This window comes from Nannobrachium achirus (genome assembly GCF_963921795.1).
Source record: "Nannobrachium achirus genome assembly, chromosome: 19".
Classification (NCBI taxonomy): Eukaryota; Metazoa; Chordata; class Actinopteri; order Myctophiformes; family Myctophidae; genus Nannobrachium; species Nannobrachium achirus.
The window spans coordinates 43,974,235-44,046,323 of NC_137826.1; the positions used below are offsets into that span (position 1 = coordinate 43,974,235).

Here is a 72,089-nt window from a genome sequence, read left to right on the forward strand (position 1 = left end):
ATACATTTTAGTTATGAATTGGAATGTTATATTATAGCAATTGATGCAACAATGATGTGTGGAACACTAATGGAGAGACATGGCACGCATTACGCGTCGTGCGTAATGCCATCCAGCCCATTTAATTGCGTTTTGCCATTGCCATATGGACAGAGAGATTTCTCTATAAGGGGCCATGTAGAAGTAATCAAAGCCATCAGCTGTAGCCTGTAAATGATCAGTCAATCAATTAAAAGGGTACCCACGTCCGTTTAGTTTGGCAGGTCCTGTGCAGGGCTGCAGGCTGAGTTTCAATTGTTTTTTACCGTCATATCAGACAGCGATTTATCTCCGACACAAATTGCCTATTATAGGCCTATTGTAATAGCCTACAATAATTGGCTGGGATGTAGGCCTAATATTACAATTAGTGTGATGATGTGAACTCTAAACGTTCCCCTAATCCCTAACTCTTGACGCAAAGCTATAAGATTCATGTGATATCCTACTCTATAATGTCAGGTCTAAGTTGTGGCATTTAGTACATTATTTCTATTTGATACCAGTGACATGCAGTGACATGCATTCTGAGACTCTCTCAGAATGCATTGATTTAATCGAATCTTAGAAAAAAGAAAGAAAAAAATTCTGCGCCTATTCTCATTTAATACTATTTCATACTGGCCTGGGATTGTTTTCTTAATAGGCCTATGATTGTTGAATGTCCATACAAAATGCACTTTGTATTTAGGCCTACTTTGAATTTCAAAGTGGGCTATTAATCTTTCTGTTTGGTGAAACAGATACTTGACTGTGCACATTTCAATATGATGTCAAATGCCACTTTGCTGCTTTGTCCATATGCGCTTAGGAAGCAAAGTAAGAGTAAGACACCAGTTTCATTCGAACATGGCTCGTCAATTATGAAGCGATTTAAAAAAATAAAACGTCACCTCATTCATTGGAAAGCCCCACTTCCATGACCAATGACTGTAGCCTATATATAGTAGTGTTCCTATTAAATCTAAATATTTAAACGTTGGCTGATCTACCAGCTCTACAGACTCCTGTCCCAAAACTGACATTTCCTGATTCTCAAAGCTCTGAGCTTTGGTTGGCAGCTTGTAGATCGGCTATTTTCAAATAAACTAGGACTTATTAAGTGGATTGATTATGTATGTTTGTTAATGTCATCTATTAGTGATCTAAAAGCACAGTATTTTTTATGTGTGCCCATTGTCTCTCTCTCTCTCTCTCTCTCTCTCTCTCTCTCTCTCTCTAGTGACCCCACTGCACAGACCTGGGTGAAAGGTCCACACTTTTTTTCTTTCTTTCTTCTTTGTCAAATACAACACAAGAGCTCAAATGTAGAAGTATAACAGTTTATTTGACAGAGAGCAGGTCACAACACAGGTGTAATAATAGGAGAACAGAAATTGGTAAATTACAAAATGTAATGCAAATCCTTTGGGTTTCTAAGTAAAAAATGACATTTTTGCCACGAATAGAAAGAAAATTGTCAAAAATTGGTAAAAGGTTGCAAAAAGATAATAAAAATGGAAAAAACAATGCAAATGCTTTGGGTACAAAAATGACTTAGTTAACATTTTTAAGTTTGCAGTGTGCTACTCTTCATCTTCCTCCTCCAACGGTGTCACTGGTGGGGGAGGGCACACACTTTGCACTCGAGCGATCCTCCTATGCAACTGGTTGATGGTCATGCGGCCTTTTCCAAAGTCTTTCCATAACTTGGCCAGATTTCCCTCATTGCGCTTAGTTTTCTTTCGTTGATAGGTTCGGAGCTGGTTCTGTGAGGCAAGGCGCTGTTGGTATACCATGAAGGTGGCTTCAGATTTCAGGAGAGACACGAGCGTGTACAATGGCAGTTTTCCTCTGCCCGCTTTCTTGTTTAGCCGGTTGTGCCACCCTTCCACGTCGTTGTTCGTCCTGACGGCACGCTTGTACACACACCAGTTTGCTGGACGTGAGTATTTCTGACTGCCATGGATCCAGGTCTTTTGAATGTATTCAACCAGGCGTTTTACTTTCTGGTCTGGGGCAGACGGTGCAATCCGACTGAGAGCTCCCTCTATCTCATCAGATAGTTTAGTGTTATTTAGGGACGAATTTCTGTACTAATTTGTACATATCTTTATTTTCCAGGTGAAGATCTATATGAAAGTCAAAAGGATTACTCTGGAGAATGTCCACAAGTCTGCATTAGCCGTCGTGGAGGAGGTGTTGATAAAGGACATTCCAAGTGATTCGCGGCTTCTGTTAAACCCAAACAACCTTGCCAGGGTTGCCAATTTAAACAGGCAGAGACACAGGCCTGGAGACCCAAGAGACGCAGACTTTGAATTGGAGATGGACTATATACCACATGGATTTCTGCAGCAGGACATCACAAAGGACACTGCTCGCCATCTGATTTTTGCCACACCCAATCAACTGGAGCTTCTTCAAACTGTAGAGCAAGTGTTCATGGATGGCACATTCAGGGTGGTGAAAGAACCGTTCACACAGCTGTTCAGCCTGCATGGATTTCTGATGGACGACGACGAAAAGAATGTCAAGCAAGTGCCGCTGGTATTTGTCCTAATGTCACGTAAGAGGAAGCGTGACTATGTTGCTGTTTTCAAGGCCATCAGAAACCTGGCACCCAACCTGAACAGTGCGGGCATGGACATCGTGACGGATTTTGAAGGAGCTATTTGGGCCGCTGCAGACAAGGTGTTTCCTAATGCGGTGGTCCACGGCTGTAGTTTCCACTGGGCTCAGTGTGTGATGCGTAAAGTCCAGAATTTTGGCTTGGTACCGGAATACAAAGCCCTGCAGAGGTTCAGGGACTACATACGACAATTGTTTGCCCTTCCATATCTCCCCGCTGATGAGATAGAGGGAGCTCTCAGTCGGATTGCACCGTCTGCCCCAGACCAGAAAGTAAAACGCCTGGTTGAATACATTCAAAAGACCTGGATCCATGGCAGTCAGAAATACTCACGTCCAGCAAACTGGTGTGTGTACAAGCGTGCCGTCAGGACGAACAACGACGTGGAAGGGTGGCACAACCGGCTAAACAAGAAAGCGGGCAGAGGAAAACTGCCATTGTACACGCTCGTGTCTCTCCTGAAATCTGAAGCCACCTTCATGGTATACCAACAGCGCCTTGCCTCACAGAACCAGCTCCGAACCTATCAACGAAAGAAAACTAAGCGCAATGAGGGAAATCTGGCCAAGTTATGGAAAGACTTTGGAAAAGGCCGCATGACCATCAACCAGTTGCATAGGAGGATCGCTCGAGTGCAAAGTGTGTGCCCTCCCCCACCAGTGACACCGTTGGAGGAGGAAGATGAAGAGTAGCACACTGCAAACTTAAAAATGTTAACTAAGTCATTTTTGTACCCAAAGCATTTGCATTGTTTTTTCCATTTTTATTATCTTTTTGCAACCTTTTACCAATTTTTGACAATTTTTTTTCTATTCGTGGCAAAAATGTCATTTTTTACTTAGAAACCCAAAGGATTTGCATTACATTTTGTAATTTACCAATTTCTGTTCTCCTATTATTACACCTGTGTTGTGACCTGCTCTCTGTCAAATAAACTGTTATACTTCTACATTTGAGCTCTTGTGTTGTATTTGACAAAGAAGAAAGAAAGAAAAAAAGTGTGGACCTTTCACCCAGGTCTGTGCAGTGGGGTCACTAGAGAGAGAGAGAGAGAGAGAGAGAGAGAGAGAGAGAGAGAGAGAGAGAGAGAGAGAGAGAGAGAGAGAGACAATGGGCACACATAAAAAATACTGTGCTTTTAGATCACTAATAGATGACATTAACAAACATACATAATCAATCCACTTAATAAGTCCTAGTTTATTTGAAAATAGCCGATCTACAAGCTGCCAACCAAAGCTCAGAGCTTTGAGAATCAGGAAATGTCAGTTTTGGGACAGGAGTCTGTAGAGCTGGTAGATCAGCCAACGTTTAAATATTTAGATTTAATAGGAACACTACTATATATAGGCTACAGTCATTGGTCATGGAAGTGGGGCTTTCCAATGAATGAGGTGACGTTTTATTTTTTTAAATCGCTTCATAATTGACGAGCCATGTTCGAATGAAACTGGTGTCTTACTCTTACTTTGCTTCCTAAGCGCATATGGACAAAGCAGCAAAGTGGCATTTGACATCATATTGAAATGTGCACAGTCAAGTATCTGTTTCACCAAACAGAAAGATTAATAGCCCACTTTGAAATTCAAAGTAGGCCTAAATACAAAGTGCATTTTGTATGGACATTCAACAATCATAGGCCTATTAAGAAAACAATCCCAGGCCAGTATGAAATAGTATTAAATGAGAATAGGCGCAGAATTTTTTTCTTTCTTTTTTCTAAGATTCGATTAAATCAATGCATTCTGAGAGAGTCTCAGAATGCATGTCACTGCATGTCACTGGTATCAAATAGAAATAATGTACTAAATGCCACAACTTAGACCTGACATTATAGAGTAGGATATCACATGAATCTTATAGCTTTGCGTCAAGAGTTAGGGATTAGGGGAACGTTTAGAGTTCACATCATCACACTAATTGTAATATTAGGCCTACATCCCAGCCAATTATTGTAGGCTATTACAATAGGCCTATAATAGGCAATTTGTGTCGGAGATAAATCGCTGTCTGATATGACGGTAAAAAACAATTGAAACTCAGCCTGCAGCCCTGCACAGGACCTGCCAAACTAAACGGACGTGGGTACCCTTTTAATTGATTGACTGATCATTTACAGGCTACAGCTGATGGCTTTGATTACTTCTACATGGCCCCGTATAGAGAAATCTCTCTGTCCATATGGCAATGGCAAAACGCAATTAAATGGATGGCATTACGCACGACGCGTAATGCGTGCCATGTCTCTCCATTAGTGTTCCACACATCATTGTTGCATCAATTGCTATAATATAACACCCCTTGTCTTAAAATCTTTTGCAAATTAAAAAGATCTTCTGTGAAATGTAATTTACTTCTGTTGTATCAGCTATCAAGAGTGTTTTATATGGATATGGGGGAATCACAAACTCGTCCCTTGGTTGAAACATCAACAGAAATGTAGGCCTAATTATATCAAACTAGACCTATATCTACACAGTTTTATTTTACTGTCTGACAGGCATCATGTTGCGAGCCGCGACTCAGCACATAGTGGCATCGTTTGTGTCATGGAGGATGAAATGGATTGATTGAAGACTTTATAGTTTGCATAGAAAAAGGTAAAGTGTCATGACGTTTATTTCCAAAGCCACGTCGTTGCGAGCCGCGACTCAGCACATAGTGGCATCGTTTGTGTCATGGAGGATGAAATGGATTGATTGAAGACTTTATAGTTTGCATAGAAAAAGGTAAAGTGTCATGACGTTTATTTCCAAAGCCACGTCGTTGCGAGCCGCGACTCAGCACATAGTGGCATCGTTTGTGTCATGGAGGATGAAATGGATTGATTGAAGACTTTATAGTTTGCATAGAAAAAGGTAAAGTGTCATGACGTTTATTTCCAAAGCCACGTCCTACCACCGCACCACTGTGGTAGGACTACGAGCGGTTTTAATCCTATTTCCAAAGCCACGTCCTACCACCGCACCACTGTGGTAGGACTACGAGCGGTTTTAATCCCAACGAAGCGATCTGTGCAGTCAGACGTGCTGCTATTAAATCTGCAGATCCAATACGTTTGTTTCTCTCGCAAATGACAATCTGGCAACACCACTGGCTGGCTGCTGCTGCGTCTCTGCGTCTCTTGAGCAATTTAGCTCATGATGTTTCACTTGAATACTGGGCATCAGAGAGTCTTTATACCTTGTTATCTATAATGGTATAAAAATAGGCGACTATTCCAAAAACGTCGGCGACACTGTCGGCGACAATTCCAAATCAGGCAGGCGAGAATTCCACCGAAATTGGTGAGCCTTCCTCGGCGACTCTTCCACGTTTTCCGGCGACCTTCATTTCGGCGAGATTACCTGTTACCATATATATGATATATGAATATCGCATAATATTCATTTGAAAATGACACGGCTGTGCAAAAGTAATAGTCACATAACTTGTAATGCAACTAGTTACTCTTGATTCAAAGTAATATTATGTAATGTAACATCATAACTTTTTTCAAAACCTCAATAACTTGAATAACCAATACTGGCAAAAACCACCTGGACAATGAACCACAGGAGAAGCATGTCCCACGCAGCACAAAATGAAGTCATACAGACGTGATGCAGACCATTATGGTAGTGAGGAGGCCAATCAACATGATCACTGTTGCGCTGGGGTTAATGCTGAATATCATTGCCACCATGTAGGATAGGCTCAATGTCACAATAGAGAACCGGGCAGGGTTCAATTCTCGCTTGAGAAGGCTGGGGACGAGCATAACGTGAAACGCGGCAAAGGCCACATTAAAACCTGTGTCTGTAAACATGTTTTTGCGCATATAGTCCATGATGAAATCGTCAATAGCCAAGAGGAACAGGACCAGAAGGGGCAACAGGAGGGTCATCAACAACTTCCTGAATAAAGGTTGCATGCTCTTGTCCTTTTCAGTGTTGTCATAGTCATTGACGTCATAGTCCTCTTTGTCCTCTTCGTCCCCGTCCTCTTCGTCCCCGTCCTCTTCGTCATCCTCCTCTTCGTCGGAATAGGACGATGACGATGGAGGAATTTCACCGTGGTAACCAGCAGCCGTCTGTAGGGGTCCCTGTTTGTAAGGCATCTGGGCGTAGGGGCCCGGGTTGTATGCCAAACCTTCCTGGCCGTAGCCAGGCTGTCCATAGGGGGCTACTGTGGAGTAGGGCAAGTAGTAGTTAAACAGATTAGTACTTAGGGGAGGTCTATGCATGTAATGGAGAGGGTTGATCACTCCAGTGACAGGGAAAGCATTCTCACCATGTGACGGCGGGCGCTGCGTCTGGCAGTAGGGAGCCGACGCCACGGGAGCCGGGTTGTGCCCGGTGCCTTCCTGGGGGAAGCCAGGTTGGCCATGGGCAGGCGCCGATGGGAAGGCCCCCCCAGTGCCTTGCTGGGGGAAGCCAGGTTGGCCATGGGCAGGCGCCGATGGGAAGGCCCCCCCGGTGCCTTGCTGGGGGAAGCCAGGTTGGCCATGGGCAGGCGCCGATGGGAAGGCCCCCCCGGTGCCTTGCTGGGGGAAGCCAGGTTGGCTATGGGCAGGAGCGGATGGGAAGGCCCCCCCGGTGCCTTGCTGGGGGAAGGCAGGTTGGCCGTGGGCTGGCGCTGATGGGAGTGTATAAGTATACATTATCCCGGGGATAGGTTTGGGGTCTAGTGGCGAAGAAAGGAATGACACCAGGGAACTCAGCTTAGGGTTGGGGTCATTCACCTGTGACATGTGATGTCCTGCTTGGCACTGCGCGCTACCACAATTGTGTCCCTTTTAAGAAAGATATCCAGCAAGAGCCGCTCAAGATATCTCTGCTGGGTTGAACGATATTCAATGTCACCAGGAGAATTCCACATGAGGATGAAGGCTTTGTCAGAGGCTGCACATTATCATCTGAAGCTTTTATAGCCTCCAGGCATTTCCTCATGATGACACAGGTTGGGACTTGTGTTGGTGCACATCATTTATGGTAATGTGTCCATATATGACAGTAGCAGCCAGCCACACATCTATTCAGCTGCTGTGTACAGGCAAGATCAAATTGCAGGTCATTACATAATGTGAGAATCATGTATCAGGTGTACTACTATTCTACAAAAGACCAAGCAAATGTGGTCTTAGCATACCGCCCTACGTAGCGGTTAGAGAACACTGTCGACGTCATCCTGGGTTTGCGGTCGCGGCAGGTTTCTAATGCCCAATCACGTGGGTTCAGATCTGAGCCTGAGTCCTGGACGGTAGTCTCCACACGTAAAAAGAATGAGTCATAGTACTTGGAGTCCAGTCTATGACATCAATATGACATCACGTTAATGACATAAGGCAGTGCTTCCCAAACATGCTGTGCTTCAGTACCCCCTTTTCCTAATTGCTGAATCCAAGTACCGGTACTTGGATTCAGCAAGCACCGACAACACTTTGATTAGAAAATACTGACATCAAAAGTCCAATTTAAAAGTAAATAGCCTATTGTTTTCTATTCAGTAACAGTTGTGCTAGTCAACATTCGCACTTAATTTGGTGCAAGTAGGCTGATGAGTGCTGTCTGTGGGTATGTGGGGGGCTGACAGTACAAAGGCAGCCAATGAGTGAGCAGTGTTCTTGTGACGTCGTCACGTATCTATTTGGCTTTGAAGAGTGTGCAAGTACTACTTTCGGTGCCGTCTGTTTCCGGCCGACAGTAAAAAGGTCAATGAGGGAGCCAATGAGGGAGCACCATTCTTGGTGACGTCACCACCAACAAGTGCGACCCGATATAAAGAACAAGGCGCAAGTTGGCACCTCGACAGAGGGCAACTTGCCCACCCACAATTTACAATTACAAATTAGGCATTTAGCAGAAGCTCTTAATCCAGAGCTACTTACAATAAGCAAGGTAATACATGAATACAATAAGCAAGCAAATGCATCAATACATCAACATCAATACATCAAATGCATAGAAATAGAAATATCAATCTAGAAAAAGAAATAACATAGGTAGACCGAGCATCAGTAAAAAACTTTATATAAAATCTTAAGCTATCTAGCTTTCATGTATGGTCATTGAGGGTAGGCGAGTGCTATGGTAAGTGCTATGGGCTTAGGTGGAGTCTGAAGAGTTGAGTCTTCAGGCCACGGCGGAAGCTAGGGAGTGAGTCTGTTGTGCGACAGGGAGTTTATTCCACAGTTTGGGGGCCAGGAGGGTGAATTGTCTAATTCAGGACGAGTGGATTTTTTGGGGTTTGAGCGAGGATTCTGTCAGCATCCCTGTGTTAGCTGATCTGAGTGAATGAGGGTTGTAGGGGTTGATCAGGCTTTGGAGGTACGGAGGTGCCATACCTTTGGCTGCTTCGAAGGCCAGCATCAGTGTTTTGTATTCTGTGCGGGCCACAACCGGGAGCCAGTGGAGGGAGCAGAGAAGGGGAGAAGGAGAGACACATGGATGAGGAGCTGGGCTGACTCCTGGGTGAGGAAGGGTCTGATTCTACGGATGTTATAGAGTGTGAACCTACAGGGCCGGGTGACTGAGGCAATGTGTGCCTTTAATGAGAGCTGGCTGTCCGGGACCACACCAAGGTTTTTAGCAGTTGGAACCAAAGTCATTTCACCAATGCGTTGTCTATGGAAATAGTGAGATCTTGTACAGTATGGGGCAAGACTTAGCTGGGAAGAAGAGAAGCTCCGTCTTGTCCGAGTTCAGCTTGAGGTGGTGGGCTGACATCCACTGTGAGATGTCGGCCAGACATGCGGCAATGCGATCTTCCACCTGGGTGGTTGAGGGGGGAGGGATAAAAACAGTTGAGTGTCATCGGCATAGCAGTGATAGGATAGATTGTGAGCCGAGATGACAGCACCAAGGGATTTCGTGTACAGGGAGAAAAGGAGGGGACCAAGTACAGATCCCTGGGGGACTGCTTACATATACAGACAGCACCGAACAGCACCGAAAGTAGTACTTGCGCGCTCTGCTGGCACACAAGTAGGCCATATTTGGCTATGAGTGCACACGATGCAAGTTGGCACCTCGACAGAGTGCAGTCTAGTTTATAGATACTTTGGAGAAACGCTGATCCGACCGGCTTCACGTGAAGCCCGATGCTTCACATCGGGCTTCACATGGGGCACAGCACAGCGCCACTCTCTCGGGTCCTCAACGGCACGATGCAGAGGCAGGCACAAGCCCCCAGAAGGCCAGAACCCAGGGCTAGACTTGAAGCAACGAGGACATGGTGGCCAAAGCTGGAACTGCAGGCGGGGTGAAAAAATGCATGCATGAGCAAAAGAGCGCACCGCTGGGGTCTACTATGGGATTCAATGGACATCGGTTGACGTTTGTGACGGTCGTGACGTAAGACGTTCGTCGACGTAAGAAAAATTGGACCATCCAGATGATCCAATTCCCCCACAATGCACCTGGATTCAGCTACTTCCGCATGCTTCAAAACACCACTGAGGACTTGCATTGAGATGAATGGTTGGGGGCGGGGCTATCCGTTCTCTATTATATATATATAGGCCTACTCTATGGGCAGGCAGAGATTTCGCTCATTTTTAGTTAGATGAGACCTTTATTTTACTTTTTGAATTGCGTACAGCACAGCTACTTTCGTCCGTGAAACACTTTCCTGGACGAATGCTGTATACATAAGCGTGATCACTCACCGCATCAGACGGTGTGTAACTTCATAGCCTCAGGGAGGCGATGGACGTGTCAGTGTCAGTGATACTAGCTGCTGAAAGTGGAGTGGACAGATAGTGGAGCTCGTCTTTGGCAGACTGACATCCTCTGGCACACAGGGCTGGTCCATGGGACAAGAAATCTACCTCTCCCTGTTTTGAATGTTCTGGAATTGGCGAAAACAACCAGGCAGGATTAAAGTGAAAAAGCAGACTTTAATCCATGGATAAAATACTGAATCTCCTATGATGTCCTCTGAATCTCAAGCGAACAAAACAGAGAAACAAACCCCCCCACCCCCAACAGAATGAAAACCTCCTCATGTTGCCACGTGGCAAAACCATGGTGAACTCTAACTCGGGAACAGGTCTTGTGATTCTCATAATGCACCAGTCCAATTCTCGGACAAGGGCCTCAACTCCTGTTTCATAACACTGGTGGATGCGTGCTTGCAGGCTGCCAATGGTATCGTCTCATTTGTCTGAAAGCGTAAAATTGTCAAATAAATGTAGTCCTCGGAGGATGTCAGAAAAGACAGAGTGGGGTAGCAGGACTGAATATGACTGTCCAGAGAATGTCAAGTGGGCCATGTGCAGAGCACATCAGATGCTGTAATAACCAAATAACAGATGTGGTTAAAAGCCCCGTTTACCTCTTCCTGACCTGAGTGAGCAGCAAACTGACACAATGAGAGCAGAGTAGGCCTGTCACAGTTATTACATCATTGGCTTGATTGTAATTATCTCATCTATTCACAATTATTTCATAATCATTTCCATTCATCTGTATAGACACAGTTGGATGAAATGTCATGTTTCCGTCAAAGTCATTAATCACAATAATTACTTGTATGACAATTAATCATGAACAAAAATGTCACGGTCATGACAGCCCTAGTAGGTGAAGATCAACCGCAGAACAAAATGGCTGCTGTTATTTACAAGAATCTGATGTTTATTGTGCTATTTATGGAGAATGCCTTGCCTTATTGAAAACCTTGTAGCTTTAAGAACAAACAGGGGTGATTGGTGGAGGATAGGTCAGCGTGTTTAAAGATGCAGTGCCATGATTTTTTCCTCCCCTAAAACAATGATTATCAGGTATTATGATTATACTAGGAGGAAGAGTTTTTCCAAAAAAAGTGTACGGAAAGAGTTAAAATTCGGTTTTTAGGTAGCCACACCCACCAGTTCATTAAGTATGCCTGGTTGTCAGGTGGTGACCCAGCTGAAGTTAGCCACACCCACAGTGTTGGGTGAATGGTAAAAGGGGAGGGGATGATTATATGATGTCATTTAATCACTGTTTTTGGATCGGCACTTAGGTGTCAGCCTCCAGGAAGAAACCCCAAATACAAAGGGAATACATAATTACTCATAACAACCAAATCAGCGGGTCTAATGAAGTACTGTCAACCTCATAGACACATGAAAAACAGAAAAAGTACTAAACTATGGCACGCCTCTTTAGTCCCATGATTGTTATTGCTGAATAATTTGACTTACAAGTGAACATTTAAATCACAGGCTAATCTGTAATGAGTGAATTTGAGTATGGCCCTTGCGTGTCTGTGTCCTGCGGGATACCCGCCCAGACCTGGATCAGGGCATCAGTGAGTTTCCTGGACAGTCCGTGGTGGTACTTTGGGGTCGGATGCAACGATACACAAAGTCCTATAGGTGAGTGGTTCTCAACCTGTAGGTCGGGACCCCCAGATGACAGAGAAGGGACAATTTTAAGACCTTTTGAATAGGCTACCGAAAAAATTCAAGAAATTAAAAAGACCATTACTGCATCAAAAGTAATCAACAAACTATACTATAAGCGGGGAACATAGAATCTTTTTTTGTGGGGTAAGTGGGGTACATAGGATCTTTGGGTAAACTGGGAACATAAAAGCTTTTTTGTGAGGTTAAGAACCTGGGGAAGATGCTGTAGGTACAGTCCCGACCAGACCACCAAAATGGTTATACTGGGTGATGTTACAGGCTGCGTTATGTTCACCACGGTGTCTCCTGACTCTGTGCCTGTCACATGAGCTCAGTGAACCTGCTCTCACCTGTGAAGAGAACATGGTGCCAATGGGGGACCTGCCAAGTCTAGTGTTCTGTGGTGAATGCCATTGGTAAACATCTGCATTATAATTTACAAGAAGTCTACGCAATTAAGAGAATGTAGAATTGTTATTTTGATCGACGTTGGCCTGTTATCTCTCCTATGGTACCAAATCAATACAGCATGGAATTGCTGTATTTGCTGACTACATTTTTAACAAAAAAATATTCTGCGTTTTGGGTCTGAGAGGCTAAATCTCATCAAATGGTGGTCTGCGGCTCTGTTGAGTTGATGCCCTTCTTCGGTCCTGTAGAGCTCTCCCTTTCCCACGGACAGAAGTGTGGTATCTCCATCCCTGCTCTTCAGACTGTGCTTGGAGATGCAACAAGCATCTAGCGACCAGCACAGGCGGATGTGCCGTCCTGGAGGAGCTGGGCTACCCACGTGTGCAACCTGGCAAGGACACTAGAGCAGAACAAAACATTTGAGAAGAATCAGCCAGGAAGGATACAGAGATACTGTAGCAACTGTCTGTGGCCACCATGTGGCCAAAGCCATTCCCTTCTTGCGGTGTTGTTTTGCGTTTTCCTCTCCATTGGACCTGCTGTCACTTTGATTTGCACTAAATCAGGTGAAATGGGCCGACAGTCACTTGTGCTTCCTACGTTGGACAGTTGATAACCCTTACGTTTATCTGACTTGGAGTAAACTGTGTGGTGTGAGTATGTTTTCAGTGAGTATGTTGTCAGTTGACTCGAAATGTAACAAGCCTGGTTAAAATGAAAGAAAGTAGTGAATGGAATCCAGGGGCTTAAATACCCTACTGTACCTTCAATGCAACAACGTTGAAATATACATACAAAAATACATGAAATAAACAAGATCAAAGGCCATGAACTTTATTTTTTTTCTCAGCATTATTCCTTTTTCTTTTGTTCATTTAATAATATACACGAAAGTAGGAGGGGTTAAATTCTTATTGGAAGACAGAAGGGGTAACGATAAAAAAGAGGGGGGAAATAAACCAATAATCATCTGTGAAATAAAAACAATATAGATTACATTATATATATATGTATATACCAACCGCCTGAAAAAATAACCGTTAAAAACTGAACATACAAATCGACAAGGGTGAAAGCGCATTTAAGGCAATTAGCTAGATCAGCTGAGTTTGCACGAAAATAGTCTCAATCATTCCCCTACGTTAAAGATAAAGTGAGCGAGGGAGGGAGGGGCCCTAGTAGTAGTAGAACAGACAGTAGACAATGTAATGAGATGCCAAAACAGGCTAACCCTAGACGTGTGAGTGTTGTTGCCAGGGTGGGGATGGGGTGGTGGGGGGTAATGGATACACTAGCTCAGGTACACTGGGGGAACAAGCAGGGCCAGGTAGTTAATATTGCAGGAGTCGGGGCACAGTTAGCTTGTGGGAGTGAGCGGAGGAGCTAACGCGGGGTATAGTAGTGTCACGTTAACTTTTCCTGTTTCATTTGGAAAAAAGGGGAGATTTAAAGGGATGTACAGTGAAGAAGGGTTGAACCAATCACCCACCTGTGTGTGTGTGTGTGTGTGTGTGTGTGTGTGTGTGTGTGTGTGTGTGTGTGTGTGTGTGTGTGTGTGTGTGTGTGTGTGTGTGTGTGTGTGTGTGTGTGTGTGTGTTGGGAAAGGGGGGGGGGGTCATAGCATTTAAACAGTATTAGTAACAATGAACCCGTGGTTAGTGAAAAAGAAGGGGCGGGGGAACTGGATACGTTACATTGCACTGCTTTTAAATTACAGCATTCGTGTAGGCGGTGGGGGTGGGGAGGGTTTTGAGAAAACTGAGGTCCATTTGAATTCCATTGTCTTCCAGTGTATTTAAACCATGTCTGACATTCAGCTCCTGAAATTAAGTCTTAAGTTGTAACCATAATATTGCTGTTCTGAATTCACCTGACTTGGGATTATTGAGTGCTGAAGTAGACCTAATTAGACTTAGATGTGAACAGACTTTCAATTTAGCGGCTGGTGCCAGTCGTCTGACCTCGGTTCAGTGGTTTAGCGTGGACATATTTACAGATTTGTCAATCGATTATCACATTGAACTTAAAAAGGGCAAGTTGAATATCAGTCAGACGAAAAACAATACCCCCTGCTGGTCAACCAGAGAAACACATCATTTAGCAGTAGAAAATAGAGACAAAGGGATGGCACAAAAGGGGCTAAGAGGACTGGCAAATATTCCATATTCAACGTTCATATTCCAAATATCTTTTTTCCTGTTATAATCTCTAAACGAAATAAAGTTCATCTCTGCAGCCGTCACCACAATAAAACCCGAGCAATTCATATATCTTTTTCGAGTTAATGTATAAACTGCCAGAAACTGTTCGAGCCGCGGGAGAGAATCGAGAGGTGTAACTATTCACAGAAAGAAGAGAAAGAGTGACTACCGGAAATAACAGAGACACATGTACATATCAACAAATGTATATATATATACTATATATATACTATACACAGCCGTACAGATTCAGGGACAGGGTCCTGCGTGGAGAATCTTGGGGATGCAGCGACTGACTGTGGGAAAGGTAGAGCTGTAAGGAAACAGAACAGGACAAAATAAAGGAAGTAGAGAAAAAAATATAACACCAGAGATTCAAGTTCATTCGGTCTGCTGGTTCTTTGAGAGGGGGGGGGGGGGGGGGGGGGAACACAAACAAACACAAGAGGTGGTTGTTTCACAAAGCCCTAGATTCTCCTGTGTGGAAATGCAGATCAACGTGGGCTTGCTTTACACAGCATGGGATTCCTCCTGCATGGAAACTCCTTTCCTCGTCTCCATATTCGTTTCTTTCCCTCTCTTTCTCTGTCCCACTGCTCACCTCCAATCAATCTGGCCGAGACTCGCGTTACACCCACATCCGTTCCCCCTGCAGTTAAGAGAGTCGACACGTCTTTGCACAAAAAGTCTTGTGAAACCGAGGTCTCGCCTGTCGACGCACCGAGTCTGTAGGCCTGGGGAGGCGCGAGCTGAGGCCAGCAGAAGATAGCGTCCAGTTTGATCTGACTTGAGACCACTCAGATAGGCCTTTCTGTACTCAGAGGACCAGAGAGTCTGCCGCCTGGGAGGCTGCGTTTGAGAGGAATGTTCAGGTTCGGGAGAGAAACGAACGAACAGGAGAGGAGGAGAGGAGAGGGGGCGTGGTAAGGTTCAGTGAGGTCAAGGAGTGTGTCTGTTTGTTGAGCTATCTGTGTGCCTGTCTGTCTGTCCTTGTCTGTCTGTCTGTCCGTCTGATGGCGTATCATTACTCTGCATGGCAGGGAAAACATCTCTCCTAGACTTTGCTTTGGTTTTGTCAACAGATTGTTTGCGTACATGCATGCGGGTGTGAGTGATGTGCATGTGTATACTGTACGTGTGATTTATTTGTGTGTGTGTGTGTGTGTGTGCGCGCGTGCGTGTGTGTGCGCGCGCTTGGCCGTCTCATCTTGACATTTTGCCAGTATCGACCTCTTATGTGTATTTATTTCATTGTGTCGATCTGTTCCGTTCTTCTTCCCAGCTGAGTGGAACTGAGAGGTTCTGCGTTCCCCCGGAGTGTGTGTGTATCCTCCGGAGACAGAGAGAAAGACGTCCCCCCCACCCAACCCTCCACACCCACCACCCAAACAAAATCTGGTCCAAATATGTTCTGTTCTGTGAGCGTCTGATCCCCTTACAGACATGAGGTGACCGCCAGGACACTTAGCAGCCAGCCACCGCTACGTACACCATGTGCTCCTCCACGCTCTGCCGGAAAATAAATAACACTGCAGTCACAAACTATATCTCCAAGCTGCCACACCACCTAGACAGAGAGAGTGAGAGATAGAGAGAGAGGGGCAGGGTTAAGGCCATATCGTCGCTGTCGAGTGGAAATCTTGTATGTCCAAAACCGTTCGTTTTAATTTTCACTAGCGATTTAAAGGTGATACACCATGAAATTTCACTTTTCCTATTTTAAAACCTTTTTTTGGGGTCCCACTAGCACCTTCTATCCTCACAAAGTCCCATTTCTGACCGATGTGTCTTTCTCTGGTTTTGAGAAGGCGAAGGTTAAAAGTATCCCACGGGTCCTCAAAACAGGCTGTTCAGATTTGCTGCCGATTGTGACGTCATGTGCCGATTGTGACGTCATCACACAAAAAAAAATCAAAAAAATTCAAAAGGATTTTGGGGGGGGGGGGGGGGGTGGCGCAGTTCAGGCCAAAGGTGGTACTGCAGCTGAAATGCTCTGAGAGCCATTCAAAAATGAGAGAGGCTCTCTATTCAGGAGTGGTAATTTAGCCTCAAACCTTTTGAAAAACGTTTTTGGGACATAAACAATATGACATAAATACTTTTTAAATGCATGGTGTATCACCTTTAAACTAGTGAAAATAGCCAATCTGCAAGCACACAACGCCTCGTGATGCGAGGCGTTGTGTGCTTGCAGATCTGCTATTTCCACTAGTTTTGTGCAACAGACTTGAATGATGAAGCAGGGCTTCACTCACACGAAAAAACACAAAATGTGAAACTTGGCGATACAAGGTTTCAGTGACAATATGCTTATTTGAAGTCCAATCTGTGTAGACTGCCAAGCAAGTACTAACCGTAGCCTCAGAATCATGTCATAATGGGAAATGCGCACACTCCAAGGATTCTCAACAGAGAAGACCTCATTTCAAAGGCAGAGCAATATACAAACATATATAATTAAATGTTGCCTATGAATTTCCATATTTAACAAATGTTGAAGTGTGCGAGGAGAGTTTAGCAGCCCATCATACCCCCTTCTAATATTTAATCAGCTGTTAATAATCAGCAGTAAACTGTAAGCTTGACAAATATTGACTACAGTGTGTCTTCAACATTACAGTTACTTTACATGAACATACGCGTGGAGTTAAATTGGAATACTGATGATTACTGGTGGAGCCCTTTGGAAAGCCAAGTCTCATGTGATGGGATCTCATTTTCATTTAAGCCACAGGCTTAAATGAAACATGGGCAATGCAGGGGGGAACAGGGACAACCACTGTGCAACATGCTTTCCAAGAGAAGAGAGAACAAAGACATGAGCAAAATGGAAAAATAAAAATACAAGCTAATGGCATTTAGTTCATGTCAAAACTGTTCAACGCAATCTTTGGGCCCCGGAGTGAAACCTGTAGACAAGAAATTAACTGTAGTGTAGACATTGAAGAAATATGACGAACCGTCAAAAGACGAGTGTGAAGAGAAAAGGGAACGATGATGATTAGACAGAACATATAGAACGGAAAAAGAGATGACAACAGACAAACGGCATGGCATGGAATAGGACAAGCATGAGTCAAATGCTATTTGGAAATAATCTTTAGTTTAAGCTTGCAGAAAAGCATCTGATCTGATGTGATCTGGGGCCTGTACAACAAAGCCTAGCAAGGTAACCTCAGGTCTGAACCCTAGATTTGAATGATTATGTATGATAATGTTTAACTTTTTGCACGCTCAGGAGCAGGTTATGTTTGATGTCTCTTTCACAGTCATATCCTATTATAAGCCTGCTAATTTACAAATTCACAGGCTTTCCGCATTTGGCAGCTGTGTTGCTTTTAGCCTGTATAATGTTTACATTCTTCATATTCTTTCTAACCACATCAACCTTAGCGTCCCTATTCTGGTTCTGCGAAAGATATACAACGTGTCACTTTGTACCGTGCTGCGAGCTTGTACTGTACAACTGCTATTTTTTTTTTTAAAGTGTTTGAACAATTTTTAATAACTAGAAGCTCGGCCGGGCGGCTGAGCGTCTAGTCGGGGACCGGCCTACACGGGAACGATGTAAATAGGGAATGAATGCCCCACCCTTTAATGCAAACCCCATTATACCTGTTGTCATAGGACCCATTTTGACCATCTGTTTGCCTGTGTCCATTTATGTCCATATATGGAGATATCTGTCTGTCTGTCATAAGCCAGATAACTACAACATAATATATCCTGTCTTTGTTGAACTTGCTTCATAGTACAGGCCTCTGATCTCATCTCATATAATGTCAATTCAACTCATTTCATATTATCGTAAGAGTCTACACTCTACACCTATTACTCATTGGATCAAGTATTTCCAAATACGACTTGACCCAAGGTCTGTTGATGGAGGATGGGTTTTTGATTGACTTCATGGCCCCACGGGACTCACTCACCTCTGCAACAGGACACACCACAGACTTCAAGGCCAAAGGATAAAGGCAAGAGAAAAGAACAAGAACAGAAACAAAAACTGGAGGGGGAAAGAGACAGAGAGAGAGAGAGAGAGAGAGAGAGAGAGAGAGAGAGAGAGAGAGAGAGAGAGAGGGAGAGAGGCAGAGAGAGGGAGAGAAGAACGAAAACAGGGGAACAAAGAGGAAGAGAGACAGTGAGCAAATTAGGACGACACTCAAGACATGTTAGTAAAAAGCACAGAAAAAGACAAGTTAAAGTTATAGAGAAACTGCCACAGATGGTCCAGAACTTCAGACCGAGCAGAACAGAATGGTCCCCCATTCATGTGCAATTTTGCACTAAATGGAAAAGTTTTTGACTAAATAATACAAAATAACTGTATTTTTTGGCATTTCGTCAGGTACTGTAGTTGTAGTAATGTTTGCCTCCTCCATACAGTACCAAAGGAAGTACTGTAGCACTACTGTAACTGTCTTCATGCTTGAATTGAGCGAGCCATTAACCTTTATCACATAAAACCTTGAGCGTCACTTTCAAAAAATAGAAAAGAACACACTGCTCACACGGTATCAGACTTAGCTAAGGTGCAGGAGTTGACAAAAACTGAATTGAACATCTTGAATGCGCGGATGCTCTTAAAGTAGAACATTCTTGCTGTTTTCATAGAGGGTACAATCAAATGGCATAGTGCAGGGGTCTTCTACAGGGGGTCCTCCAAATCTTTGTGTGATTCTTCTGAGAACTTTAGCCAAAAATAGCAGATCTACCAGCGAGGCGTTGTGAGTTTGTCGAACGGCTATTTTCGGCAAAGAGGTTTGGTGTAGAGAGGAAAAAGAGCAGACTAAGTACAGAGTGAAATGTCAAGTGTATTATTTATTAAGTGTTGACGGTTCAAGTGGTTAAATATTTGAAACTATTATGGAATCCAAGAAAAGGTTGTGGGGGCCCCTGCTTCATCTCTCTCTAAACTAAGGGGTCCTTGGGCTGAAAACGTTTAAGACCCCTGGCATAGTCGATCAATGGTTAGGGGTACAGTTGCCTCAGCGAAAGAGGTTTGAAACAGACTGATGCCATTCTCTGAGAAGTTCTCCACATGGTACATACTTGTGCCAGTGCCCTTTGGAGACACTGGCCTTGGGAGCTGTTCAGTGGCCGCCCAGTACTCGGGTGGGCAGAGGAGCAACTCCCCTGTGGGGATTAATAAAGTAGAACTAACTATAAGTACCGTACAGCTAAAAACAATTACCTTCTCCTCCAGGTCCTTGATCTGTCTCCGCTGGATGTCTGTCTTATCCTCCAGGTCACGGATTCTCTAAAACATTCAGAGAGAAACCAGGTGAGATGGAGGGCTTGACGTGGATCAGAAAATGTACGTTTTGTACCTCGAGTTGACCTCTGTAGTTTTGTTATGCATCCTCCTGAATGGCTGCTATACCAGTAAGACGCCTAAGGGCGAGGTCATGCCATGTCTTGGCCATCTGGCCAGTGATGTATATCGGACAAGTTACACATATATGGAGACCCCTGGTACCCATATATGGAGATCCATATACTGTTTATGGAGATATGGTTTGAGACCCCAAACATGCTTACTCAGTTATTCGTTATGTGAAAGCCTATGATGTATTTGACATCTGACATCATACATACTGTACAATCCCTTTTATGCCCATACTCTATATTGAGATCCATGTCTGTGGAACCAGCCACACAGATATGGGCTGTCTTGGCCATATATGGATTCTGTTAGTGTGGTATGTGGCTGATGTGGACTCTATATATATATATATATGGGCATTCCCTTATGAAGTCCTGTTAGATATGGGCTTAATTGATGACATCAGGGATCTCCATATATGGGCATAAAAGGGATTCTGTTAGTGTGGTTCCCCTGACATCATAGTGATGTCAGAGCATGATGAAAACCCATAGGAATTGATCTTAATTGAACATAATATGAGCACATAAACCAGGCAGAGGACTTATGCTCTAGGTATGTTTAGCTGAGTTATAGGCGATCATCTTTTTCCAGATATAGCTGGTGCTTGTTCAGTCCCTTCTGCACAGCAGCACCAAGTACAGATCTAATTTAACCCCTTTCAAATGGAATTGGTTTCTTATGCAATGCATTTCTATCAAATATATTATATGGGTTTTAACCCCACCCACAACTCAAGATTGAACAGCACTTCACTTTGACTTTGGTGAGGCCAAGTACAGGAATAACATATAAATCACAGTGTAATTTGACCCTTGCCACTATTCGCCATGTCGTGAGCCATGTGCTGCGTGAGTGCCCATGCGCTGGGGGTCCTGGGAAGGGTAGTGGATGTGAACAGGAGGTCTCAAACCCATCGGAGGAGGCATATGGGGCGCCATTGGACCCATATGGTGGAACATCAGAGGGCCAAAACCCGGAGGAGGTGGATTGATCCCGGGAGGAGGGGGAAGAGCGATGTTCAAGACCACAGGAGAAGTACCAGGGTCAAGGTTGAAATAGTTGGCAGGAGTATCTTCATCAAGAGCTTGTGGTGGAGGTAGGGCTCCAGGCAGTCCAGGAACCGGGTCAAGCCTGGTGCCCATTTCACTGACCCCTTCCTTAATGGCCTCCTTGCCTCTCGCTGCATGAGAACTGCCCCATTTGACGGTGAGTCTTCGTCCATTAATGATAAGCTTGTTGAAGGACTTCTCAGCAGCCATCTCAGCGGACTGTCGTGTAGCAAACTGGATGAAAGCGCACTGCTGTCTCTGGATTATGGTAATGGTGCGAATCAACTCAAACTGGTAGAAATGGTTCTTCAGGTCTGCATCTGTAACAGTGTCTCCCAGCCCACCGATGTAGAGGGTACTGATGGTCTTGTCCTCTGGTGGGTCTAAGCGAGGCATTGTGGAGGCTCTCTTCAGCAGCTCGTCAGCCACTGGGTCATTGATGCCATAATAACGGTCCTTGATGTTCTGGTCAGCCAGCGGGTCATCTGGATCTGTGGGCTTCTCATGCCTGTAGGGGCACTCCTTTCCTCTCTTACACTCTCCCTTCACCCAAAATGAACAGATGTGTGGCCGGTTCCTCTTGTAGTACGGCGTGGTGTGGGCCAGTTTCAACAACATGTCACTGGAGCTGGGAGCCTTACCCAAGATACCCACGGGCCTCGTCCCATCAGAGCTGGCAATCTCCCGTTCCACATTCTGTGTGTAGTACTCCTTGTTCACATCTGACATGGGAACATCATCCTTGACAGACAGCCCAGTGTCTCGCACCTGGACAGGTAAACCATATTCCAGGTCAAGCAAGCATGTCTGGCAGACATTTTTCACCTTACTGCAGGTCTGGCAAACCTCTGTCTTCTTGAAGCGCATGCGAGTTCCAGGACACCAACGGAATACGGTGAACGGACGAGCGCATATCTTGCATTCTTTCCCATACTTCTCCTTGGTCATACGGATGTAAGGATTTTCTCCTAAACATGTCTGGCACAGGATAGGAAAGTATGCGTCCTCCCAGTTCTGTCTGTTGTATGTGTTAGCTCCCAGGGACATCGCCATTTTGACAAAAAGTAATTTTATCCTTTAATATATCGGACCAGTTACCCATTTATGGAGATCCCTGATACCCATATTAAGGTGATCCATGTATATGGAGATATGGGCATATTGGTTAGGCTGACATGTATATTGGCATTCACAGATATGGATGTCATCCTGATGTCAGAATGACTCAGCCATAGCTAAATATGGAGATCTGAGTGATGTAGAGTTGATGATGTCAGTGTTGGTCAGCTCCATATATGAAGGTCCATGACATCAGGGATCTCCATATATGGGCAGGTCAGCCTCCATATATGGGCAGGATGACTTCAGGGATCTCTATATATGGGCAGGTCAGCCTCCATATATGGGCAGGTCAGCCATAGGCATTGAGGTGTTACGGAATCACGGAATCGCATACCTACTGACAGGATGTGGCGGTTTACATACTTAACTGCAACCTTCGGTCATCACTGTGATGTCACAGTGATGTGTCAGCCTTTTATGCCCATATATGGAGATCCCAGTCTGTGTAACTGACATCACTGTGATGTCACCTATGATGTCACAGTGATGTGTCAGGGGAACCACAGTGTCAGACATTACAGACAGACAGACAGACAGACAGACAGACAGACAGACAGACAGACAGACAGACAGACAGACAGACAGACAGACTGTGACAGTTCATCTGTCTTGGCCATATGTGGATTCTGTTAGTGTGGTTCACCTAACACGGCATCATCTGGGATACAATCCCTTTTATGCCCATATATGGAGATCCCTGACAGAATCACTTTTACGCCCATATATGGAGATGATCCGTGCTTTGAGTATCTGACATCACTGTGATGTCACCTGTTTATGCCCATATACGGAGATCCCTGCTCTGAGTATCTGACATCACTGTGATCTCACAGTGATGTGTCAGGGGAACCACAGTGTCAGGCGTTCCGGACAGACACGATACATTAAATCTCCACAATACGATTGATTATTGTGAGTGTTTTTCATCACGATAAACGATAATATCGCTTATCGTCCCATCCCTGACACAAACACGCATGCACGCACACACACCTGGTGTGCCTGGTGCAGCAGCTCCATCCTCTCGGCCAGGATCTGACAGTCGTACTCCCTGCTCTTCCTCAGCATCTGTCTCCTCAGCTTCTCCACAGCGGTGCGCAGCTCGTCCCTCTGCAGCTCATCCAGAGGCTCGCCGTACTTGATCACCTGCAGGGGGCGGCGTGGGGAGCAGTGTTGATTTTGACAGCCAATTTTGATTTAGTTCTCGTCATAAGCCCATTTTCCACTACGAGGCGGAACCTGAACTTTCCAGAACCTGAACCTATTTTTTGGGTTCTGGTTTTGTTTCCATAGCGCATGGCCCGATTTCAGACAAGGTTCTGGGAACCTTTTTTAGGTTTTAAACTTTTGAAAAATGGAGCTCTTTGCTGCTCTTTTTTGGGACCTTCCCGGTTAAGTCTGGTTATATGGAAATGTAAGAAAACTTGGTCCTGGAACTTCAAAGTTCTTGAAAGTTCTGGAAAGTTCTGGTTCTAGTTCGGCCCTGTAGTGGAGAAGGGGCTATACTCTTGAATAAAATGTAATGTCCGGTTTCAGTCGACTAAATCTTGATTAAAAATTCTTTAAGTTATTTATTTATTTATTCTTTAAATTCTTTAACAGTGAATATTTAGAATGTGTACAGGTGTAATCAATCAGCTGTGATCACCTTGTCCTGCTGCAGTGCATTGTATAACGTGGCCTCCAGCTCCTGGATTTGCTGTGGAGCAAAGACAACAACGTAAGATTCACCATCAATCATCTCTGACCTCAGTAAACACCCGCACAATCCTACTCATACTATGCGCACACACAATCATTCAAAGGCACCTGCGTGCGCACGTGTCGTGCACGCGCCTGCACATGTACACACACACACACACACACACACACACACACACACACACACACACACACACACACACGTTGTTTTCGCTCACCATGTAGGCCTGGTCCAAGGATGATTTTCTGTAATCAAGCTCCTCTTCTAGATAGCCTTTCTGCTTGCAGAACATCTCCTGTATCACATAAACACACACATTAAGTTGGTCTGACATCCCACTAGCAACGGACAATCTTATTTCTTTTTATCTTTCTTCATTTCTTAGGCATAAACACCGTATCTCCATATTCTAACTTTTTTGTGTTTTCTCCTAAATGTATGACATACTATATCGCCACACAAAAGCATCTAAGGCAAGCACAGTAGATCTGGTGTGCAACAAAATCTGCAACATAAAGTGCTTTCTTTGTGCCCCCGTACTCACAGAGTAAGTTAGGCGCAAAAAATAAAATACAACCAATCTTTTACCACCCTGTTTTTATAATCCAGATATTTGATAACAGCCAATCTACATGTCGTAGATCTGCTATTTCTGAGAAAGTCAGAATGATCCACCGCTCACTTCATTTTTTAAGTATGCATTTACCTGTATTTTCCGGACTATAAGGCGCACCGGACTATAAGGCGCACTGTCAATGAATGGTCTATTTTGGAACTGTTTTCATATATAAGGCGCACCGGACTATAAGGCGCACATAATAGACGCTACCGTTGCGTTATGCATCCAACAGATGGAGCTGTGCTAAAGGGAATGTCAATGTCAATGAATGATCCATATATAAGGCGCACTGGACTATAAGGCGCACTGTAGTTTTTTGAGAAAATTAAAGGCTTTTAAGTGCGCCTTATAGTCCGGAAAATCAAAAAGGCATACTTAAAAAATCGGGACGGCAGGGTCAATATAGTTAATGGACTCTCACCAGGTCAAATCATTTACACTGTCATGTATGCTTTTAATAATAATAATAATAATAATAATATTTTTTTCTTTCATGAATTTGTTTCATGAACATGAAAGAGTTGTCTCATCTCACCATCTCTATCTCCAGATCCATCATCTTCTGGTGCAGCGCTGCCTCTGTGCCCTCTATCTGCTGGATCCACTAGAGGGCGACAAACACACACACACACAACAAACACAGAGGTCAGCCAGAGTGCTGCTATGTGTTATCAATGGGAAACAGCTAAGGCAGACAGATTCACTGCTTACCTTTTCAGCCAGCGACAAAACAGTGCTCGCTTGAATAATCGCCACTTGTTCCTCATTTCTTAAATTCTAAAGAAAAGAGACAAACATATATACAGTACATTCATTTTTGGCTATGTTTAACAAGGAAACACCTTTCTACAACACTGTTAGGTTATGTGACATTACAAAGTCCCACGTCGACTTACCCCGTTGTCCCCCAGGATATCTAGGAGTTTGATGAGGTCTGGTATACACACATCCTGTGGAGGGTGATAAACTACATTAAACATTTATTGCAAAGTATTCTTCCTTTAAAGTGCATTTTCTTTCTAAATGCATTCCTTACCACTCTAACAGCCCAATGATATTACCTTACATCAGTGGTTCTCAACCTTTTCAGGCTGCAACCCCCAAAATAATCATATTTTAACTGGGGACCCCCCCACCCTGACGAGCACTAAGAGTTGAGGCATTACATTTTGTAAAACACGGTTCTATTGTGAAACTAGCAGATCTACAGTACATGCTCACAACGCCTCACGTTGACGCCTCACTTAAACTTTATGTTGGTTTGTTGACTGTTGAGTGAGAAAACAATGTTTCACATTAAGTTCATCATCTGGGGACCCCCCAACATAATTTGGGGACCCCCCTGGTTGAACCCCCACATGTTGAGAACCACTGCCTTACATTACACTTGTATTGCATTACACCATGTTATAACCCAGTTATGTGATTTTATGTAGGTTAAAAATGGTGTGCACCTTAACCTCCCTCATTCATGCATTGATCTGTACTGTACCTTGACCCCCTCCTTCATGCAGTAGATCTGCAGGGCGCTGACTCCTTCTGCAAAGGGATGCATCCTCAGGTGGTTGAACGGAGGAGATCTCCGCTCTCGCTCCTACACAGAGAAGAAAGATATCCATTTTGCTAAGCCATATCTTGAATAGTTTAAATTATTTGAATGTATCAGTGAATTACATTTTCACAGTGACTTGCAAAAAAAAAGATAGACCCAAAGTTTGGCACACTGCTCCTCCAGCGGTTTTCCGCGACACACACTCAAGCCATATGTTAAATCGTCCGGCTTCATTGGGAAGATTGATATTTTATGTACAGTGCTCATAATTTTTTACTGTAGGCTATATATTTCATGAGGCAAAGAAAAGAAAAAAAGAAAAGAAATTGCTTTAAAAAAGCAATTTTACTCATGGCTATTAAGAGTTCATCTAGGTATCAGGACCTGTCAATTAGAAAACAATTAAATGTACCCAGCATTCTTTTATGCTGGATAAAGTGTAGAGAGACAGGAAACTAAGGGCAGAGAGAGGAGGCACATGCGAGACAAGACAGAGGTCACCCAACTCGAGCCACCCAGCGGCCACCGCAGACCCAAGCCGGAAATAAGTGGCGGCGGACAAGCAGTCGAGTTCGATGCGTTTTATTTCATGACAAAAATAATGTATTTTACAGAGAGGGTGGGGTGCTGAGAGGTTTCCCACCGTGGAGAATAAATAGCTAGTCTTTCAACAAAGCAAAACTACCTTTGTTTAGGTGAGTAGCGAAGTAGTTTAGTTTATTTTGACTGAGGTTGAGCCGTCGTAGGGGCTGAGAAATCCTGGTCTAGTCTTATAGTCAGCTGCCTGTCAGAGCGTCAGTGCAGCTGACGCTCTGGACCAGAGCTAGGTTCTCACCACGGACTCACTAGCAGCATTGTGCTCTGTGCACTAACAGGCTGAACCACCAGGCACCCCCCAGCAGCACTGCTGTTCTTGAATTAATTATTGCCCGGTGCATACTGCAGTGTGGTGAACTCCCTAGTGAGTGAGAGCAGCCAGGGGCCTCTACTACTGTACCGTTCCCCTCTGTAAACACTAGGGGGCAGGCCTGTCTCTCGCCGGCTTGATTCAACATCTGCACTGCAGCAAGACAAGTGCACAAAGAGCACTGTCAGCTGAATTCCTGCCTGGCTGACTGACTGGCTGACTGACAGACAGGCTGGCTAGCTGCCTGCCCGCCCGCCGGGTCTTAACGGCTGAACGGCTCACACCACTAGCCGGCTGTTTCAACAGTAGAGGAAACTGTAGCCTAATTAATTAGTGACAGTCTGACAGAGCCTTTAGAACCTGAATTGTGGACACGGACGGACAGTGTGTGTTATGTATGTGCTGTATGTATGTGTAAGACAGAGACAGAGGGGGACAGAGAGGGGGAGAGGGACAGAAAGAGAAGACGAAGGGATAGAGAACAATCGAGAGACAGAGAGAACAAGAGAGATACTGAGAAAGAGAGAATAGGCTACATGTGTGAGAGTGACAGGACAGGACAGAGAGAGGGATACAAAAAGAGACACAGCAGAGAGTGCATCAGAACCTTTACCTTACGTATGCCAATTCTTTTCAGAGTTTGATTCTCTGAGTTAATGCGTATTAAAGCTTTATAACCAGCATTTCATGTGATTAGCCTCAGGTAATGATTGCTATTAAAAGTGATTCCCTTCCATACAAAACAAAATCAATGTCAACAGAGATCAACACCACGGAATATTGAAAATTATTTTCGTCACGTTTTCATGTATTTAGATTAGGAGAGTGCAGAGAGACAGGAAACACATGGCGACATGGTGGAATTTGAACAGGGATCCTTGTGACGCTTCATCAGACACCCGACAGTTTTCATCTCATCTGTAAAGGTGATACAGGTAATACATCCACTGAACCCTACAAGCCACCAAGGACCATCGCAGCCACATTAGACACAACTACGACCTCTTGGGAGAAGTTTGGTGCATCGGGTGTCCTAGCAGGGACAGCCATGGATGAGTGGGTAGAGAGAGAGAGGACGTCTGGGAATAGGACAGTAGCCAGCTCAACCCTCAGCTCGTCCCCACTCCTCAGCCTGTGTGTCAAAACTGAAGTGTCCCACTTAACCCATAACTGCTCCCTGAGCTCACTGTTAAAAATAGAGTATGAATTTCAAATGTGCTCGACTAAAAAACACCCCCAACCACCCAAATCGACAACCACTCTCCACCATCCTCCGGCCTACAAAAGGTGAAGCAAATGAGGGACTCGTGAGGTGGCAACACATGGCAGACGTGACACCAGAGGAATTCAATACACTAATATCAGCTCATGAATGGAATGTAGCATGCCACAGCACATGTCAATTTAAGCATACTACATTTAAAAACAAGCAGAATCCCAAAGATTTGCAGAATGTAGGCTTAGCGTCTCGTTTTGGTAATTAATTCCCATGTCTGGCTACTTCAAAAACGATCTGAAAAAAATCCTGTTGATCCGTAATGTGAAATTGGGTCATTAAACTGGGTCATCACATCAGGCTGCACTGAATTGTGAGTAGTTTTGGCTAGAGTAATTTCTGGTTGGTTATGTGTCCAACACAATTTCAAGTTTGTTAGGGCTAGCATTAGCAGCAAAGTGACACTGATTACTTGGCTAGCTCCCTGACAACTTACTGCAAAGTATAACATATTAATGCAATTGAGGGTCATGGACATGAGCTCATCTATTGATATATCCCAGATTTGATTAGAGTTTCATGGGTGACCTCAAGAGCCTTACCAAAGACAGACAAACAAGCATCTCATGGCATGTCATAGGCCCTAGGGCATTCACGAATAGTGATTTTTAGTATTCTAATTATTCGACCTCAAAGTATTAGAATAGTCGAATATTCGACAGGACTGGCCAAACTGTCAAATATTAAGTAAGCAACAGGAGAAACAATTGTGAAAATAGCAGATCTACATGCTCACAACGCCTCGCAATTTGAGGAGCCGAGTCACATTAAATGTAATACCTACAACTCCAAGTGCTTGTCAGGGTGGGGGTCCCCAGTTCAAATATGTTTATTTTGGGGGTCACGGCCTAAAAGGTTTTGACAACTCATTCTTATGACTTCCTTTCTAGCCAAGCTTTATAAACTATATATTTTTTAAAGAGAAAACAATAAAAAAAAAAAAAAATAAGCGAATATTCGACTTCGGTGAACAACGTCGAATAGTGACTTTGATATTCGAATATTCGAATAGTTGGTGAATGCCCTAGCATGTCATTGATTCACCCCAAAAAACAAAACAAAATGAAAGGAAAAGGTTTCTCTTTCATCATGGATGGTGTAAGTAGAGAACCAGAGAACGATTGTATGAGAGGAAGGGGATTACAAAGAAACTAAGGACAGACGTGCGGTGGCTGTTAAGGGTTAACAACTACAGCTAGGAGGAGTTTCACTGTTGCCATGTCCGCTTATTATAAGCGACTTTGGGATTCTTTTTCTGTAAAGTTGCTTGTAAAAATTGGTACAGTAGTTGTGGGTTGTGTATTTTTGGGCTTGATTCTAAAGTGTACTAACCTATTTAGGCTTACTTTCAAAAACAATATATTATTATTTAAACCTGAAGTGAAAATGTGTCAGGGAGCAATTAGAATGTTTAAAAAAAATATTCCAATTATCCCATATTTTATTGCAAGAGTTTTTGAAAATTGCAGATCTACAAGCTCAAAATGCATCACATTGCAACATGTTGTAAGATTGTAGATCGGCTATTTTCAAATAGCCTATGCAGTGCTCATGTGGCCTAGTTGTCTTTTTGGCTAGTTTTCCTAGACCTGGTTACTTCTTTCTCTCACAAAATATGGCAACACAGAGGAGTTTTTTCAGTTCCCTCAATTTCTAGAGAAGCAAAAGTAAAATTGTGAAACTAGATTGGTTGAAGGGCACAAGCTCTCAACAAAACATTCTTTCGACAGGACTTTTGCAGAAATACTGAGAACTTAGATAAAGGTGAGTACAGCAGATGTATTATTCTTTACTTGAGAATGGAAAGTATATTAAACTGTATCCAGACATGATATTCTCCTATATATTTGTATGGGAGCGCTTTGCTGTTTCTACATGTCATGTTTTCGACACCCAACTCTAACCCTTAGCCTAACCCTAACCCCCATGGGGTGAGTCGCTAACCCTCCGGTCGAAATGATGGTCGTTCGAAAGAGCGAGATTTCCCCTGTTTGTATCCCCATTCTAATCCGGTTTAGAATGACACGTTTCAATGAAGTACAGTAATCTCTCAGTCAACATTAGTGTGCTCTATTCTAAAATTATCCAAACCAGATTCATAACTATTAATTTAAGCTGTGAGAAAGTATTATTCAAGAGCAACATTTGATTATTTCGCTTTTATTCTCCATGTGTAGAAATGGCCTCTGCCAGCAGTCTCCTGTCCGAAGAGCAGTTCCTGTGTTCTATCTGCCTGGACGTGTTCACTGATCCAATCACCACTCCATGTGGACACAACTACTGCAAAACCTGCATCACACATTGCTGGGATACTAACAATGTGTGTCAGTGTCCACTATGTCAAAGAATCTTCTATAAGAGGCCGGATGTCTTTGTCAATACATTCATTTCTGGGATGGCTGATGAGTTCAGGAAGTCAAAGCAGCTGAAAACGCCTTCAAGTTCCAACACAAATCAAGAACATACTGAACCAGATGAAGTGTCCTGTGACATCTGTACTGAGATCAAGCTGAAGGCTGTGAAGTCCTGCCTGGGGTGTCTGACCTCCTACTGTGAGACTCACCTGGAGCCTCATCTGAGAGTCGCAGCATTAAAACGACACAAACTTATTGACCCTGTAAAGAACCTGGAAGACATAATTTGCAAGAAACATGATAGACCTCTGGAGCTGTTCTGTAAGACTGATCACACGTGTGTTTGTAGGTTCTGCACCGAGTTAGACCACAAGTTACACCAGATTGTATCTCTGAAAGAGGCATGTGATGGAAAGAAGGCTGAGCTGGGAAAAACAGAGGCTGAAGTTCAGCAGATGATCCAGGAGAGACAATTGAAGATTCAGGAGGTCCTACACTCAGTAGAGCTCAGCAAGAAAGATGCAGAAAGAGAGATAGCAGACAGTGTGCCAGTGTTCACTGCTCTGATGAGCTCTATTGAGAGAAGCCAGGCTGAGATCATTGATGTGATTGAAAAGAAGCAGAAAATAGCAGAGAAACAAGCTGAAGGCTTCATTAAAGAGCTGGAACAGGAAATCACAGAGTTAGAGAAGAGAAGCTCTGAGCTGAAGCAGCTCTCACACACTGAAGACCAAATCCACCTCCTCCAGAACGTCACAAACATCAAGACCCCTCCACCCACTAAGGACTGGACAAAGGTCAAGGTCCTTCAGCCTATATATGGGGGGATAATGAGGACAGCTGTGGCTCAGCTGGAGAAGACACTCAGTGAAGAGATGGAGAAGCTGTGTGATGCTGAGCTGAGTAGGATCCAGCAATATGCAGTGGATGTCACTCTGGACCCTGATACAGCACACTGCAATCTCATTCTGTCTGAGGATGGAAAACAAGTGCACAACAGTGATAAAAAACAGAATGTCCCAGACAACAAAGCGAGATTCTCTCCATGTCCCTGTGTCTTAGGAAAACAAAGCTTCTCCTCAGGAAGATTTTATTTTGAGGTTCAGGTTACAGGGAAGACTAACTGGGATATCGGAGTGGCTAGAGAGTCCATCAAAAGGAAAGAGCAAATCCAATTGAGCCCCGAAGATGGTTACTGGACTATATGGTTGAGGAATGGAAATGAGTATGAGGCCCTTGCTGCCCCCAGTGTCCTCATCCATGTAAAAGAGAAGCTCCAGAAAGTGGGAGTGTTTGTGGATTATGAGGAGGGTCTGGTCTCCTTTTATGATGTGGAGACCAGAGTTCATCTCTACTCTTTCACTGGCTGCAACTTCACTGAGAAAATCTACCCATACTTCGGTCCATGTGGTAACCATAGTGGTGAAAACTCTGCTCCTCTGATCATCTCTCCTATCAATCACACAGATTAATACTAGGAAAAGTATTAATCCTTACATGAAAATGTGTATATGGAACTGTTATTTCATTTTGCAAAGTTTGTAATAAGAATAAGATGTAATATATTGAAACACAAGAACTTAATCTTACATGTCATAAAGAAAGTAAAACCAAAAACTAATGTGGTAAATCCACTGAAATTGTATTCCCTGTTTGAGACAGGGTTTCTTTCTTGATTCTTGACTTGATTGTATATTATGACATTCATTAATTACTGGCTCTTGGGTGCATGTTATCAATTATATAAGATGGAAAATGTGCACATTCCTTAAATACTTTGGGCAAAGATGAAAAATAAACTTTCAATGAAAATCATTTTCATTTTCTTTCTTAGAATGTAATATGTCCATGTATACATTTTGTTTCATTTTATACACACTATTTGTAACGTCATCTGGGCAAAATGTACTCCCTGTCTAGTTTATATAGTTCTTAAAATAGCAAGAATAGCTGATCTACAAGCTAGCTTGAGCTCACTCATTCTGAAATTCTTTGACATTTTTGTAAATAAAATGCCTATAATGACATGCCCAAAATAGGAACTCCAAGTTGAAAGTGATTAAGTGCAGTATGGATAATTCAGCTGATATCTACCTCACTGCAGTGTTTGATCTGACTTCCATGCGCAGTATTGATAAAGTAGGTAAAACTATATTTTTGTGTAGGAGTGTCAGAGCAAATTCTACTGACAATGTGGACGTTTGACTAATCGATCTTCACCTTAATTTGAAGAACCACACATACTGGGTAGTGTACACTGTACCAGACTGGGTAGGGTACACAGTACCAGACTGGGTAGGGTACACAGTACCAGTGGGAGAAATAGAATGGAACAAAAAACTGTGATTTTGTGCTTGGCTGTCCCTTTTAATCAGGCCCAACTTTTTAGACCTTTAGCACTTAGGTGTCAAACCTACTGTAAGTGCATAGTGCACAAGCATTAATTGCACAACCGATAAACATTAACGTTAACCAATCTCAAACTAGAGGCCTCTATGTTAACCAGACATTATATTTAGGTTATGTAGGCTTAGTGCCTCATTTTGGTAATTAATTCCCATGTATGGCTACATCAAAAACGATCAGAAGAAAATCCTGTTGATTCGTAATGTGAAATTGGGTCATTAAACTGGTCATCACCCTGAACTGTGGGTAGTTTTGGCTCAAGTAATTTCTGGTTGTAATGTGTCCAACCCAATTCCAAGTTTGTTAGGCCAGCATTAGCAGCAAAGCATTCTGGCTAGCCATCGTCACGAAAAGGGACCGCCCTGAGGCTGTCTCGAGAGATTAGCAGCAAAGTGACACTGATTACTTCTTTGGTTAGTCTATCTAGTTAGAGAAGAGAAGCTCTGAGCTGAGGCAGCTCTCACACACTGAAGACCACCTCCACCTCCTCCAGAAATTCCCGATCATTAAGACACCCACCAAGGACTGGACAAAGGTCAATGTCCATTGCTCTTCATATGTGGGGACTGTTAGGACAGCTGTGGCTCAGCTGGAGAAGACAATTAGTAAAGAGATGGAGAAGTTGTGTGATGCTGAGATGAGGAGGATCCAGCAATATGCAGTGGATGTCACTCTGGACCCTGATACAGCACAGCATAAACTCATCCTGTCCAAAGATGGAAAACAAGTGAATCATGGAGACATGGGGAAGAATCTCCCACACAACACAGAGAGATTCTCTACAGGTTCCTGTGTCTTAGGAAAACAAAGCCTCTCCTCAGGAAGATTTTACTTTGAGGTTCAGGTTACAGGAAAGACTGACTGGGATATCGGAGTGGCTAGAGCGTCCATAAACAGGCAAGACAAAATCAAATTGGGCCCTAAAAAAGGTTACTGGACTATATGGTTGAAGAATGGGAATGAGTACAAGGCCCTTTCTGCCCCCTCTACCCTCCTCCCTGTAAAAGAGAGGCTTGAGAAAGTGGGAGTGTTTGTGGATTATGAGGAGGGCCTGGTCTCCTTTTATGATGTGGAGAACAGAGTTCACCTCTACTCTTTCACTGGCTGCAACTTCACTGAGAAACTCTACCCATACTTCAGTCCAGGTAACAATCATGGTGGTACAAACTCTGCTCCTCTGATCATCTCTCCTGTCAATCACACAGATTAGACAAATCCTACATGAAGTATATGGAAGGATTAATTGACAGTTCTACTTTCAGTCAACTGTCATTTCATATCAAGACATTTAACGGTTGTGCATAAGTTTGTAATAATAATAAGATGTAATCTATTGAAACACAAGTACTTAATCTTACAAGTCATAAAGAAACGACTAATTATGGTAAATGGAGTTGTATAACTTGTATTCCCTGTTTGAGACTGTTGGGTTGACTACTTTTCTTTCTTGTATATATTGTTTTTACATTCATTAATTACTGGCTCTTGGCTGCATGTTATCAATAATAGAAGATGGAAAATGTGACTCGTCAAAATGTGCCTGCGCATTCCTTAAATGTTTGGGCAAAGATGAAAAATAAACGTTCAATAATGACAATATTGTTTAGATTTTTACTTAGAATGTATGTCCATGTATACATTTTGTTTCATCTTATACACACTTTTGTTACATCTGTGCTAAATTACCTCACTGTCTAGTTTATATAGTTCTTCATGACGAATAGAAAAAATAGCTGATCTACAAGCTAGCTTGAGCTCAATCATTCTGAAATTCTTTGACATTTTTGTAAATATTAAAATGTTCGCATAATGACATGCCCAAAATAGGAACTCGAACTTGAAAGTGGTTAAGGGCGGTAAATTGGATATGTCAGCCGATATCTACCTAAAATATTACATCCCTCTTCACCTTTATTTGCAAACCACATAGACTGGTAGTTACACAGTACGAGTGACAGTGGGAAAAGTAAAATGGGACAAAAGTTATCGATCTTGTGGTTGGCTGTCCCTTTTCATCAGGCCTACCTTTAAGACCATGCACTTAGGTTAACCTTTAATTGCACAACCGATAAACATTAACCATCCTCAAACTGGATGCCTCTATGTTAGCCAAGCATTAGGTTATGAGTTTCACAAATCAAATATAAACAACAAAGAGTTTATATTTGTGAGAGTAACCAGAGTCACTGCACAAAGCACCCCAAAACTTAGGTTTTAAGGTTTAATTAAGTGCCGAGCCTGTACAGAGCAGTGACAAAGATCAGCTAAACAAAAGGCAGAAAGTGTTCGCATCAACAAAAATGCTCAATAGACAGCAAATCTCCATCTTTCTATGGGGCATTTGATGACAATGTTTTGGGGTTACGTGCGTCGTCGTGCGTGCAATGAAAAGAAATTGGGGCAATGGGTGGAAGCGCTATGATAAGCTTTAAAAAAATCTTTATGCTAAGTCAGTGCTAACCCTCCACGAATCCATGTGTAATACGCTTTGGGCTTTAAATCGTTGTGTTATTCATAATGGATTTATGTATGTTATCATACATTCATATTTCTGTGCTAGCATCTGCTCAATAATATATAGACTCTTCTTTTGCACATTTTTAAACAATGTAATTCAATCATCACTCATCTGACTGAGCTAAAAGATGGTGATACTAGAGTGGGCCTGGTCAGCTAAAAAAAAACAGACACACTGCCTATAAAATACTTGGCTGGACACACGGGGCCCACTCTCACACTGGGGATCGGGCCAACAACTACTCATCTGTTATCTTATCTGTAGCTGTCTCCAGGGGTGTCACACCAAATTCTGGGCCCTGGGTACAAGGATTCATTGCGGGCCCCCCATGAATGTTCTTCATAGGGGAGGGGGTTTAACGCATTTAGACTGTGAACACATTATTGCGCGTTATTTTGTGCTTTAACTATTGAAAAATAGCAGATATACAAGCTCACAGCACGGCACCGAGTGAACTTGTAGATCTGCTATTTTTGAAAAATCGTGAACATTTGTGCAAGTCTTTGAATATTTCAAATCCTTCTAAGGTTTTTTGAAAAAACTATGTTTCTATGTCAGCGGTGCTCAAACCTTTTAAGGTGAAGGACCCCCAAAATGATATCTATTTGGCCACTGACCAGCATCTCAAAATATTTTGTTCCAGGGACCCCCCCAGAAGCAAAATTTGAGTTACAAATTTTCGACTTTTCAAAAATAGCAGATCTACAAGCTCGCAGCGCGGCACTCGGTGCCGCACTGTGAGCTTGTAGATCTGCTATTTTTCAATAGCTAAAGTATATAAAATAATTAAGGCCCCTCCACCTTGGGCCCTAGTAACTCAGTCCCACTCCCCCCCCCCCCCCCCCCCACTTGTGACACCCTGGCTGTCTCACTTCCGTTCTCCACTGGTATTTACAAGAGCGGACACATATGAACTGAGAAAGAGAGAAAGAGGAAGATTCAGAAAGAGATGGAGGTGGACAACAAATATACAAGGATAAAGTGGAGAGTGCTCTTCCTGCAGGGAACTGTGGCATGTAAAGGGATTGAATCCATGGCCAGCAGCAGAGCTGTCGACCAGCAGCAGAGCTGTCGAGAGCAAAAGGAAAATGGAGGGTGGCACAGGGGATGGTGAGGGGCTGAGGGGCATTCTCTGACCTTGACAAAGTGACTGACTTGAAGATGAAAATAACACTGTGATGTTGTCAGATGTCATAGACATCATAGGACTTTCACATAACGAATAACTGTGTAAGCATGTTTGGGCTCTCACAGCTTATCTCCATATACAGTACAATATATGGGTACCAGGGGTCTCCATATATGGGTAACTGGTCTGATATACATCACTGGCCAGATGGCCAAGAATTGGCGTGACCCCCTGAGGCAAGGAAATCATGTGGCACTAACTCTCCATTTATTAATGGAACTTTCCTAGTAAATATTAATTGCCATCTACTATCCTGGTAAACACCTGGAAATTATGGGACTTTAAAGTATAGGGTTGCTGAGGTATCTGTAATTTTTAAAGTTTGCAGTGATTTTACAGCTGAGTGGCGTTCCATCCGATCGGTGCACCTGCCGTTGAGGCACTCTGTGATTTCCAGCAATGCCAACGTTGCTCTTTGGCCATATGGTGAGTGGAATGGATGTTTAAAGGGATAGTTCACTTAAAAAAAGTAATTGAAAAAAACTAGGCACCCTCACGTATTAGAAGGCCAAAATCAGTCACCAGAACCAAGTTTTTTTGATGAATCTATCATGGGTTAAAAATTGAGTTTGTATATGAGGGGGGCGTGTCTGATAATATAGTATCTAAATACTGAATGAAACAACTTAAAGACTGTCCGGTGTTTTTTTTAAGTGAAATATCCCTTTAAACTGGGGTTAGGCACCTATGAAATGCTTTAGTCTCACCTCTAGCTCCAGTATCCTGAACTCCAACAGTTCATTCTGGTCTTTGGAGTCCTGAAGCTCCTGTTGCAGACGATTAGACTCCACGTCCAACTTATCCACCTGGACATAGCAGAGACAATGGAGCCAGTTGTTCTACGAGTCACCGTTTAGGAATGACGTACAGAAAATAGCACATCTACAAGCTCACAACACATCACACTGTGTGTGAGTATAAATCTACTAAAAAATCGTTTTAGTTGCTACTGCATATTTAGTAATATTTTTGATTAAGTCTTGGGAGTGATAGATATAAGAAATAAAGTTGTATTTTTACTAGACATTATAGTTACTATGAATTTTAAATTCAAAATGTGCTGTAACTCTTACATTTTGAAGTTGTCATGGTCAATCCGAACCCGTTGATAGTCTCAAAAAGTGATGCAATTCTTTTTTTAAAACTGCTAATAATGTTATAATAGCTATCATTCCCTGCTGTGTACTGTCTCTCTGGGAAGGTTTCAATAACAGCATGAATTCTTATCAGATCATTTTGACTGAAATAACCCAGCGAATAAACAGTGATGAATTGTATGTGCACTATTGTCAAAATGATCTACTCTAGTAATAATACTAGTAGCTCTGTGACTGTTGCAACGTTGAGGCCGACCTTTTCTAAGAGCTCCTGATTCCTCCGCATGAACAGCTGCTTCTCTTCCACCCATCTGGAGTCCTGAGAAAAGGCACAAACATGAGTAATACAGTGGTGTAAAGTAACACAGTACATTTAGTTAAGTAATGTACCTAAGTACAATTTTTAAGTACCGTATTTTCCGGACTATAAGGCGCACTTAAAAGCCTTTAATTTTCTCAAAAAACTACAGTGCGCCTTATAGTCCAGTGCGCCTTATACCTGTATATGGATCATTCATTGACATTCCCTTTAGCACAGCTCCATCTGTTGGATGCATAACGCAACGATAGCGTCTATTATGTGCGCCTTATAGTCCGGTGCGCCTTATATATGAAAACAGTTCGAAAATAGACCATTCATTGACAGTGCCCCTTATTATAGTCCGGTGCGCCTTATAGTCCGGAAAATACGGGTATTTGTACTTTACTTGAGTGTTTCCAATTCCGAATACTTTTACTTCTACTCCGCTACATCTCGGAACCAAATATTGTTCCTTTACTCCATTACAATTAATTGAAAACCTTAGTTACTAGTTACTTTGCAGATATAAATTATAATATTACAAAACATACATAAACGACTTTAGCCCTATTTTATACCTCTGCTATTTGAAAATAGACGATCTACAAGCTCACAACGCGTCGCATCACGATGCGTTGTGAGCTTGTAGATCTGCTATTTTCAAACATTTTGTACTTTAATTACATTTTGATGCCTACACTTTCATACTTTTACTCAAGTACAATTTGAATTCCGGACTTTTACCTCTAGGGGTGCCCACACACCAAAATACCTATGAGAGTGGAATCCGCGTTCCACCAATGCATTTCAATGAGAGTGAAGCGGTTTCATGCCAGCAGAGGATTTCTGCAAAAAAACGCTCCCTTCTCATTGAAATGCATTGGCGGAACGCGGATTCCACTCTCATAGGTATTTTGGTCTGAGGGCACCCTAAGAGAGTATTTCTACATTGCAGTATTGATACTTTTACTTACTCACATGTATTACTAAGTAATACATGTGAGTACTTTTTCCATCACTGGAGTAATACTAGAAAAGTAATGTAAAAATATATTTGCATATTTGTGCTTTAAGCTCTCTCTACCTGTCCTTTGAAGGCCAGTTCCTTCTCCAGGTCTTCTATCTTGGCCTTGTACCTGAGAACATCAGCTTGAAGCTGCTCCTGAGCCTGGAACAACAACACACAGCTGGTCAACAGACGCACACTGACTGGATACCACTGCACAACAACACACACACTGGGCACCACCGCTCCAGGGTTGATTTTGTCAACCAAAACTATGACGAAAATAGTTTTTCAACTACCCTTTTTCACTGACGAAAACAAAATAAAAAGGACACTATCGCTATGATGACTAAAACTCTGACTAAATATACTGACAATTTCGTCAACAAATAAAAACTACCGGTAGACTAAAATGTTAGGGAGGCATTAGTGGAGAAGAGATCCAGTAGAACTAAAAGATAAGTCATTGCATGTGTGGTTGCGCTCGGGTGTTGCGCTCTGAAAATAGCAGATCTTGTGAGCTTGTAGATCGGCCATTTTCAGCGTGCAACCAAGTGTAAAATCAGGCATTATGACGTCATCAAAGCCCAGCAAAATACATTTTTAGTCGACTAAATCAACTGTGTAGATTTAGTCTAGCTATATGTATGTGTCCGTTCCGCCTATGACGAGCTGTCAGAACGCATTCACACACACAAGACATGCAAACACGATCGCTATGGACTATGGAGGGCTGCTGTTTTTTGTAGAGTGAACGCGATCCGTGAACCGTTGCGCACAATGTGCACGCACGCGCCCACGTTAAAGGTAAGCAAAATCCCGGCGGTGTGGAACATTGGAAGGGTTTCAAAATCGCAGTCAATGAGTTAACAGACACATACTGGATACAGTCGCACAACAAACCCAAGGCAAATTGGAACTTCTATTAGCTATTTATCACAGTCAATGTCAGCATGGCCACAGGCTCTCCTAAGGATTAGGTGGCAGGGGTTAGAGATCAATAGGAAAATAAATTGAAATTGTGAGCTCTTTTTTAAACGCAGACTTAGTTCACACAGTTTCTACTGACTCTTTATCAGCATATTCCTCAAAAGTTATCCAATCAGCGGCTCTGCTATAATTGCGTTGACACAGAGAACCTCGGTGACAATGGGGGAAGTGAACAGGAAAATGCTCAGTAGGAGCAGAAACATTGATATTTCCACCACGGCTTCATATCGGTGGATGTTTTGTTCGGTTTCCACAGCGCTGTTACAGTACCTTGGCTTCCATCTCGGCATCCAGTATGCCTCCTTTCTGCTCCTGGAGGAGTGCGTAGGCTCTCTGTAAGGCCTGGTACTCTCTGGTCAGCTGACGGAAACGCAGCTCCGACTCCTCGTTGGCCAGGCCCTGGACAATGTAAAATATGTAGCAGTCAGGGACTCGATAATAGTTTGTGGCATTGTGGGCAGAACAAAAATGAAAGTTTGGTCACGAAATTAAACATTGAGTCAGCGCTGTGCTTATCTAACTGCAGCCTGAGCGTTTTGTACTCCCTAAACGGTCTGAATGGAAAATGTTCAATTTAGTTTTTTGATGTGTTATCAAGGTACTGTATATATCAGCATACACCATTGGACAGTCAGTGAGACAGACACAGAGAGAGAGAATGAGAAGGAAAGAGAGAGAGAGAGAAAGAGAGAGAGAGAGAACATTTTAAATCACACCCAATAGGCGTGAGAACCAATGTTTTTGCCGTCATCCTTATCACGTAAAGTAAATCATTTACAAACTCATTATGGTATTAAAAAACTGGAGAAAAGTTCAGAAAACCCCTCAAATCTAGCATAATACATCTAAAGTTCACACCTCATCCAGGTCTTCGTCGGGGGTGGCAGGTGTTCGATCCATCCTGAACGACGCTACAGAGGACGTCTCAGAGTCCATGGACTCCTCGTCATAGCCGAAGAAGGTGTCTACCACGATGTGCCTCTGTGGAAGAGATGGTCCTCCGAGTTACTACAGGGGGTCCTCCAAATCTTTGTGTGATCCCTTTTATATTAATGAAAATCACTTGAACCCTAGTGCTATATTCTGATAACATTAGCCAAAAATAGACGATCTACAAGTGCTGCGAGGCGTTGTGAGCTTGTAGATCGGCTATTTTCGGCAAAGGGTTTTGGTGTAGAGGGGGAGAAGAGCAGACTAAGTACAGAGTGAAAGGTCAAGTTTATTAAGTATTGACGGTTAAAGTGGTTAAATATCTGAAAATGCACGTTAACATGAATCCAAAATACACTGATGATTTTGCTGTCAAACAACGAAACTATGAACAGGTTGTGGGGTTCCCTGCTTCATCTCTCTCTCAGCTTAGGGGTCCTTGGTCTGAAAACGTTGAAGAACCCTGCTCTACTGAGAGCTGTCTGATGATCTCAGGATGAACTGGAGGTGTGTGGCTGTATTGTTGTACTGATTTTGAGGTAGTTATTCTGTAATAATATTAGCCACAAAAGTAAACATTTCTGTTTCAGCTAGTCTTTTGCTGTTGTATTGAATCCACAGTGGTGTTTTAGATCGAGGAAAATAAATTATATTATATTATAATTTAATATAATTACAAATACAGTACACTCTGTTTAAAATTATGTTTAATGTGTAATACTGTGTAGATAAGTAAAGTGCAACAGTTGTTCAAACGTTCATATAGATATCTCTAGGTGAAGATGGCAATTGTTTTCCTGACACGTGAATGTCAGAGAATTTCAAATAGTAACTAGAAAAATATTGTTCCTTCGAAACAATTGTGGGCTCGCTTCAAGCCAGAAAACAATGGCTATAAAAGTACAAAATGTCAAGATCGCAGGCAGTGCTCTCTTTGACGTTACTGACGTCAAAGATTGGTCCATTTTGTTCCAAAAATGTGTTGTGCAAAAGTTGACCCGCTGGTGGCGCTATAACAGGCCAATGTAAGAAGGGTGGTATCTGTTCCTTGACCTATTGGGAATGTGCTTGCAAGATTTCACCTAAATTGCAGGCTGTGTTCATGATTTGAGGTGTTTTTGGCTTTGGCAACTTTATCGCTGCTTGCAGCTATATTCATTATTATTATTTTTTTTTGTGTGTGTGCACTTCATAAGCATATTAGATAAAGGTCCTTAGATTGTGTGTAGAATGTTTCATGCAAATTGCAAAAATAAATCCTAACGGGTTTAAGCGTTTCACAAACTGCTCAAAATGATATAGCGCCCCCCTTTGGCCAATTGGGGTAAGATTGGTTTTAGTGATATTTGGACTAACACTCTACATCTTTGCCAAATGCCATGAACATGTTACTTTGCATGTATGATTTAGAGGCAGAAGAATAATTTGCATAAAACTGCAATATTCATTGAATTTATTTAAAAAAGCATGTTTCAATTTGAAAGAAATCCGATCTGACAGATCTTTAGATATCGGTCCAAAGTTCACGTAAAAAAAGTTTTGTGCACGTGGAGCGAAAATTCCAGAATAAAAGCGGGTTTACGCGTTTTACAAACTGCTCAAAATGGCGGAAAATCAAAGGGCGGAGCTTACTTAACAACGACACAGATGTCTTCCGCTCGAGTCAAAGCACGCGTGTAACAAGTTGCATGTCTTCAAACGAAACGAGTCATGACTTATGCCCGTTTGAAGTTTGAATTTTCAAACGCTTCGTATAGCGCCCCCCTTTGGCCGATTGGAATAAAATTGGTTTCAGTGATACTTTGACTAACCCTCCACATCTTTGCCAAATGCCATGAACGTGTAACTTTGCATGTATGATTTAGAGGCCAAAGAATAATTTGCATAAAACCGCAATATTGATTAAATTATTAAAAAAATATATTTCACATTAAAAGAAATCCGACCAGACAGTTTGACCGTATTGGTCCAAAGTTCACGTGAAAAAAGTTTTGTGCGCGTAACGAAAAAAAACCCAGGAGGAGATAGATTTTTACTGTTTTTCATATAATTCCGAATTGTGGGAGACCTAAAGGTCAGAGGTCAAAAGTTAGAGGGTAAAAGTTGTTCGGCATGAGGAGACGCATACGTGTATACAGGTTTCATGGCTGGACCTCAAACACAGCATGAGCTATACCTGTTCAAAGTTCGCACTTTCGAAGGCTTCCTACAGCGCCACCATTTGGCCGATTGCTATAGAAAATAATAGCACACTTCGCCACTGTAAACTGAACACATTGATGTTTTTATTTTCATTTTCTCACTAAGTATGTAGGAGTAGAAAGGAACCGAAGATCCCGTCTACTGATTGCCTGCCTGATAGATAAATAACTAGAATTGACAGAGTCAATTTTGACAAGTGTGCCTGCAGCTCGCTAAATGCGCGACCTTGTGCAGCGGTTCGGACCGTGAGACCATCCGCCGAGTCGTCTGCGTTTGGTTGAGATCGGGGTCAGGGTCGCTCCCCGTGAAAAACGCGTTCTGGCACGAAACGGTTACGTTTCGCGCGTTTGTGACGCCCCCTAGGGGTCGAAGTGGAAATGCTTTTGGGGATTCGTTGAGTATGCCACCCCCGACCTGTGGTTAAAATTCAGTGTTGACTCGACCTTTTGTTTGTGATTTATGGCTGTTTTTTGCCAAATGGGCCCCTCCCGCTAAATTTGGTAGCCCGTTACGAATGAACGATATGGACAATCGAAATATCACTTGACTATGTTCATCGCATGGGGTCATAGAGCGTGTGTACCGCTTTTTGTGTGATTTGAAGAAAATATGTAGGAAAAGGGGCAAAAAGTGTGTTTTGGAGAAAATTCGAAATGGTGAAAAATCTTCCCATGTGCAAATTAGCGTGTCCTATATGGAGAGATGCGTGGTGACCCAAGGAATCCAGGGAAAAAAGAATTTTAATTCTCCGACCTACGGTTCAAGAGTTACGAGGCAAGAGGTCCAATATAGCGCCACCATGTGGCCAAGTGGAAATGCTTTTGGGGAATCGTTGAGTATGCCAGCCGCTACTTGTGTTTAAAATTCAGTGTTGACTCGACGATTTGTTTGTGATTTATGGCTATTGTTTGGGAAACGGGCCCCTCCTGCTAACTTTAGAAGCGCGTTACGAACAAACGGTATGGACTATCGAAATATCCCTTGAGTATGTTCATTGCGTGGGTTCCTAGATCACGTGTACCGCTTTTTGTGAGATTTGAAGAAAATATGTGGGAAAAGGAGCAAAAAGTGTGTTTTGGAGAAAATTCAAGATGGCGGAAAATCTATCCTGGCGCAAATGGGCGTGGCCTATATCGGGAGATGCGTCTTGACCCAAGGAATCCAGGGAAAAAAGAATTTTAATTTTCCGACCTACGGTTCAACAGTTACAGGCCAAAACGTAAACTGGGCTGTTATAGCGCCACCATGAGGCCAAATGAAACTATTATTTTTTATTTAATCCTTGAAATCATTATGAACCTCCTCTCCAAGTCTTGAAACTGTAGCCCCTATGGTTTGCGAGAGAAGAATAATTGAATGTGAGTTTTTGCGATTCCCATTATAAGTCAATGGGGAAAATTAATTGACTAATAAATTAATATCAATTAAACTATAGAACCTTTCTCTTAGCAAGTTAATAGCACACGATTCCCGAGTAAGCCGGTCGATTTGACATATGGCGCAAGTGTGTGGTGCAAAAGCTGTGGGAGGAGTAGCGTGCCAAACTTTGGGGAAAAGTATGGACAGAAAGAAAGATGACTTAAACTAGAATTGACAGAGTCAATTTTGACAAGTGTGCCTGCAGCGCGCTAAATGCGCGACCCCGTGCGGCGGTTCGGACCGCGAGACCGTCCGCCGAGTCGTCCGCGTTTCGTTGTGAGAGGGTCGGTCCCCGTGAAAAACGCGTTCTGGCACGAAACGGTTACCTTTTGCGCGTTTGTGACGCCCCCTAGGGGTCGAAGTGGAAATGCTTTTGGGGATCTGTTGAGTATGCCACCCCCGACCTGTGGTTGAAATTCAGTGTTGACTCGACCTATTGTTTGTGAGTTAGGGCAATTTTTTGCCAAACGGGCCCCTCCCGCTAACTTTGGAAGCGCGTTACGAACGAACGGTACGAACTATCGAAATATCCTTTGACTATGTTTATCGCGTGGCTTCATAGATCATGTGTACCGGTTTTTAAGACATTTGAAGAAAATATGTAGGAAAAGGAGCAAAAAGTGTGTTTTGGAGAAATTTCAAGATGGCGGAAAATCTACCCATACGCAAATGGGCGTGGCCTATATCAGGAGATGCGTCTTGACCCAAGGAATCCAGGGAAAAAATAATTTTAATTTTCCGACCTACGGTTCAAAAGTTACGGGGCAAAACGTAAAGTTGGCCGTTATATCGCCACCATGAGGCCGAGTGATGTAATTATTTTTTGATTAATTCTTACAATCATTATGAACCTCCTCTCCAAGTCTTGAAACTGTAGCCCCTATGGTTTGCGAGAGAAGAATAATTGAATGCGATTCCCATTATAAGTCAATGGGGAAAATTAATTCACTAATAAATTAATATCAATTAAACTATAGAACCTTTCTCTTAGCAACTTACTAGCACACCATTCCCGCGTAAGCCGGTCGATTTGACATATGGCGCGAGTGTGTGGTGCAAAAACTGTGGGAGGAGTAGCGTGCCAAACTTTGGGGAAAAGTATGGACAGAAAGAAAGACCTAAACTAGAATTGACAGAGTCAATTTTGACAAGTGTGCCTGCAGTGCGCGACCTTGTGCAGCGGTTTGGACGGTGAGACAATCCGCCAAGTCAAGGTACAGTACACTACGGCACAGTAAGGTACAGCACAGAACCGTACAGAAGATACAGTACACTACAATACAGTAAGGTACTGTACACTACAGCACAGTAAGGTACGGTACAGTACAGTACAGTACAGTACAGAAGATACAGTACAATACAGTAAGATACGGTACAGTGCAATACAGTGCAGGTACGGTACAGTACAATACAGTGCAGTAAAGTACAGCACAGTAAGGTAAAGTACAGCACAGTGCAGTAAGGTACAGCACAGTAAGGTATAGCACAGTACAATAACATACAGTACAGTACAGTAAAGTACAGTACAGCACACTAAGGTACAGTACAGTACAGTACACTACAGTAAGGAAGCAAGCGGTTCAAACTGTGAGACCATCCTCCGAGTCGTCTGCGTTTCGTTGTGAGAGGGTCGGTCCCCGTGAAAAACGCGTTCTGGCACGAAGCGGTTACGTTTCGTGCGTTTGTGACGCCCCCTAGGGGTCGAAGTGGAAATGCTTTTGGGCATTCGTTGAGTATGCCACCCCCAACCTGTGGTTGAAATTCAGTGTTGACTCGACCTATTGTTTGTGATTTATGGCTTTTGTTTGCGAAACGGGCCCCTCCCGCTAACTTTGGAAGCGCGTTACGAACGAACGGTATAGACTATCGAAATATCCTTTGACTATGTTTATCGCGTGGCTTCATAGATCACGTGTACCGGTTTTTAAGACATTTGAAGAAAATATGTAGGAAAAGGAGCAAAAAGTGTGTTTCGGAGAAAATTCAAGATGGCGGAAAATCTATCCTGGCGCAAATGGGCGTGGCCTATATGGGGAGATGCGTCTTGGCCCAAGGAATCCGGGGAAAAAATAAGTTTAATTTTCCGACCTACGGTTCAACAGTTACAGGCCAAAACGTACACTGGGCTGTTATAGCGCCACCATGAGGCCAAATGACGCTATTATTTTTTATTTATTCCTTGTAATCATTATGAACCTCCTCTCTGAGTCTTGAAACTGTAGCCCCTATGGTTTGCGAGAGAAAAATTATTGAATGCGATTCCCATTATAAGTCAATGGGGACAGGTAAGGGTTAATTAATTTCTTAATAAATTCATATCAATTAAACTATAGAACCTTTCTCTTAGCAAGTTGATAGCACACGATTCCCGCGTAAGCCGGTCAATTTGACATATGGCGCGAGTGTGTGGTGCAAAAACTGTGGGAGGAGTAGCGTGCCAAACTTTGGGGAAATACATGTGTGTGTGTCTCCATGTCTGGCTTAAGTATGAGTGATAACAATAAGTCTGCCCATGCTATGCATAGGCACACTTAACTAGAATTGACATGGTCAATTTTGACAAGTGTGCCTGCAGTGCAGCTCGCTAAACGCGCGACCTCGTGCAGCGGTTCGGACCGCGAGACCGTCTGCCGAGTCGTCCGCGTTTCGTTGTGAGAGGGTGGGTCCCCGTGAAAAACGCGTTCCGGCACGAAACGGTTACGTTTCGCGCGTTTGTGACGCCCCCTAGGGGTCGAAGTGGAAATGCTTTTGGGGATTCCTTGAGTATGCCACCCCCGACCTGTGGTTGAAATTCAGTGTTGACTCGACCTATTGTTTGTGATTTATGGCTAGCGTTTGCGAAACGTGCCCCTCCCGCTAACTTTGGAAGCGCGTTACGAACGAACGGTACGAACTATCAAAATATCCTTTGACTATTTTTATTGCGTGGCTTCATAGATCATGTGTACCGGTTTTTAAGACATTTGAAGAAAATATGTAGGAAAAGGAGCAAAAAGTGTGTTTTGGAGAAAAATCAAGATGGCGGGAAATCTATCCTGGCGCAAATGGGCGTGGCCTATATCGGGAGATGCGTCTTGACCCAAGGAATCCAGGGAAAAAAGAATTTTAATTTTCCGACCTACGGTTCAACAGTTACAGGCCAAAACGTAAACGGGGCTGTTATAGCGCCACCATGAGGCCAAATGACGCTATTATTTTTTATTTATTCCTTGTAATCATTATGAACCTCCTCTCTGAGTCTTGAAACTGTAGCCCCTATGGTTTGCGAGAGAAAAATTATTGAATGCGATTCCCATTATAAGTCAATGGGGACAGGTAAGGGTTAATTAATTTCTTAATAAATTCATATCAATTAAACTATAGAACCTTTCTCTTAGCAAGTTGATAGCACACGATTCCCGCGTAAGCCGGTCGATTTGACATATGGCGCGAGTGTGTGGTGCAAAAACTGTGGGAGGAGTAGCGTGCCAAACTTTGGGGAAATACATGTGTGTGTGTGTGTGTGTGTCCATGTCTGGCTTAAGTATGAGTGATAACAATAAGTCTGCCCATGCTATGCATAGGCACACTTAATAAATATGAGCGAGAACAATAAGTGTCCCATGCTATGCATAGGCACACTTAATAAATATGAGCGAGAACAATAAGTGTCCCATGCTATGCATAGGCACACTTAATGACAATATCTAAAGTGTGCTCGCCTTATAGGCGAGCCCACAATGATACTCTGATGTTTAGATACTCTGAAGTTAGGCACTGTCACAGAAACAAAGCGTTGCACTACCTTTATTGGCCTGGAGCTTCGTTTATGTCTCTTCTTCCTTAGAAGTTTTTCTCTATCCTGGAACAAAGGCAGGGAAAAAACAAGACACAGGAGAGAAATAATAAATCAGCTTTTGATGGCTTTGTACTTTTGTAACACAGTGGCTCGGAGCCTCATTCTCAAGACCAAAAGCCTAATATATCAAATGCATGCTTTTGCTAAGTACACAAGGTAATGTGAAATGCCGCTGACACCAATCTACTGCTTTGTATGTCACTCTGGTTAAGAGCTTCTGCTAGTCGCCTGAATTCTATTTGAAAACTGTAAAATTAAAAACATGAGATAAACTCAAGGCAAAGAAAACATAAATCTTTTTCTTTGTGTGTGTCCCGTGAAACCAAATGACTGTTTGTTACTTGCTTGTTATGCGAGTGATGCTGGCGGAATATAAGCTCATTTTACAGTTGTATTCAATGTAACTCGCTCTGGATTTGACTGCATGCCATAGGTTTCTAAAAGGTCTCAGTAACGGCCACATTTATTCATGTCTGATAGAACTTACTCTCGTTAGCTCGTCAATCATGTTCTGTTGTTCGAGGACTTGCAGCTTGAGGAAGGCTATTTCCTGGTCATCGTGGGCCTGGTCCAAGTCATTCAGAGACTTCAGCTTCTTCAGCGGAGGGTGGGAGCTGATCTTCTCCTTCTGCAGATGACACAGTGGACAACTTTCAACTTTGGCCAAAACAGTTTAGTAATTTAAGAAATACAGAAATTCTCTCTCTCTCTTTCTCTCTACATATACAGTGAAGTGGTGTGCGGTGAGACAGACAGCTGATTTTCAGAACATAAACATGAAGGTTAGAGTTGGATTTGGGGTCTCAGGTGTTGTGGCGATCTGTGCCTACAGTATAAGGACGTACCCTCCAACACGCACACCCCAACCCGACGGATGAACGAATGAGTTGAAAAGCAGTATGGGTGTGCTATGAGCCAACAGGCAGGGACGACGTTTATCGACTATCCGAGTGTCCGTTGCAAGTCTGCCAACCGCGACAATGAGTCAATCAAGTCTGTTTTTTTTAGGACGCCTTCGTTACAGATCATATTATTGACCATCGCCTTGACTGTCCATTTCACTGCCATGTCTGAACCTGAGTCTCTCGGAACAATAGAGTTGTCACATTGATGAAAGCTTTCTCTCTGACTAAGGTGGGGAATTGCTGCAAACAGACCAACTGTGGAAACGAGGTAAGTCTTGAATGAGCAAGGACCTTTGTACGTAGTGACAGACTGATAAGACTGAGAAATGGACTCAGAGGTTGGGGTTGAACGGGCATATTTAACTGCTGTGTGCTTGAATCTTTGTGATTCTCAAGCGTCCTTGAGGGGGTTCCAGGGGGTCCCCAGCTAAATCATTGATAGTTGGGAACCAAATGGACCATTACGGCTCTGTAACTCTGTAACAATGTGGGGAGAAAGATTGTTTTCTCTCTCTGTGTGTGTTCGTGCATGCGCATTTTATGCTCACTACTGTGTTTAGTGTGTAAGCTGCATAGATGATAGATGTATCAGTCCCTTGTAGCACTGTGATATAGTTACGAATTGTCTAATAATATTAAGTGCATATTAAGTGCATAAAGAGTTTGTGTTGGCATGCTCTTAAGATCAAGACTAAAATAAAGATTAAAGATATCACTTCATGAATATCTGGCTGATACATTCTTTCTCATATATTTGATGTATATTCGATATCTGTTATTTGATATACTGAATAAGAGACTGCTGAACACTGTGACACACTTATCTATTATGTGTTAACTGTTTTGGTATTTGATATTATCTAAATAGATGTGGAACACTGTATAGTGTTAGCCTATGTGATCAAGTTAATTCACAGTATCATTTTTGTTTTTGAAGCAGCAAAAGGCAATGGCAGCCTCCATAGAGAGAGCCAGGAATAAGGTGAATACAGTAGGGCATTAATTGCCCTTTTTCTTTTCTGTATCAGCAACTACACGGCCGATGTACCCTGATTTGTTATCCACTTTCAACCTGATGTCCCCATTTTGGGCATCAAGTCATGTCATAGAACATTAGAACATTTTTTGTTTTTTTTCCTAAAGAATCACCAATCTACAAGCTCACAATGTGTCGGGTTGTGATGCGTTGTGAGCTGCTGTATTATACAGTGTGTACTCTATATACTGTCACATACTGTATGACAAACAGGGGTGTTGCACCAAATTCTGGGCCCTGGGTACATGGATTCACTGCGGGCCCCCCATGAATGTTCTTCATAGGGGGAGGGGGTTTAGACCCATTTAGATTGGGAACGCATTATTATTATTAGTAACTCAGTCTCACTTTTCCCCCCTTTGTGACGCCCCTGACGACAAACACCTAGAACCTTGCAGATGATGATCTAACAAGCAATGAGGAATGAGCCCTCTGACCAGAACGTCTCCCACTAACCATCTCCAGGTTCTCCCTGGTCAGAGCCTTGAGTTTCTCCTCCAGCCTCTGCAACGTCTGGCTCAAGTCGTCGTTCCTCTTACTGAGCAGCTTGTTCTTGTCCAGCATGGGCTTGCACTGCTTCTCCGACTCCCGCACCCGCTTCAGCTGGGAGGGGGGAGCCAGATAAGAGAGGGAGAAGGAGGATTGATGGATTGTTACTCTGGGTGAATGAATGCACCGTATGCACTTTAAAATGTCAAGACATCCAACTGGTGCAAAACAGACAAAGATAGCAGTCAAAAAAGCCATAATAATAATGAATCAAACTTATAGAGCACTTTTATAGGCACTCAAAGAGGCTTGATCCACATGTGCATACTACAGTTTCTCAATATTTTACTTTCAAGAACTCCCAGTTTGCTTTAGGCTACAGACCAGCATTAGATATTATGGTGTTCTGGGCCCCCCTGTAAAAGCCACAGTGTTCATTTAAGTCTCTCTGAGTTACAGACCCATGGGTCCATGTGGGTCCTAAACTAACTAACAATAATATAAATTGATAATTTATATACATTTAGCTGGGGGCCCCCTGAATACCATCAAGGACCCCTGGGGTTGCCAGGAACAAATGTTGAGAAGAAAACCATTGCTGTATAGAATAATTCAGAGCAGAGACAGTTTCCTGACATGCTCCCAGACAGACAGAGTTCCATCACAAATGAGTAGGGTTGGGATCCGGTTGAGAAACCGGAAATCGGTTCCATCACATTTGGAACCATTTCTGCAACCATTTTTATCACACTGTCAGAGCTGGTAAGTGGACTTCATGTCCGCTAGGCGAATACAGTGGTTCTCAAACGTTAACATTTCAAGGACGCACCATAACTCTGAGAGAGTACAAATAGAACCAAATGGACCCTTCCATTTGTACTCTCTCAGAGTTACAGACCTGCAAGCGTACATTTGGAAACCCCTATAGGAATCGTTAAAGGGATCTGTTAAGGAATCGGACCGCTAAGAGGGAATTGTTAGGGAACCGGAATCGTTCAAATCCTAAAGGAAACCAACCCTACACATGAGGAGGTCATACAGTACCAGTTCGTTCCTCTCGTCCACCAGCAGTGAATTGCGGTCCTCCAGTTTGCGTATGGTGGCGTTCAGGTCTGCTAACCGTCTCTGGTTCCTCCTCATGTCCTGAGGTAAACACAGCAGGTTGAAAAAGCAGTTTGTTACACAATAATATTACTATCACAATGTTGCTGTTTCCAGTTCATCATACTACAAGCAGCACTCTAATTCCTCTGCCTCTTATCATGTTGTTTGTTGACTACTAGGGGTCATGCCATTTACACCAACGTTGCATTTTCTAAGTTGATCTGGATAAGAGCACCTGGTAAATACCAAATTGTACACTCATTGTACACAACATTTACATATCCAACATAATATTTCTAAAATAACACTCTAGAGCAATGTAGTGATACTGTACTAGATAACTGAATGTGGGGTTGTAGAATGCATTGTTGACCACTTTCAACCTGGCATCACTATTTTCTGTTGTTATTATAGGCAAATGCATTGCGAAGCCTTGTGAGCTTGCAGAAGGCTGCAGTATAATGCTTCTAAATACAGAGTGATCTACAATCTGATCTGCTATTCTTTTTATAGTTAAAGCATAAAATAATGGTTAAAGTGGTTCCAATGATGCCTAAATGTATAAAGGTTGAAATGAAATGAAATTAAATTAAATGAATCCATGTATTCCTGACTGACTGTCTTGTCTACGTACCGGACTGCCACAGTGCTCTGCTCCGTCGCCCGCCCGTCCAGGGATCTCTCTCTTTGGGCTCCCCAGGCCGCACTCCATTTCCTTCACCAGGAACAGCTGGTCGTCCAGGGCCTCCTTCTGCATCTGCAGTTTCTGGAGGAAGCCCGCTGTGTTCTCCAGCTCCTTCTCCAGGGAGAAGATGGTGCGATCTTTAGACTTGATCTCGTCCACCTGGAAGAAAGAAAGGTAAGAGGGTGAGAAGGAGACAAGAGGGTGAGAAGGAGACAGCAGGGTAGAATACTGTATGTCAATGACACACTCCTTTACTTTGGATTAGAATAGATGCATTTAGAACTGGAAAGGTTGCAATTCTGGGAAATTGCGAGTCGGGAGGAATCCACTGGGAAGTGAATTCTGTCCTACCAATTTATATCATACCGTATATTGTGATGACAAGTGAAGCATGACCCATCCTGTCTGATTGGACATTATATTCTACAAGATATCTGGCCTTAAAACCCAGATAAACCTAGAACAATAGTGTGTTGCCTATAGCAACCACACGATTTAGACGAGAGTCAAATGGATGATCAATCTAGACTGATAATACAAACAGACAGACTAATGATAAGCAGGCATGCAGGAAGACATACTGTGAGGACAGATGAGCCTACAGTATATCGGCATGTGTTCACACTCTTGAGAATCATACAGTATGAATTAATCATACCACAGACTGTCACTGTGTCACATGAGATACTGTATGAGGCATATTCAACGTCCTGACACCAGGAGACACAAAACCAAGGTCAGGCAATCATTAGTCATAATCGCTTCTGGGAGATAGCTTGCACATGCAAAGACAGAAATAAATACTATAGAGGGTGAAAGTGAATGGCAAATCGAGTGGCAAAGTGAGTTTAACGTCGTTTAATGCAATCAGATAGGATTTTTCTGTTTGGATGTATGGGCTGTCAAGGCCAGAAAGTAGTTTTCTGCCACTCGGTAGGCGTTCCCCCATAACTTCCGGTTATGATGATGATGTCATGCGCATACCGTCTATACAAATCAAAGTACAAAGTACAATCAGTGATAGTCTTGCTTTGCTTAGGAGCAGACAATTTCACTGTCCTGTCTAGTGTGATGCTCAGAGGCGTATACGCCGGGCAAACAGGGCAATTGCTCAGGGTGCCAAGTCCCTGGGGGTGCCACAGGGTGCTTTGCCACTACAGGTGAAATAGATTTTATTTATTATAGTGCTCGCTATGACCTCACGCCAGGGCATTCACGAATAGTGATTTTAGTATTTGAATTATTCGACCTCAAAGTATTCGAATAGTCGAATATTCGACAGGACTGGTCAAACCGTCAAATATTAAGTCAGCAAGAGGCGAACATTGTGAAAATAGCCGATCTACATGCTCACAACGCCTCGCAACGCGAGGCGTTGTGAGCATGTAGATCTGCTATTTTCACAATATTTATCTGCGGAACCGAGTCACATTAAATGTAATACCTACAATTCCAAGTGCTTGTCAGGGTGGGGGTCCCCAGTTCAAATATGTTTATTTTGGGGGTCACAGCCTAAAAAGGTTTGAGAACCCCAAGAGCATTAACAAATTCATCCACCAGGGGCATTGACAACTCATTCCTATGACTTCCTATCTAGCCACGCTTCATAAACTATATCTTTTTTTTTTTAAAGAAAAATATATTCGACTTCGGTGAACAACGTCGAATAGTGACTTTGATATTCGAATATTCTAATATTTGGTGAATGCCCTACCTCACGCTACATTGCCTTGCCTCGGGACTGGGCACACGCTACGTACCAGTCTACGAATGTCCTTCTCGCAGTCCCACTTGATCTTGGAAATCTGCTCCTGGTGCTGCTGGTGCTCCACCCGCAGGTCGCCCGCCTTCATCTTGTCCGACTGGATCATGTTGCTGAGCGCCTCGTCCGTCTGCCTCTTGGTGTTCTTCAGCTCCGCGATTTCCTGCACGAGCCTCACGCGTTCCTGGTCAAAGAACCGCCGCGCGTCTTCCTTGGCCTCCAACGTCAGCGACGTTCGTATCTGTGTGGGACACGGTGGTTTTTGATTTGATTTGATTCATTTGAAAATGCTATAAAAGCACATGGTTAAAGCAATTCGAGGACGACACAAGAAAGTCCAGAGACTTATTTCCATTGAGGTCCTCTAACACAGTGGTTCTCAACCTGTGGGTCGGGACCCCTGGTCCCCACATTATTTTTTTTTTTTTTTGGGGGGAGGGGGTCCCTAGATATACTTAATGTGCAACATCGTTTTCTCACTCAACAGTAAACAAGTTAACAAAGTTTTAAATGTATAGAGGTATATGCACATTTCTAAAGTGACAATTTAAGGACTTTTTAATGCCTCTAAAATGACAAATTAAACATTGGCCAAATAGTCAAATATTAGAGGCAGAAATTGGGAAAATAGCAGATCTACATCCTCACAACGCGAGGTGTTGTGAGCAGCATGTAGATCTGCTATTTTCACAATAGAACAGTGTTATGTAATGCCTCAACTCTTAGTGCTCGTCAGGGTGAAATTAAATTAAATTTCATTCAAAAGACTACGACTAAAACTAAATAAAAATTTGCCCGTCAAAATCGTCACCTTCTCGCCGCTGCCGTCCCGCATGGCGCTCAGCGCGGCCTTGAGCCTCTGGTTCTCCTGGTCTTTGATCTTGGCGTGGCGGGCCAGCTCCTGCTCGTGCTGCCGCGTCAGGTTCTCCCGGAGCGCCTGCAGCTCCTTCTGCTTCTCCTCGTGCCACTTGGCCCGCTGCTCCGTCAGCGCCGCCGTGTGCCGGTGCTGCTCCTGCTCCCGCACGCGCTTCACCTCCTGCACCTTGTCGCGCTCCAGCTTGTTCACCTGCAGGGAAGGAGGAAGAAGGACGGAGAAGAAACCTGGGGATTTTACTGGTGTTCATTACGTTCTTTGTGTGATTCTTCTAGGAAATTCACAAACAAAAAGATCCCCCCCTTTAATTAGTAACTATTCCAGTATTCCAAAAAGATACAGTTGAATGACACTGTTGAGCAAATAAATTAGCCTGATGTCAGACTCTGCGCTGAGCTTGAGTCTGACATTGGCCCATTGACAAGAGATTTCAAAGGGGAGGAGATTTGAAATTTGAAAATCCCTCCCCCTCCCCTCTATGACAGGCTTCAAACTGGTCGTTGTCTTTGATGCTAACGAGGTGTGCAAAACCCCCTTTGAAGTTCAAAGGGAGCAATTAAGAGCTTTGGCTGAGCTCCCCCCTCCACTGTTTCTGTTGATTTTCAAAAGTTAGACCCACCCCCTCCTCCGTCTTGCATTGATTTTATTGGCTGGTGCACCAAGATACCATAGAAAGAGGCGTGTCATACTATGACAACACCAGACCAAGAGAACCAGTCCGCTCAGAGAGTGGGCGGGTCTATGGGCTGGAGCCAGGCAACAAATAAATAAAGGATCTTTGTTATAAATGAAGGACTCAAAATGTCCCTGGGACCCATTCAATGATTCAAATGATCACTGGTGGGCCCTGGAACCCACTGACTGCATTGAAAACCTAACATCACTGCTACTGCTTAGACGTGGTTTATTTTGTTGCATCTCCCATGGGTCAGGCTCTGGCCGTCACACATACCTTGCATTTTTCCTGGTGCAGCTCTATCTGAATGTCCGTCAGCTTAGACCTGAGATCCTCGTTGGCTGCCTGGAGGGCAGAGATGAGCGCCTCGGGCTTCTCGCCCTTCGCACGCCCCTTCTTGGCCATTGAATGGAACACTAGAGGAGCCTCCGATCCTCTGATGCTTTCATTGAGACTTCACAGAAACGTTCCGAGGCCCTCCTGAAGTTTCCAGTTCCTCCTCTTCCTCATTCTCCTATTGGATGCCAGGGCTGTGGGGAGAGAGAGAGAGAGAGAGAGAGAGAGAGAGAGAGAGAGAGAGAGAGAGAGAGAGAGAGAGAGAGAGAGACACCCACACGGTGAGAAAGGGACCACTAGTAAGGCAGAGGGTTGCAGTGCCGCTGCTACCATGACGCGCACGATGCACTGTGCGATGGGCATCACGCTGCCAAAGGGCACCAGAAAATGAGAGAGAAAAAGAAAAAGAAAAATGAGAGAGAGAGGAAAAAAAGAAGAGCCAAGCCGATCATCAACATAATAACTAATGTATTTGCTCCGCCTAAAAGTAATCACGGCATCCATGCGAGCGTGCGTGATGCCTTATCAATCATCAATGGTTGTGATGCCTGCTCAATGATTTCATCCATTTGATCTGGGGGCGGGGCCGCAGCGCACTGAGCCTGCGACTCACTCTGCACTCACTCACCCACAGACAGACAGACACTCACCCACAGTGGAGATCCGCCGGTCATAGACTGATGTGATCTGATGCATTGCTAAACTAAGAATCAAATGTAAATTAACTTATCCCTGCCCAGCTCTGACTGATTCATATTTTGAGATCCTAGTTGGAAAAAAACTATGGCAAATCAACTTTGACAGTGCAGTTATGGTGCTGTGCTGTTAGATATCTGTTATATGATGTGATCATGGTTGTTCACAGTTTAAATACTTTATTTTTCAGCTGTTCAAAATTAGCAGATATACAAGCTAACACCGTGTCGCTTAGTGACGCATCGTTGAGCTTGTTGATCTGCTATTTATGAAAAAAGGTTGACAAATGTTAATAAATCCTCTCTTATGGGGGTCACTCACTGGCATAAAATCTTTTCAAATGGGGGTCCACGGCCCGAATGCATATCAATTCAATTCAGTGGTCCTTGACACAAAAATTTTGAGTTGTCGAAGGAAGAGTCAAGTAGCAGGGGACATCGATTCATATATTATACTGTATGTAACACAAACTCTCTGATTTCCCCCACTGAATAAAACACAGGCCCACCCCGGCCAATACCCGGGTTCAGTTCCAGACTGCGGTGCTTCCGGTAGGGCTGTCGCGGTCAATTTCCCCTGCAGCGATTTATGGTGAATTAACGGCGAAATATGACTGATTTTAGTGTTATACAGTATGCCATTAGTTCTCAAATATTTCTGTGCCAAAGACCCCAGTAAGTTACTGCGGACTCCTATCTGATTTTTCTTTTTGTGTGCCATGGACGCCCAGAAGAGAAGATTTGCTAATCAAAATGAGTCCAAATTATTGTTCGATATTTTTCAAAGATTTTCAAAAATAGAAGATACAAGCTCGCAGCGTGGCACAAAGTGAGCTTGTAGATCTGCATAGCCAACAACGTATAAATAGATAAAGTGGTTAAAATGAATTATCTGGGGACCCCCCTGGAACCCCCCCAAGGACAACTGGGAGTCCCCTGGAACCCCACTTTGAGAACCAATGCTATATATCTGACCGAAACGTTGCTTAAATAAATAACTTGAATTAAAAACACAAAATGATATCCTCATTAACAAAGAAAATTGTTAATGTCTGGTACATCAGAGTCCTTTTCAGGGGAGTCTGTTTACTTAGGCAGCAGACGAAGCACATTACTATTCACCGCCAGCATCACAAGTGAAAGTACTTATTGACTGAGGGAAGAGCTCGATCATTAAGTGGGGCTGAAGTGTCTTTTCGACTCTTTTGTTCCCAAATACTCCACTCTGGCTGATTAGGAGACTCTGGCTACTCCCTCGTATCTATGTGTGTGACCAGAGTTCACGCACATAAATGGTGCATTTAGATTGTGCATTCATCCAAGGCGCTTTACATAGATTGTGCATTACATTCACCCATTCACACATGCATTCATACTGTACACCAATGGCGGAGTAAACCATGCAAGGCACCAACCTGCTCATCGGGAGAAATTAGGGGTTCAGTGTCTTGCTCAAGGACACTTCGACTGAGCCACTGCCGCCCCCCACATAGACTGTATTGAGCTACATGTGTAATGTGTGTAACATTGACCTACTCTACATCATATGTGTGTGACCAGAGTAACATCGAGCCACTACTCCCTCATATCTATGTGTGTGAGCAGAGTTCACATTGGGGGGGGGGGGGGGGGGCTGGGTGGTTAGGAACCATGCCACTGTTTTTGATCATTCGTTTTGTTATCACCAGTGGAGAGTTATGTTTTATCCGTTATGCCTGCTTGGCTGCTTCAATTAATGAAACAAATCGATTTAATCGATTATCAAAAATGATCGATTCCAATAAAGTGATCAATTTTCAAAAATAGCACATCTACAAGCTCTCAAATGTGACAGGTTGTGACTTGTAGATGTGCCAATTTTCACAACTTCTGAACGACGACAGCGTTATACAACAACGTTACTTTTAAATAGGGCTTAAGTGTTTAAATTATTCGACTATCAATTCAGTCGATAACTAAAAAAACTAATCTGTCAATTCGTTGACATATAATGTTTCTAATGTTCATTTTAAAAACAAGCTTCAAGATTATGTGATTAATAAAAATAAATAAAAAACAATAGAATAGTAGCTAAAAAGATAATCGATAGTTGCAGCCCTAAAAGATAAGCACCAGGCCTGAAAGACTAGACTATAGACAGCTCTCTCACTCTGTGTGTGTGTGTGTGTGTGTGTGTGTGTGTGTGTGTGTGTGTGTGTGTGTGTGTGTGTGTGTGTGTGTGTGTGTGTGTGTGTGTGTGTGTGTGTGTGTGTGTGTGTGTGTGTGTGTGCGCGCGCGTGCGTGTCGTTCCCTGAGGAACCCACTAATAGAATGGTCCAACATTGCCAGGCAACATGGTGGCTTGCTTTAGAAATCTCCTACACACTGAGAATACTGTATATATGGAGTCATAGCAATCTTACTGTCACCATCTTTAATGTATCAAAGGAAACACAGGCCTTGTATGGAGTCTGGAGACAATAACTCAATCTCCTTTTATGATGTAAGAAAGACAGATCTCTGAGCAAGAGTGACATCGTACTATAGAATTGAGGAAAACTCTGCTTTAATTCTCCTCAATGGGTTGGCCGATTAATCTGAATATTGCACATTTAAATTACTAGATCATGAGTCTTCAATCTTTTCATGCCAAGGACCCCCTAGGTGGGAGAGAGAGGAGGCAGGGACCCCCACTACATATTGTATAAAATGATAGACATTTAACTTTTTCATAGATTTCATAGATAGCTTAGACTTGTTTGACAGCTCTATCATCAGTGCATGTTCGATTCCTGTAACATGATTTTTCAGACATTCAACCACATAAAACTGTCTGGTCTTTTTTCCATTCTACACCTAACCTCTTTGCTGACAAGAGACGATCTACGGTGTTGTGAGCTTGCAGATCTGCTATTTTTGGCTAATCAGAATAGGGATGTGGTATGTAAAAACAATGTTTTTACAAATGACGCCACATAGGAGTTTAACAGCGCCGAAACTAAATACATTTGTCTCTAAAAGTGTAGTATGCATCGGCCCTAAGTCTGCATGTAGTTGAGGCACCCGCATATCCCCGGGTATGAACTAATTTATTAATAGTTATTAAGCGATGGTGATGATGATTTGAAGTGAGTTAGGCTCCCAACATCATGCCACTGTCACGTTTTCTCTATGCACTTTTCATCCTAAAGTGCAACGGGACCTCCTTCTGTTAAGCATTAATCTATGGACTCTGGCCAATGGAACACTAGTTGGATACCATTGCCTGGATTGCCTGCTGTACACTCAATGTATGCCAAAAAATTATCTAAAAATAGGACTTAATCGCCACAAAGTATACAGCTATTCTGTTGAAAAGCGTTTTCAACAAAGTGCTCAGTCACTGACTGGTCTTGTGCACAAGTGGCATGCAGACTGAAACATGGAAAACACATGTATACAAAACAAGATCCTCCATTTAGTAGAAGTTGAAGAGGTTCGGGTTGGTAAACAGAAAAGGTTGGAACCAAATCCAGAACTAAAATGACCTAAATGTTTGATCTCTCAAGACAAGTCAGCGGCGGGAGGATTGGATTCGGTGAGTGAATATCAGAATACCTTTATTCACCAGGTCCAACACATTTTACATGGATCTGTCCTAATGATGTTGCCGTGGAGAAATACCAACAACAACGCCAACACAGAACCTACAGTCCCTGTGTCCCATATTTATAATAATAATAACTAGAAATGCAATTCTGGGAAATTGCGAGTGTGGTTGCCCATGTAAAGGATGGATAGCCAAAATGTAATTTGAAGCTCGACCAATCCTCGAGTTTGCACCACTCCTCCATTGAACTCCCAATGGACTTTTTGCATTTTCCTATTTATAGTCTGAAGAACTCACTGGGCTTCCTCTTATAATGGTGACGTCGCAAAGAATGCTGCTTCCTGATTGGCTATGAGTTTACCCAGAACGTCACTCTGTTTTTCAAGGGTTTCCCCATTGGATGACGTCACCGGATGCTGCTTCCTTATTGGCTACGAGTTTACCCAGAATTGTGTAGAACTATAGTGTAGAAATGAGAAAGATGCAATTGGAAATTGCAAGTGTGGTTGCCTATTAACTCATTCTGTGCCAAATGCCAAAATGGCTCCAAGGTAGCTGTGCCACGGTTTTGTATGTTTTTCTTTATTGCGCAATCAAAAAAATGTTTTTTTTTTTTTTATAATTTTTCCCCCACAGAAACAGACACAGTTGTTGTGATTCAGTGGCAAAAAGAATTTTGTCAATCAGACAAATGGTTCCAGAGATAGAGCTGTTTGAATGAAAAAAAGTGTCCATCCACTAGAATGAACACACATTTTCTCAATCAGCTAAACGAGGGAGCCAACACACAAACAGAGAAAAGCATCTCTCTGATCCCAGGTCATTTTGACATCTTTAAAAAAAAAAAAAAAAAAAAGATTTTTTTTTTTTTTTTATACAAAAAACTCAAAAGACGTCAAAGACGTCATTGGCACTGAACGCCTTTGCAAAAAAACCGTCAAGAGACGTCATTGGCACAGAATGAGTTAATTGTCTGGATAGCCAAATTGTCATGTGAAGCTTGACCAATCCTCAAGCCAGCACCACTCCCCCATTGAACTCAATGGACTTACTCTATAATGGTGACGTCACCGAGCTTCCTGATTGACTAAAAGTTGATCCAGGAAAAGATAGATGCTGCGGCAACAGTCCGCCATTCCGAAACACCGCTATTCCGAAGCAGGGTTAGGGTTAGGTTTAGGGTTAGGGTTAGGGTTAGGGGTAGGGTTAGGGTTGGTTAGGGTTAGGGTTAGGGTTAGGGTAAGGGTTAGGGTTAGGGTTAGGGTTAGGGGTAGGGTTAGGGTTAGAAGTCAACGTTCGGAATAGCGGTGTTTCGGAATGGCGGGGTGTAACCAGATGCTGCACTAGAACAATAACTGCACACTAACTACAACTGCACTCTGTCGAGGTGCATCTGTTCTGCTGTTTTCACTACTTTTGTGTGACTGCCTTCTATGATGAAGCAGGGCAAATTTGAAAATGTAAAACTTGGAGATACGAGGTTTCTGCCCGACAGTGACGATTTACTTTGTTGGCCGCCCAGCCCCAAAAATGGAACGAAGGCCGACATTTTATTTTTATTTTTTTCCTAATGGCCGGCCTGGACCGGCCGTTCGGGAGTTGTCCCGCTTTTCCCAATGGCCAGCATGTCCCTGACCCAAAGATGCTTTACATGGCTGGGAGGAGAAGGCAGCAAAAGGAAAAAGGTCTCTATTGGGGAAAAAATCACACCCGTGTGAACTGAGCGGTGGTTTACCCACCAACCCCCCCCCTCCCCCCCCCCCCCCCTTCCCCCCTGTGTGTGTGTGTGTGTGTGTGTGTGTGTGTGTGTGTGTGTGTGTGTGTGCGCGTGTGTGTGTGTGTGTGTGTGTGTGTGTGTGTGTGTGTGTGTGTGTGTGTGTGTGTGTGTGTGTGTGTGTGTGTGCCTGGTCTGGCCTGGCCTGAAAACAGCGCCCCTCCCTTAACATGTGTGGTCAGAAAAGGTACTACACCAGTCTTGAGGCTACATACGGACGCACCCACCCACATACATACACACAGGCTTGAGGCTACATACGGACCCACATACATACACACAGGCTTGAGGCTACATACGGACCCACATACATACACACACGGCCACGCTATGGAGACGGTGTGACCACCGCTCAAAAACTAGAAGAAATGCTATGAATAAGCCACATTGAAGAGGTGGGCTTTGAGAGCGGTTTTGAAGGCACAAAGACAGACATCCTTTGTCAGCAGTGTGAGTGCAACATTCAGTCTCTAGGTACTTGTGAAACAGAATGACAGACAATCAGGCAGATGTTGTGGAGGTAGAGTGAGTATCCAGCAGTTGCACAGATAAATTATTGATGAGACGGAGGGATCCTGCCGCAAGCCAATCATCTCATCTCCTAGTCCTCACTGTGCTTTGTTCCAGGTTCCAAGGAAGGTAGCAGTAAAATAGACTGTTTTGGGAATATCTAATATTTTGGCATAATAAACTGCATATTTAAATATTTAAAATGTAAGGTGCTAATTGTCTGTTCCCTTACGACGGCTGCCATTCTACAATCACAGAGAATGATATTATTAGCTAAGGACTAGATTAGACAATGTTTATTGAACCCAACTATTTATAATGCACCATATCGTCGTTGTCGGGTGGAAACCTTGTATGTCCAAAACTCTTCGTTTTGCATTTATCATTTTAAAAATGATTGAAACTAGTGAAACCAGCCGATCTACAAGCACACAACGCCTCGCACCGCGAGGCGTTGTGTGCTTGTAGATCTGCTGTTTTCACTACCTTTGTGCGACGGCCTAGCTTGTATGATGAAGCAGGGCTTTACTTTGCAAAAAAAACATAAAAATTTGAAACTTGGAGATACAAGGTTTCTGCCCGACAGTGACGATATGGTACAAAATGTATGTTTGTATATAGTGCATAATGTACCATGCCACCGTTCTGCCACTGAGGCTAAATAATAAAAGTAACATACTGATCTACAGTTAGATAAGATTATAAATGAGAATACACCGACAATCAGAGACAATTATTGACTTGCTCATCCATGTATGATCTGTGCGTGCATCACAGCCCAGATATGTCTGGTTTTAGTAAACATACTGTAGTTACATAATGGAAGAGTTCATTAGGTGCATTTCATAATAGCATGAACCTATTGTACTTAATAGTACAGTTATGTATTTTGCATTTGTGTATGTCAGCAGTATGCCAGCCTCTCAGATCACTATGTAAAACTGGACAATGCACATATAAATTAGAGCTAAGCTAATCTGATAGTGTGTACCATGCAGAGAGAGAGAATGACCAACATCCTTTCTTTCTGTATCTCTCTCATACATATAGTACACAGACAAGCTCTCTCACACGCACGCAAGCACGCACGCAAGCACGCACGCACGCACGCACGCACGCACGCACGCACGCACGCACGCACGCACGCCTGCCTGAGAGTCTGCCCCCCTAGCTGTTATTAATCTAAATGGAGCCACATAGCGGATGTATGGCTGTAAAGGCTAGAGGTCTGGGCTCTGGGCTTGTATGGCGCTGCACGATAGGGAAAGCTCATTACTGAGGGAAGGGGAAGGGGACCACATGTACACAAAGCACGCCGAGATCACAGGGACACAGAGCAGACATTTGAGCCTGTTTCAAGAACATGAACTAGTCATGGCATTTTTAGTTTCAATCCCAAGCTGTAGCAACAGTTAAGCCTATCAGAGGCTATACATGCAGGGAACTAAAGTTGTAACAGTATTCTGATGGATTCTGTTCTTATTTGTATGCTACAGACAGTACACATATTGTTAGAAGCAAATGTTCGCTATGGTCGCTGTTTTCATATACTTGAATACCTGATGAGATTGTAAAGCAAATGATACTCTCTTGAGCGGTTGAAAGAAAGGCTCCCTGCAAGTTCAATTCCAGGAACAAAACTACCTTCACAGACACAAAAACAAAAGTGACAGGGGCTGAATGAAACTATTCCCATCTTCATAGTTGTATAAAGCAAATCGTTTCAGAGACTTTGCAACAAACTGACATTGTCGCAAATATGAATCGAATTAGCATCAAGGATTTCCTGCACATCCAGGGACGAAGTTGGTCAAGGACTGTTCAGGATCGACATTGGGATGTATGCCAAGTTGCCATGCCAACTAATGTTGATCACCCAATATTACATTTTCGGACAATTACAATTGAGGCATTAACAGACACAATTATCCAGAGCAACTTACCAAACAGCAAGGTCGGAATTATGAATTCAATCAATGTGCATTTGTCAAATAACAACATGGCAAGTGGCCAACTTTTTAATGAACTTCAAACAATTTGTATAATTATACAATTTCTATAATTGTATTAGTAATTGTATAGTAGTTGTCTTACTTGGAGAAACACAGTACATACATTATGCTGATCTGGCTAACACACTCTCATTACATTTTCTGCATTATGATCACTGCATACAACAGAAGGCCTGACTCTGATGACTCCATCCATATTATCCCCCAGTATATTACACAGGCTCCTTCAGTTTTTCGGCCACTTACAGTATACATCACATTACATTACACTGTGCGTGGGAGGGGGGCGCTGCTATGAGTGGGATTAAAATGTCGAAGATAATTTACAATTCGCAAGAACAGCAATTTTCCTTATAGCTATGATGTTCGTATGAACTCAACTCCTTAGACCTGTACCCAAGAGAACAGGCTAATTACAGGGTATTTTACAGTGTCTTTCAATATAATGCAACATAGGAGTTGGCAGAAAGCCTGAAAGACCATCAGACAGACAGCACACGCCATGTTGGCTAGAAAAGATGTATTGTTTATCAGGCCATCTCTTCCTCTGACCTTTAGGCATTGTCAATCATTACATTGCATCATGGGATTACAAAATGTATCCATATTTCTTTAGTCTTTAGCCTACTGTTCTGGTTGCAAGGGTAATAACTAGGGGTGTAACGATATAGTAATTGAATCGAAAAATCGATTTTAATTTGCTCTACTGATCTACTATATCGATAAATGCAAAAGCAAAATATTGTACCATTTTGTATGGTATCGGTTTACAATTCAGATAATCACTATCGAATCGTTTTGCAATGCAAATAATCGATTGTATGGAAACTAAGTATTTTGCCTTGTATTTAGCAATTTTAAGATGGAAAATAAAGAAGTGGGGACTAATTACTTTTTTTTTTACTAATTCCATTCCATATAGCTACTCGTGGTCTATCGATAAATGTGTGTAATCTCTGTGTTGAAGGTGCAGGTTTGTCCATATGTGTTGAAATATGTCCTTGTATTTGCTAGAGAATCCCAGTGTTTACTTATTTATATCCATAACAATAAATTGTCCCTTAAAAGACCTGCACTATTGACACGTTTCACACATATTTAATTTCTTTGCCAAATAGTTACTATATCGATTTTAAATCACTGAATCGAATCGTATCGTATTGCCGTGAATGAACCAATATCGTCCATGTATCGTATCGTCAACCATGTATCGCGATGCATATCGTATCGCTATTAAATGTATCGTTACCCCCCTCCCCCCATTTCCTCCCCAATATAGTCATTTCACTGTGTGTGCTAAGGTCCATATCACTGCTAACTGTGTGGGAGCAATTACCTTTTAACACTTTTGAAAAAACTGTAAATTGTAGAAACACTGTACATACAGTATCAGAGCAATTACCTTTAGACATTGCAAAAACGGGGGAAAAAAACAACTATTTGTGCTATTTGTCCACAACCTTTGCTATGTGGATTTATAGACCAACTATTCCTGACAGCAAATGCACAATTATTATGGTTTTGTAAGTTAGATTTGCCTCAGCTGCAATGTAAATGCTCTGGGAACACATCATTTCCATTCCCTTCAATTGTACATACATTATTTTGTTTTGATTGTATTGTTCTACTTTTGCTTTGGCAATGTATATCTTTTCTCATGCCAATAAAGGCCTTTGAATTGAATTTTAAAAATTGCAAAGTATGATGGTGAACAAAGTGACAAGACGACAAGGCTAGAGAAAAAATAATCTGAAAATCAATGTTGAACTTCAGGATACTTGTTGTGAAAGTTAATATCCAACACTGGATATGAAAAGAATGATTTCAAATCAATTCACAAATGGGATTGGTTCTCATAAATTAAAATACATGAAATTAAAACACTTATTTCATTTGTTTAGTAGTTCTTGAATAGTTTCAGATATGTTCTTCTTGTTATGCATAATGAAACACTATTGCATTGACCCCCAAAAAAGACAGACACAGAAATCAGTCATCCAAACTCAGTCGAACGCCAGCCAGACCTGCAGCCCCCCACACCCCCACCCAACAAGCACTGATAGCGAGGCAGATAAAGTGCATATTACAGGTGAATCGTTCACTTGCGGATACAAGCACCAAAATTGGCACACATACTCCTTAGGCATTGCTCTTTTCAGAAAACCATCTGGCCAAAAAAAAAATCAAGATGGCGGCCAATTTTCATGATGGCCGCCATTGAATATACAGTAATCTTGCATTCCGCAATAAAATCCCATAGACTTGTCCTATTTGAATAATTTTGGTGTCAAATCATACATTTATCACTATGTAGAATCCAAATTTGGACCTATGGACTTACTCAATGGCTTCCTTGTACCATATATCAGTCCCGGAATCTTAATATTCTGCTAATAGTGTGGTGCGATGCGTCCAAAAAACAGCTCCCGTAGGATTTTTGTGCTAAAATTGATCTTTTTGCAGATCCTGGTTCTATAGAGTCCAAACTATGAGAAAATGATGGGTGTCAACTTTTCCGGACCCCCACCCCCTTTCTGGGGGTCATCTAGTTTGGGACCTGCATGCGCCAGCCAGTTAATGTCCAATTATCTTAATATTAGGGTTGTTTTGTAGGTTTTAAAACATTCTGAGTTCATTTATTACACTTTTGAAGCAGCCAGAATAAGCTTTCTGACTTTTGGTTGGGGTCTTTCCTCACCTGGGACCCCCCCAGATGGACCCCTGAGCCTATCTCAGTACTCGCTCTGCTCCTGCTCCAGAACAATGTCATATTAGATCATAATTGAAGCATAAACTTTTTTTCTGAAAACAAAAAAAAAGTAGTAACAAATACCAGGGGTCTTCCACAGGGGCTTCGGGACCCCTGGGGGTCCTCGGAGTTACTACCTAGTGTGATAAGAAGTGTACTTCTAAGGATTTCTTTGCTAAAATGTATTTTTTTACTGCTTTGGCATTTATAGGGACCAAACTGTCAGAAAATGATGGGTGTCAGATTTTCCTGACCCCAGCCCCCTTTCTGGGGGGTCATCTATGTTAGGACCTCGCAGAACAGTATGTCAGCCAGTTAATGTCCAATTCTCATAATATTAGAGTTGTTTTGAAGGTTTTAAAACATTCTAAGTTCATATATTGCACTTTTGAAGCAGCCAGAATAACCTTTATGACTTTTGGTGGGGGTCTCTCCTCACCTGGGAACCCCGGAATGACCCCTGAGCCTATCTCAGTACAGTCCTTGCTCTGCTCCTGCTCCAGAACAATTAGATCATATAACCTTTATGACTTTTGGTGGGGGTCTCTCCTCACCTGGGAACCCCGGAATGACCCCTGAGCCTATCTCAGTACAGTCCTTGCTCTGCTCCTGCTCCAGAACAATTAGATCATACTTGAAGCATAAAAGCTTTTGTACCTGTACCTGGGCTCTGTAGCTAATACCAGGGGTCTTCCACAGGGTCCGGGACCCCCAGGTGTCCTCAGCGTTACTACAGGGGGCCATCCAAACGGCTGTTTACCCATATATGGAGACCCCCTGGTACCCATATATGGAGGTCCATGTACTGTATATGGAGATATGCTGTGAGAGCCCAAACATGCTTACTCAGTTATTTGTTATGTGAAAGTACTATGATGTCCATGACAACTGACAACATACCCTTTTATGCCCATACATGGAGATCCCTGTCTGTAGAACCAGTCACACAGATATGGGCTGTCTTGGCCATCTGTCTTGGCCATATATGGATTCTGTTAGTGTGGTATGTGGCCAATGTGTCCTCCATATATGGGCATTCCCATATGAAGTCCTGTTAGATATGGGCTTAATATTGAAGACATCAGGGAACTCCATATATGGACCTTGTCATACATCTTGAATCTATGACCTCAGCATCAAAGGCTGGATTGGGGTATGTCCCTGTGACAAACTATTATCATGTCCACTAGGGGTACTTAATGTACATCAAGCAGCCTCACAGAAACAGGACATAGACTCCTGCCCTATGAGCCTCAGGGCTGGGCAGTGGGTTGCCTTTGGCCAAAGACAGAACTTAAAGTGGATTCTGTTCATGACCTGTGTTGCACTCTTGCAGAAAAGAGCAAAGGGATGCTCTTCTTCCATGCCTTCACTGGCTGCGATGTTGTTTCAGCATTCCGCGTAAAGGGGAAGAAGTCTGCGTGGCAAACCTGGAATGTTTGTGATGAGGCTTCTGGTGTCTTCAGCAAACTCAGCCATTACCCACCTGTAGTGGATGATGAAGACCTGAAAACCTTGGAGAAGTTTGTGGTCATGATGTACGACCGATCCAGCACAGCTGAAGGTGTCAATGATGAGAGGTTGGACTTGTTTGCTCGGAAGCAGAGGCCATACGAAGCCATTCCTCCAACGCAAGCAGCACTGAAGCAACATGTGAAGCGCGCTTCCTATCAAGCGGCCTGCATCTGGAGTCAGTCAACAGTATGTCAACCAGAAATGCAGACTCCTGACAACTGGGGCTGGACCAAGAAAGGAGATCTGTGGCAGATTGATTGGACTGAGCTCCCACCCATTGCAGAGAGTTGCCAGCAGCTGACCAAGTGTGGATGCAAGTTGGAATGCTGCAGTCGATGCAAATGCTACCACTTTGGTCTGACCTGCACGGCACTGTGCAGCTGCAGGTGCGAGGTTTAGAAGCGTTGTAGTATAGGCCTACTATACTATTGTACTATACTGCCTAGGCCCTAGAAAGAAAAAAAAAAAAAGAAAAGACAAAAAAAAAACTACCTCCTGCCTCGACGGGATCATCACCTTATCGTGGTGAGGCAGTTTGCGTGTCTCCATGACCCCCAGAGCTATGTCGGCAGGAGTCTTGTACTCCTGTACTCCTGGCAGGGTTACCCAAGTCGAAAAGGTCGAAGAATAGAGACTAGACAAAGAGTGATCCCACGGCGCTATTATATCTACCATGCATTTTAGCCGCGTCAGCCGCTGTGCATTGAAATCCGCTCTGTTGAGTTACTACATTACTACATTACCCCCCCCCCCCCCCCCCACACACACACACACACACACACACACACACACACACACACACACACACACACATACACACTATAAACCTCTAACAATACTAAGATATACACTACCACCCATTTTATCCGAGTCAGACATAACACAAACCTCTAATTTAGCAGAATATTAGGATTCCGGGACTGATATATGGTACAAGGAAGCCAGTGAGTAAGTCCATGGGTCCAAATTTGGATTCTACATAGTGAAAAATGTATGATTTGACACCAAGATCATTCAAATAGGACAGGTCTATGGTATTTTATGGCGGCCATCTTGAAAAATGGCCGCCATCTTGAAATTTGATTTGGCCAGATGGTTTTATGAAAAGAGCAATCCCTAAGGAGTATGTGTGCCAATTTTGGTGCTTGTATCCGCAAGTGAACGATTATTTCTGTTATCTGCCCGGCTATGACACCGTGGAAGCAGTTTTGAATGGATATTTTTAGTTTATAGCACCGTTCTGCTGTTGTTCCTAAAGGAGGGTTTGCAAAGAAAATCATTCAATCTACAAGCTCCAGTTTTTATTTTATTTTCAGCAACATAGTAGATCTATGAGCTCACAACAACATGACACATTTTGAGCTATTTTTGTGTGACACTGTTGTGCTACATTTTATAATAGCTCAGGGCTTAGTGGTGGTTAATCATCCTTCAATTTATTCAGTTATAATCGTTGATATATGCATTTTGAATAATAAAACAAGCTTGATGATTAATCAAAAAGAATGTTGTCACAAAGAAAATCATTCTTCTCCATCCTTCACTGAAAACAACCAACCTACCATGACTGCTAATAATGCTGTATTAGCCTAGACACCGCTGGTAACCAGATACCTGATATAAACCCAATCTGAGTGGAAGCATCAATCTGATTAATGTCATATTCCATATTTGGAAGGCAATGGAAATAATCCCATGGGTGGTTTCTGAGAATATAATACAGCCACAGACACATCTCACTGGGATTATTGTCTGACACGCCGGATGTATCCACAAAGGCAGTGTGACAGCGGGCATCCTGTTTGTGAATCTGTTTGTTTGTTGCATATTATGGTGGCTGAAGTCGTAATTATGAATTTTAAGTTGACGATTAATTTCCATACAAGTAATTGTGATTATCTATCTAATTGTGTTTTTGGCATTGAACATTGGAACATATTAATAAAAAATACCATTTCTGTTTTCCTTTTAGGCTTCGTAATCAAAGGTGGCACATCGCAGATATGACAAATAACTTATATATACTAAGACATTATTGATATATGTAATAATTATGTATAATACATTATATATAATAAGCAAAGATCTCAACATAAGCCATTCAACTGTGATGAGTATTAGTAGAAAGTACAAACAAAAATAATCCTCAGCCTATGAAACTGCACTTTCAAATCACAAGAAAGATGACAGAGAAAAGCATGACTCCTGTCAATTCAATCAAAGGAGCATAATGTCTCCACTGAGTGGGGTCTCACACAGAGTGCTACTTAACCTGCGTCTACTCTAGAACATCAATCTTCAAATTACGGTAGGCCTACATCTTGCAAGACAACATCAATAAAGCCAGAAAAAAGGCAACGAAAAAAGAGGAGGAGCAACAGCGATCTACTTAAGGAAATCACAGCAGAAAGCAACTGAACACTTAGGACAGCTTTTGGCACAAGAAGATACATTATACAGTAGGAAATGAGGATGATTCCCTAAGAAACCTTACAGAGAAAAGAGTTATGTTCCTTGTCTTGAATTTTGGGTCATGCAAAAGCAGTTTGCTACTCCAAGAATCAGAAAAAAATTATGACAACAATGGCAACCCTGGGAATTAATGACTTTCAAGTGCAACAGTTTCAAATGAGTTGTGGGAACATGTTATAAATGTTTAGTTCATTTTCTAATAAAATGAATGATTCTTATTTGTATTCTGCTCTAGATTTGAATTCAGAACATTACATTATGATCACCACAAACACACTGTCATTTCCTGAGCTACACTGAACGCATGTTACACAAACAATAGCAGCGGACGCTGCATCATTTTGAATCAGTAATAACAATTTGACTTTTTTTTGTATGTAGCCTAAAGATGAAAGAGTGAGCATGTGACCACTGACCAGATAG

The 72,089-nt window shown here is 42.9% G+C and overlaps 3 protein-coding genes across 4 annotated transcripts; 1 reads left to right on the plus strand and 2 right to left on the minus strand.

The window, feature by feature from the left end:
- Positions 1-18,593: 18,593 nt before the first annotated feature.
- Positions 18,594-56,440, minus strand: jakmip2 (janus kinase and microtubule interacting protein 2; the record flags this gene model as incomplete). Of its 2 annotated transcripts, XM_080748742.1 has the most annotated exons (22): positions 18,594-18,644; positions 19,833-19,898; positions 23,192-23,344; positions 23,847-23,897; positions 24,118-24,195; positions 25,055-25,123; positions 25,231-25,296; positions 25,416-25,469; positions 26,012-26,113; positions 37,429-37,527; positions 38,075-38,137; positions 39,204-39,287; positions 40,386-40,514; positions 40,974-41,096; positions 48,451-48,507; positions 48,992-49,132; positions 50,902-51,048; positions 51,979-52,077; positions 52,673-52,882; positions 54,484-54,726; positions 55,297-55,551; positions 56,312-56,440. In XM_080748742.1, the coding sequence occupies 22 exons, from the start codon at positions 56,438-56,440 to the stop codon at positions 18,594-18,596; spliced, it is 2,469 nt and encodes an 822-aa protein (XP_080604868.1). The 2 variants fall into 2 exon arrangements, with proteins under 2 accessions (XP_080604868.1, XP_080604869.1); XM_080748743.1 differs by lacking the exon at positions 38,075-38,137.
- LOC308304185 (pre-mRNA-splicing factor RBM22-like) lies at positions 20,846-22,129 on the minus strand (the record flags this gene model as incomplete). Its single annotated transcript, XM_080748745.1, has 1 exon — positions 20,846-22,129. The coding sequence occupies one exon, from the start codon at positions 22,127-22,129 to the stop codon at positions 20,846-20,848; it is 1,284 nt and encodes a 427-aa protein (XP_080604871.1).
- On the plus strand, positions 29,922-32,080 carry LOC308304184 (E3 ubiquitin-protein ligase TRIM39-like; the record flags this gene model as incomplete). Its single annotated transcript, XM_080748744.1, has 2 exons — positions 29,922-30,018; positions 30,432-32,080. The coding sequence occupies exon 2, from the start codon at positions 30,434-30,436 to the stop codon at positions 32,078-32,080; it is 1,647 nt and encodes a 548-aa protein (XP_080604870.1). The 5' UTR covers positions 29,922-30,018; positions 30,432-30,433.
- Positions 56,441-72,089: the final 15,649 nt, after the last annotated feature.